Source organism: Aegilops tauschii, chromosome 7, assembly GCF_002575655.3.
Source record: "Aegilops tauschii subsp. strangulata cultivar AL8/78 chromosome 7, Aet v6.0, whole genome shotgun sequence".
NCBI classification, from domain to species: Eukaryota; Viridiplantae; Streptophyta; class Magnoliopsida; order Poales; family Poaceae; genus Aegilops; species Aegilops tauschii.
This window is the reverse complement of record NC_053041.3, coordinates 68787016-68859104: the sequence shown is the minus strand read 5'-3', so window position 1 is coordinate 68859104 and position 72089 is coordinate 68787016. Positions and strand designations below refer to the sequence as shown.

The 72089-nt window shown below is 45.2% G+C and overlaps 3 protein-coding genes and 2 pseudogenes across 3 annotated transcripts; 3 read left to right on the top strand and 2 right to left on the bottom strand.

Annotated features, from left to right (window-relative positions):
- Window positions 1–19697: 19697 nt before the first annotated feature.
- On the bottom strand, window positions 19698–21877 carry LOC109755025 (GDSL esterase/lipase At5g45910-like). Its single transcript, XM_020313909.4, has 5 exons — window positions 21525–21877; window positions 20869–21084; window positions 20598–20749; window positions 20220–20499; window positions 19698–20128 (listed from the first exon to the last, which is right to left on the bottom strand). The coding sequence occupies exons 1-5, from the start codon at window positions 21835–21837 to the stop codon at window positions 19911–19913; spliced, it is 1179 nt and encodes a 392-aa protein (XP_020169498.1). The 5' UTR covers window positions 21838–21877; the 3' UTR covers window positions 19698–19910.
- Window positions 21878–24077: 2200 nt separating this feature from the next.
- Window positions 24078–25409, top strand: LOC109755030 (GDSL esterase/lipase At5g45910-like). The gene has a single exon (XM_020313912.4). The coding sequence runs from the start codon at window positions 24136–24138 to the stop codon at window positions 25276–25278; it is 1143 nt and encodes a 380-aa protein (XP_020169501.1). The 5' UTR covers window positions 24078–24135; the 3' UTR covers window positions 25279–25409.
- Window positions 25410–32489: 7080 nt separating this feature from the next.
- Window positions 32490–47867, top strand: LOC109755029 (eukaryotic initiation factor 4A-like; annotated as a pseudogene).
- Window positions 47868–57880: 10013 nt separating this feature from the next.
- On the top strand, window positions 57881–58293 carry LOC109755028 ((+)-borneol dehydrogenase 2-like). Its single transcript, XM_020313911.3, has one exon. It carries the CDS (start codon window positions 57881–57883, stop codon window positions 58208–58210), a length of 330 nt encoding a protein of 109 aa, XP_020169500.2. The 3' UTR covers window positions 58211–58293.
- A 3325-nt stretch (window positions 58294–61618) lies between these two features.
- Window positions 61619–62515, bottom strand: LOC109755026 (hevamine-A-like; annotated as a pseudogene).
- Window positions 62516–72089: the final 9574 nt, after the last annotated feature.

Sequence of the window (72089 nt, the reverse complement as noted above, 5' to 3'; positions counted from 1 at the left end):
TGTAGTTGAACGTCTTCGCGATCCAACCGATCAAGTACCGAACGCACGGCACCTCCGCGATCTGCACACGTTCAGCTCGGTGACGTCCCTCGAACTCTAGATCCAGCTGAGGCCGAGGGAGAGTTCCGTCAGCATGACGGCGTGGTGACAGTGATGATGAAGTTACCGGCGCAGGGCTTCGCCTAAGCATTACGACGATATGAGGTAGAAAACTGTGGAGGGGGCGCCGCACACGGCTAGGAACAATTGATGTGTATTCTAGGTGTGCCCTCCACGCGTATATAAAGGAGGGAGAGGGAGGGAGGTAGCCTAGGGCGCGCCCAAGTAGGAGGAATCCTACTTGGGCCCCTGGTCCAATTCAGCCCCCACCTTACCATATTTGGACAAGGGGGAAAGGAAAGGGGGGTGAGGAAGTAGGAGTCCTACTTCATACTTTACTTTTCCTCCTCTCCTTTCCTTTCTCCCCACGTGGCTGACCCTATAGGGGGCGCACCAGACCCTTGTGGGCTGGTGTGTTCCCTTACTTGGCCCATAAAGCCCATATCTTTGCCGGGGGTTGCCCGGAACCCCTTCAGGTGACCCGGTATCACCCGGAACACTTTCGGTCTCCGAATATAGCCTTCCAATATATGAATCTTCACCTCTCGACCATTTCGAGACTCCTCGTCATGTCCGTGCTCTCATTCGGGACTCCGAACAAACTTTGGTCATCAAATCACATAACACATAATACAAATCGTCATCGAACGTTAAGCGTGCGGACCCTATGGGTTCGAGAACTATGTAGACATGACCGAGACACATCTCCGGTCAATAACCAATAGCGGAACCTGGATGCTCATATTGGCTCCTACATATTCTACGAAGATCTATATCGGTCAAACCGCATAACAACATGCGTTGTTCCCTTTGTCATCGGTATGTTACTTGCCCGAGATTCGATCGTCGGTATCCTCATACCTAGTTCAATCTCGTTACCGGCAAGTCTCTTTACTCGTTCCGTAATGCATCATCCCGCAACTAACTCATTAGTCACATTGCTTGCAAGGCTTATAGTGATGTGTATTACCGAGAGGGCCCAGAGATACCTCTCCGATACACGGAGTGACAAATCCTAATCTCGATCTATGCCAACCCAACAAACACCTTCGGAGACACCTATAGAGCATCTTTATAATCACCCAGTTACGTTGTGACATTTGATAGCACACAAGGTGTTCCTCCGTTATTCGGGAGTTGCATAATCTCATAGTCAGAGGAACATGTATAAGTCATGAAGAAAGCAATAGCAATAAAACTTAACGATCATAATGCTAAGCTAACGGATGTGTCTTGTCCATCACATCATTCTCCTAATGATGGGACCCCGTTCATCAAATGACAACACATGTCTATGGTTAGGAAACATAGCCATCTTTGATAAACGAGCTAGTCAAGTAGAGGCATACTAGGGACACTTATGTTTTGTCTATGTATTCACACATGTACTAAATTTCCGGTTAATACAATTCTAGCATGAATAATAAACATTTATCATGAAATAAGGAAATAAATAATAAGTTTATTATCGCCTCTAGGGCATATTTCCTTCAGTCTCCCACTTGCACTAGAGTCAATAATCTAGTTCACATCGCCATGTGATTTAACACCAATAGTTCACATCACCAAGTTATTAACACCCATAGTTCACATCGCCATGTGACCCACACTCAAAGGGTTTACTAGAGTCAATCTAGTTCACATCGCTATGTGATTAACAACCAAGAGCACTAAGGTGTGATCATGTTTTGCTTGTGAGATAAATTTTAGTCTACGGGTCTGCAACCTTCAGATCCATATGTATTTTACAAAATTTATGTCTACAATGCTCTGCACGGTGTTACTCTAGCTAATTGCTCCCACTTTCAATATGTATCTAGATCGAGACTCAGAGTCATCCAGATCCGTGTCAAAGCTTGCATCGACGTAACTTCTTACGACGAACTCTTTATTACCTCCATAACCGAGAAATATTTCCTTAGTTCCCTAAGGATAATTTTGACCGCTGTCCAGTGACCTACTCCTAGATCACTATTGTACTCCCTTGCCAAACTCAGGGTAGGGTATACAATAGGTCTGGAACACAGCATGGCATACTTTATAGAACCTATGGCTGAGGCATAGGGAATGACTTTCATTCTCTCTCTATCTTCTGTAGTGGTCGGGCTTTGAGTCTTACTCAACTTCACACCTTGCAATACAGGCAAGAACTCCTTCTTTGATTGTTCCATTTTGTACTACTTCAAAATCATGTCAAGGTATGTACTCATTGAAAAAACTTATCAAGCGTTTTGATCTATCTCTATAGATCTTGATGCTCAATATGTAAGCAGCTTTACCGAGGTCTTTCTTTAAAAAACTCCTTTCAAACACTCCTTTATGCTTTCCAGAAAATTATACATCATTTCCGATCAACAATATGTCTTTCACATATACTTATCAGAAAACTGTAGTGCTCCCACTCACTTTCTTGTAAATACAGGCTTCACCGCAACTCTGTATAAATCTATATGCTTTGATCAACTCATCAAAACGTATATTCCAACTCCGAGATGCTTGCACCAGTCCATAGATGGACGCTGGAGCTTTGCACACTTTGTTAGCACCTTTAGGATCGACAAAACCTTCTGGTTGCATCACATACAACTCTTCTTTAAGAAATCCATTAAGGAATGCAGGTTTGACATCCATTTGCCAAATTTCATAAAATACAACAATTGCTAACATGATTTGGACAAACTTTTAAGCATCGATACAAGTGAGAAAATCTCATGGTAGTCAACACCTTGAACTTGTCGAAAACATTTTGCGACAATTCGAGCTTTGTAGATAGTAACACTACTATCAGCATCCGTCTTCCTCTTGAAGATCCATTTATTCTCTATTGCTTGCCGATCATCGGGCAAGTCAACCAAAGTCCATACTTTGTTCTCATACATGGATCCCATCTCAGATTTCATGGCCTCAAGCCATTTGGCGGAATCTGGGCTCATCATCGCTTCCTCACAGTTTGTAGGTTCGTCATGGTCAAGTAACATGACCTCCAGAATAGGATCACCGTACCACTCTGGTGCGGATCTTACTCTGGTTGACCTACGAGGTTCGATAGTAAATTGATCTGAAGTTTCATGATCACTATCATTAACTTCCTCACAAATTGGTGTAGCAATCACTGGAACTGATTTCTGTGATGAACTACCTTCCAATTCGGGAGCAGTAACATTTACCTCATCAAGTTCTACTTTCCTCCCACTCACTTCTTTCGAGAGAAACTCCTTCTCTAGAAAGGATCCATTCTTAGAAACGAATATCTTGCCTTCGGATCTGTGATAGAAGGTGTACCCAATAGTTTCCTTTGGGTATCCTATGAAGACATATTTCTCCGATTTGGGTTCGAGCTTATCAGGTTGAAACTTTTTCACATAAGCATCACAACCCCAAACTTTAAGAAACGACGGCTTAGGTTTCTTGCCAAACCATAGTTCATACATTGTTGTCTCAAACGGATTTAGACGGTGCCCTATTTAACGTGAATGTAGCTGTCTCTAATGCATAACCCCAAAAACGATAGTGGTAAATCGGTAAGAGACATCATAGATTGCACTATATCCAATAAAGTACGATTATGATGTCCGGACACACCATTACGTTGTGGTGTTCTGATACGTCTCCAACGTATCTATAATTTATGAAGTATTCATGCTATTATATTATCCATCTTGGATGTTTTATGGGTTTTACTATGCACTTTTATATTACTTTTGGGACTAACCTATTGACCCAGAGCCCAGTGCCAGTTTCTGTTTTTCCCTTGTTTCAGTGTTTCACAGAAAAGGAATATCAAACGGAGTCGAAACGGAAAGAAACCTTCGGAAAAGTTATTTTTGGAAATAAAGCAATACGGGAGACTTGGAGTGCATGTCAGGGGATCAACGAGGAGAGCACGAGGCAGGGGGGCGCGCCCTCCACCCTCGTGGGCCCCTCGTGGCTCCCCTGATGTATTTCTTCCGCCTATATATATCCATATACCCTAAAACCTTCGGGGGACAGAATAGATCGGGAGTTCCGCCGCCGCAAGCCTCTGTAGCCACCAAAAACCAATCGGGACCCTGTTCCGGCACCCTGCCGGAGGGGGGATCCTTCACCGGTGGCCATCTTCATCATCCCGGCGCTCTCCATGACGAGGAGGGAGTAGTTCACCCTCGGGGCTGAGGGTATGTACCAGTAGCTATGTGTTTGATCTCTCTCTCTCTCTCGTGTTCTTGAGGTGGTACGATCTTGATGTATCGCGAGCTTTGCTATTATAGTTGGATCTTATGATGTTTCTCCCCCTCTACTCTCTTGTAATGGATTGAGTTTTCCCTTTGAAGTTATCTTATCGGATTGAGTCTTTAATGATTTGAGAACACTTGATGTATGTCTTGCGTGGGATAACCGTGGTGACAATGGGTTATTCTATTGATTCACTTGATGTATGTTTTGGTGATCAACTTGCGGGTTCCGCCCATGAACCTATGCATAGGGGTTGGCACACGTTTTCGTCTTGACTCTCCGGTAGAAACTTTGGGGCACTCTTTGAGGTTCTATGTGTTGGTTGAATAGATGAATCTGAGATTGTGTGATGCATATCGTATAATCATACCCACGGATACTTGAGGTGACATTGGAGTATCTAGGTGACATTAGGGTTTTGGTTGATGTGTGTCTTAAGGTGTTATTTTACTACGAACTCTAGGGCTGTTTGTGACACTTATAGGAATAGCCCAATGGATTGATCGGAAAGAATAACTTTGAGGTGGTTTCGTACCCTACCATAATCTCTTCGTTTGTTCTCCGCTATTAGTGACTTTGGAGTGACTCTCTGTTGCATGTTGAGGGATAGTTATATGATCCAATTATGTTATTATTGTTGAGAGAACTTGCACTAGTGAAAGTATGAACCCTAGGCCTTGTTTCCTAGCATTGCAATACCGTTTACACTCACTTTTATCATTAGTTACCTTGCTGCTTTTATATTTTCAGATTACAAAAACCTATATCTACCATCCATATTGCACTTGTATCACCATCTCTTCGCCGAACTAGTGCACCTATACAATTACCATTGTATTGGGTGTGTTGGGGACACAAGAGACTCTTTGTTATTTGGTTGCAGGGTTGCTTGAGAGAGACCATCTTCATCCTACGCCTCCCACGGATTGATAAACCTTAGGTCATCCACTTGAGGGAAATTTGCTACTGTCCTACAAACCTCTGCACTTGGAGGCCCAACAACGTCTACAAGAAGAAGGTTGCGTAGTAGACATCAAGCAGTTTCTGGTGCCGTTGCCGGGGAGGCTAGGTAAGCGGCACTCACAACCCGTCAACTAAGCTCTTTTCTGGCGCCGTTGCCGGGGAGGTGAGTGCTTGAAGGTATATCTTTAGATCTTGCAATCGAATCTTTTAGTTTCTTGTTTTATCACTAGTTTATATTATAAAAGAAAACTACAAAAAAAATGGAACTGAGTTTGCCTCATACGCTTCATCTTTTTAATATCTTTCGTGAGTATGATGGAAAGAAAAATTGTGCCAAAGTGTTAGAAGAAGAATGCATTAAAATGTTTGGCACTGAATCTTTGAATGATGAGCATGATTGCAATGTAGTTAGTATGAACTCCTTGAATATCCATAGTACTAATGATGATTGCACTAGTCATGATGAAAATATCTCTTATAAGCATGTCAATTTTTGTGGAGTGTATTGGGTTTGCAAGTACACACCAAATAGGGAAGATAGATATTGCAAGAGGCATAAGCATTTAGAAACTAAATTGTTGCAAGAAAGGCTAGATGTTTGTGCTAAAAATTTAAATTTTCTTAGCCGTACTTGTGAACTTTGCAATGAACATGATCATTTCAGTACCCAATGCAAATTGTTTCATGATCGTATCGTGTCCAAAAATTGCGATGACTTGATTTCCCTTGCACATCATAATGAACTTAGTTTGCTCTTGGGTTATGAAGAAATGAAACGTATAACTAAGGTCATTCCAGAATTTGCCCTTAATAGAGTTCTTCATTTTGATCTAGAAGAAATTTATATGTATTGTGCGGTGAATTGCATTGAAAATCCTTATATTGCGAACTACATAAAGAAAAGAAAACAAATAGAAGATGACGAAAATACTAATGAAAGGGAAGAGACTTCCCAATATCCTCCTATTATTTCTTATGATGAATCAGGTAATGAGGAGGAGCCTTCTATTCAACCAATCTCATTAATAAGGAGCTCCAAAAAGAGGATTGAACCCACACATGATGTGGTGAAGAAGAAGAAAAGAAAAAGGAAGAGAGGTAAAAAGATATCTCTCCCAAATAATGTTGCTCCTATTATTGTTGTGCCTCATGAAAATGAATCAAAAATAATTGTGGAAGATGATGCACTTGATGATGATCTCGTTATGCCTATTGCTTGTTTTGATGATTATGATTGGGAAGATAATGATACTTCTTATGATCTTGAAAAACTTTTTGGCACTTGCTTGGAAGAATATGATAATTGCTATACTCTTGGTGCTATCCATACTATTAATGATGAGAGTGATTATGCTTATGATATGAAACTGCCCAAGCTTGGGGATGCTATGTTTGAAGAAAATGATGTTTTTGAGAATATATTTGCTGCAATTAATGTTTGTCCCAATCTTGGGGATGCTACGTTTAATGAAGATGATATTTTTAGTCTCCCAAGTTTTGATATGCAAATTTATAATGATGATAGCATGCCTTCTACCTATGATGATTATATTGATGAAAGTGGGTTTGGAAGAGTGTCAACTTTAGGAAATAATGATCCCACTATTTTGGAGGATGTTGAATCTTATAATATTTATGAAAGTGGATTTGGAGAGGTCATGACTTTATTTAGTGATGTATCCACTATTTCGGAAGAGGTTTCAATTGATTATGATGAGAACAAAGTTGCTACTTATGATGATTATTGTGATGAAACTTATGCTATAAAAGGTAGTGATGATTATATTTATCAAACTTGTCATGATTATGATTACCCTTTTTATGAAAATTACTCCTTTAATGTGAAAACAATTTATAGTATTCGAGTCTCTTATGATACTCCCACTATTCCGAATGAGAAGAATTTTGCTTATGTGGAGAGTAGTAAAATTTCTATGCAAGTAGATCATGAAAAGAATGCTTTAGGTGCTGGTTATATTGTTGAATTCATTCATGATGCTACTGAAAATTATTATGAGGGAGGAACATATGCTTGTAGGAATTGCAATAATATCAAGTTTCCTCTCTATATGCTTAAAATTTTAAAGTTATGCTTGTTTTGCCTTCCTATGCTAGTTGATTATTGTTCCCATAAGTTGTTTGCTCACAAAATCCCTATGCATAGGAAGTGGGTTAGAATAAAATGTGCTTGCCATGTGTTTCATGATTCTCTCTTTATGTTTCAATTCTTATCTCTTATGTGAGCATCATTGAAATCATCATGCCTAGCTAGCAGCGTTAAACGATAGCGCTTGTTGGCAGGCAACCCAATTTCATTTTAGTTTCTTGCTTTTTGGTTCTGTTTAGGAATAAATAATCTATCTAACCTCTGGTTATATGTGGTTTTATGTTTTAATTAGTGTTTGTGCCAAGTAAGACCTATAGGATCTTCTTGGATGATAGTTATTTTATCTTTCTGAAAAATCCAGAAACTTTCTGTTCACGAAAACAATTGTTTAAAATCACCAGAATGTGATAAAATACTGATTCCAATTGCAGTAGATCAATAAAAAAATTATCTAGGTCTTCCTATTTTGGTAGATTTTGCTGAGTTCCAGAAGTTTGCGTTAGTTACAGATTACTACAGACTGTTCTGTTTTTGACAGATTCTGTTTTTCGTGTGTTGTTTGCTTATTTTGATGAATCTATGGCTAGTAAAATAGTTTATAAACCATAGAGAAGTTGGAATACAGTAGGTTTAACACCAATATAAATAAAGAATGAGTTCAATACAGTACCTTGAAGTGGTGTTTTGTTTTCTTTCGCTAACGGAGCTCACGAGTTTTCTGTTGAGTTTTGTGTTGTGAAGTTTTCAAGTTTTGGGTAAAGATTCGATGGACTATGGAATAAGGAGTGGCAAGAGCCTAAGCTTGGGGATGCCCAAGGCACCCCAAGGTAAAATTCAAGGATAACCAAGCGTCTAAGCTTGGGGATGCCCCGGAAGGCATCCCCTCTTTCGTCTTCGTTCATCGGTAACTTTACTTGGAGCTATATTTTTGTTCACCACATGATATGTGTTTTGCTTGGAGCATCATTTTATTTTCTTTAGCTTTGCTTTCTGTTTGAATAAAATACCAAGATCTGAAATTCTTAAATGAGAGAGAGTCTTCACATAGCTACATAATTATTTAACTACTTATTGATCTTCACTTATATCTTTTTGGAGTAGTTTGTCATTTACTCGTGTATTTCACTTATATCCTATGAGTAAATGGTTGAATGATTTGAATGTCGTAAATCTGAAATTATATTTGTTTCATATGCTTATCCCATGGGGAGTAATGCCTTTACATATAAGAAGTAGAGGTGGTAAATTTATTGAAGGTTAGCAAACGTTGTATTGGTCACTTGAACAATTCATGAAAGAATATTGAAGGAAGAGAGGTTTCACATATAATACTATCTTGGACATCTTCTATGATTGTGAGCCCCATTAATTATAGGTTAGCAAATTAGTTGAAGTTGGACAAGGAAGACAACATAATGAGTTATGCTTGGGTATATTTGTATAGAAGTTATATTGTTATGGATCCTCTAACATGTGGTGCTTGCTATTTAGAATCTTTGCTAGCCAAAATATCTGTACTAAGCGGGAATACTGCTTGTGCATCCAAATTCCTTGAACCAAGTTTCTTCCATGAGTGTCCACCATATCTACCTATATGCGGTATTTACCTGCCGTTCCAAGTAAATTTGCATGTGCCAAACTCTAAACCTTCAAATAATAATCTGTTTTGTATGCCCGAATCGCTCATGTAGCGACTAGGAGCTAGCAGTATCTTCCATGCTAGGTGGGTTATTCTCACGATGAGTGGACTCCGCTCATCATTCACGAGAAAATGGCTGGTAACTGGGATGCCCAGTCCCATGATCAAAAAATCGAAATCAAATAAAAAATAATTGCAAACAAAACTCCCCCAGGATTGATGTTAGTTGGAGGCATCCGTTGTTTCGGGCAAGCCATGGATTGATGATTGTTGATGGAGGGGGAGTAAAAATCTTTACCTTTCTGTTTGGGAACCGCCTATAATGCATGTAGTATGGAAGATATTGGGAACTCTTGGTCGTTATGTTCACAATGAAAGCATACCTCTCAAAATTATTTTCATCTCTGTTTTTGCTTCGAGCTCTGGCACCTCTGCATATCCCTGCTTCCCTCTGCGAAGGGCCTATCTTTTACTTTTATGCAAGAGTCAGTAGTATTCCTTCTCATTCCAACCTACTCTTTAGTTGGCAAGCATCATGTGATGGAAAGATCTAAGCATATATGGCCATTCAAATATATTTGAGCATGAATTATTATTGTTGACATTACCCTTGAGGTAAAAGGTTGGGAGGCGAAACATTAAGCCCCTATCTTTCTCTGTGTTCGATGAATACAATTTGTTCTAAAAATATGCTTTGAGTGGTAGCAATCATGGAAGACTAAATGATAGTTGAGTATGTGAAGTTTGCTGAATCAAAGCTCTGACATAGACTCTTCCTGAAAATAAGATGAATTGCAATTGTTTGATGACTGAGAACATAGTTTGTTTGTTTTCAAGAAAGTTTATGATCTATACTTTAACATGTGAATAGTTTGTTACTTGATCATGAAAAAGTTCTAGGAGTTGAGCTACTGTTATGACATATAATGATGCTAGAAAAGGTGATTGAAATTATCATTAATCAAACTTATGCACCTGCTAGCATTCACACTTCATAAATTATTTCTTTTATCATTTATCTACTAGAGGACGAGCAGGAATTAAGCTTGGGGATGCTTGATACGTCTCCAACGTATCTATAATTTATGAAGTATTCATGCTATTATATTATCCATCTTGGATGTTTTATGGGTTTTACTATGCACTTTTATATTACTTTTGGGACTAACCTATTGACCCAGAGCCCAGTGCCAGTTTCTGATTTTTTCCTTGTTTCAGTGCTTCGCAGAAAAGGAATATCAAACGGAGTCGAAACGGAATGAAACCTTCGGAAAAGTTATTTTTGGAAAGAAAGCAATACAGGAGACTTGGAGTGCACGTCAAGGGATCAACGAGGAGAGCACGAGGCAGGGGGCGCGCCCACCCCCCTGGGCGCGCCCTCCACCCTCGTGGGCCCCTCGTGGCTCCCCTGATGTATTTCTTCCGCCTATATATATCCATATACCCTAAAACCTTCGGGGGACAGAATAGATCGGGAGTTCCGCCGCCGCAAGCCTCTGTAGCCACCAAAAACCAATCGGGACCCTGTTCCGGCACCCTGCCGGCGGGGGGATCCTTCACCGGTGGCCATCTTCATCATCCCGGCGCTCTCCATGACGAGGAGGGAGTAGTTCACCCTCGGGGCTGAGGGTATGTACCAGTAGCTATGTGTTTGATCTCTCTCTCTCTCTCTCGTGTTCTTGAGGTGGTACGATCTTGATGTATCGCGAGCTTTGCTATTATAGTTGGATCTTATGATGTTTCTCCCCCTCTACTCTCTTGTAATGGATTGAGTTTTCCCTTTGAAGTTATCTTATCGGATTGAGTCTTTAATGATTTGAGAACACTTGATGTATGTCTTGCGTGGGATAACCGTGGTGACAATGGGTTATTCTATTGATTCACTTGATGTATGTTTTGGTGATCAACTTGCGGGTTCCGCCCATGAACCTATGCATAGGGGTTGGCACACGTTTTCATCTTGACTCTCCGGTAGAAACTTTGGGGCACTCTTTGAGGTTCTATGTGTTGGTTGAATAGATGAATCTGAGATTGTGTGATGCATATCGTATAATCATACCCACGGATACTTGAGGTGACATTGGAGTATCTAGGTGACATTAGGGTTTTGGTTGATGTGTGTCTTAAGGTGTTATTTTACTACGAACTCTAGGGCTGTTTGTGACACTTATAGGAATAGCCCAATGGATTTTTTCGATAAAGGGCGATTTTATTATCTCAAATGTAGCATCAAGCGGATACAAAACATTATGAGTAACACCCGGCCTCTGCATAACTAGGATGCACACAGCCAAACACCAAAGTCTGACACTAGAAAAAGTAAGAAAACCGACAAAACGACAATAGTAGAGTCCTATGGACCGACCCTTTGCCTATGTCGAACTCGGCGGTGGATCGATCCGGAGGTTATGCTGCCACCCATGTTGGGAAAAAACCTCCATAGCCGCCTGCTCCAACCGCGCACACACCGCCTTGAACAGCGGTTGGTGCTCCGCCTGTTGTAGCGTAGACCACGTATGAAGCGAGTGCGTACAACGGAAAATAACCTGGTGTGGGGTCCAAATTCCTCGAGGCCTGTCGACGCATTGCCTTTACAAGTGAATGTTCGTCGGTCGGAGAGGAACCATCCGCGGAGACGGCAATGGATTGATCGGAAAGAATAACTTTGAGGTGGTTTCGTACCCTACCATAATCTCTTCGTTTGTTCTCCGCTATTAGTGACTTTGGAGTGACTCTCTGTTGCATGTTGAGAGATAGTTATATGATCCAATTATGTTATTATTGTTGAGAGAACTTGCACTAGTGAAAGTATGAACCCTAGGCCTTGTTTCCTAGCATTGCAATACCGTTTACACTCACTTTTATCATTAGTTACCTTGCTGCTTTTATATTTTCAGATTACAAAAACCTATATCTACCATCCATATTGCACTTGTATCACCATCTCTTCGCCGAACTAGTGCACCTATACAATTTACCATTGTATTGGGTGTGTTGGGGACAAAAGAGACTCTTTGTTATTTGGTTGCAGGGTTGCTTGAGAGAGACCATCTTCATCCTACGCCTCCCACGGATTGATAAACCTTAGGTCATCCACTTGAGGGAAATTTGCTACTGTCCTACAAACCTCTGCACTTGGAGGCCCAACAACGTCTACAGGAAGAAGGTTGCGTAGTAGACATCATGTTCCGGGTGGCATGAGTTGTGAAATTACTCCGCATTGTTTCAAATGAAGACCAAACTCGTAACTCAAATATTCGCCTCCGCGATCAGATCGTAGAAACTTTATTTCCTTGTTATGATGATTTTCCACTTCACTCTGAAATTCTTTGAACTTTTCAAATGTTTCAGACTTATGTTTCATTAAGTAGATATACCCGTATCTGCTCAAATCATCTATGAAGGTCAGAAAATAACGATACCCGCCGCGAGCCTCAATACTCATCGGACCGCATACACCAGTATGTATTATTTCCAATAAGTCAGTTGCTCGCTCCATTGTTCCGGAGAATGGAGTTTCAGTCATCTTGCCCATGAGGCATGGTTCGCAAGCATCAAGTAATTCCAAAAGTCCATCAGCATGGAGTTTCTTCATGCGCTTTACACCAATATGACATAAACAGCAGTGCCACATATAAGTTGCACTATCATTATCAACTTTGCATCTTTTGACTTCAATATTATGAATATGTGTATCACTACGACCGAGATTCAATAAACCATTTATATTAAGTGTATGACCATAGAAGGTTTTATTCATGTAAACAGAATAACAATTATTCTTTGACTTAAATGAATAACCGTATTGCAGTAAACATGATCCAATCATATTCATGCTCAACGCAAACACCAAATAACATTTATTTTAGGTTCAACACTAATCCCGAAGGTAAAAGGAGTGTGCGATGGTGGTCTTATCAACCTTGAAATCATTTCCAATACACATCGTCACCTCGTCCTTAACTAGTCTCTGTTTATCTTGCAACTCCTGTTTTCGTGTTACTACTCTTAGTAACTGAACTAGTATCAAATACCGAGGGGTTGCTATAAACACTAGTAAAGTACACATAAATAACATGTATATCAAATATAGCTTTGTTCACTTTGCCATCCTTCTTATCCACCATAGTATCTAGGGCAGTTCCACTTCCAGTGACCATTTCCATTGCAGTAGAAGCACTCAGTCTCAGGCTTAGGTCCAGACTTGGGCTTCTTCACTTGAGCAGCAACTTGTTTGCCGTTCTTCTTGAAGTTCCCCTTCTATCCATTTGCCCTTTTCTTGAAACTAGTGGTCTTGTTAATCATCAACACTTGATGCTCTTTCTTGATTTCTACCTTCGTCAATTTCAGCATCGCGAAGAGCTTGGGAATTACTTTCGTCATCCCTTGCATATTATAGTTCATCACGAAGTTCTAGTAACTTGGAGATAGTGACTAGAGAACTTTGTCAATTACTATCTTATCTGGAAGATTAACTCCCACTTGATTCAAGCAATTGTAGTACCCAGACAATCTGAGCACATGCTCACTGGTTGAGCTATTCTCCTCCATCTTGTAGGCAAAGTACTGTCAAAGGTCTCATACCTCTTGATACGGGCATGAGTATGAAATACCAATTTCAACTCTTGGAACATCTTATATGCTCCGTGGCATTCAAAACCTTTTTGAAGTCCCGGTTCTAAGCCGTAAACCATGGTGCACTAAACTATCAAGTAGTCATCATACCGAGCTTTTGTCAAAACGTTCATAACGTCTACATCTACTCCTGCAATAGGTTTGTCACCTAGCGATGCATCAAGGTCATAATTCTTCTGTGCAGAAATGAGGAAAATCCTCATATCACGGACCAAGTCCGCATCATTTCTACTATCATCTTTCAACTTATATTTATCTAGGAACATATCAAAAAATAAATGGGGAGCTACATCACGAGCTATTGATCTACAACATAATTTGTAAATACTATCAGGACTAAGTTCATGATAAATTAAACTTCAATTAATCATATTACTTAAGAACTCCCACTTAGATAGACATCCCTCTAGTCATCTAAATGATCACGTGATCCAAATCAACTAAACCATGTCCGATCATCACATGAGATGGAGTAGTCTTCAATGGTGAACATCTCTATGTTGATCATATCTACTATATGATTCACGCTCGACCTTGCAGTCTCCATTGTTCCGAGGCCATATCTTCATATGCTAGGCTCGTCAAGTTTAACCCGAGTATTCTGCATGTGCAAAACTGGCTTGCACCCGTTGTATGTGAACGCAGAGCTTATCACACCCGATCATCACGTGGTGTCTCAGCACGAAGAACTATAGCAAAGGTGCATACTCAGGGAGAACACTTATACCTTGAAATTTAGTAAGGGATCATCTTATAATGCTACCGTCGTACTAAGCAAAATAAGATGCATAAAGGATAAACATCACATGCAATCAATATAAGTGATATGATATGGCCATCATCATCTTGTGCCTTTGATCTCCATCTCCAAAGTACCGTCATGATCACCATCGTCACCGGCTTGACACCTTGATCTCCATCGAAGCATCGTTGTCGTCTTGCCAACTATTGCTTCTACGACTATCGCTACCGCTTAGTGATAAAGTAAAGCAATTACATGGCGATTGCATTTCATACAATAAAGCGACAACCATAAGGCTCCTACCAGTTGCCGATAACTTTTACAAAACATGATCATCTCATATAACAATTTATATATCATCACGTCTTGACCATATCACATCACAACATGCCCTGCAAAAACAAGTTAGACATCCTCTACTTTGTTGTTGCAAGTTTTACGTGGCTGCTACGGGCTTAGCAAGACCCGTTCTTACCTACGCATCGAAACCACAACGATTTTTCGTCAAGTGTGCTGTTTTAACCTTCAACAAGGACCGGGCGTAGTCACACTCGATTCAACTAAAGCTGGAGAAACAGACACCCACTAGCCACCTGTGTGCGAAGCACGTCGGTAGAACCAGTCTCATGAACGCGGTCATGTAATGTCGATCTGGGCCGCTTCATCCAATAATACCGCCGAATCAAAGTATGACATGCTGGTAAGCAGTATGACTATTATCGTCCACAACTCTTTGTGTTCTACTGGTGCATATAACATCTACGCATAGACCTCGCTCGGATGCCATTGTTGTGGAACGTAGTAATTTCAAAAAACTTCCTACGATCACGCAAGATCTATCTAGGAGAAGCATAGCAACGAGCGGGGAGAGTGTGTCCACGTACCCTCGTAGACCGAAAGCGGAAGCGTTAAGTAACGCGGTTGATGTAGTCGAACGTCTTCGCGGTCCAACCGATCAAGTACCGAACGCGCGGCACCTCCACGATCTGCACACGTTCAGCTCGATGACGTCCCTCGAACTCTAGATCTAGCTGAGGCCGAGGGAGAGTTCCGTCAGCACGACGGCGTGGTGACGGTGATGATGAAGTTACCGGCGCAGGGCTTCGCCTAAGCACTACGACGATATGACCGAGGTAGAAAACTGTGGAGGGGGGCACCGCACATGGCTAGGAACAATTGATGTGTATTCTAGGGGTGCCCTCCCCACGTATATATAGGAGGGAGAGGGAGGGAGGCAGCCTAGGGCGCGCCCAAGTAGGAGGAATCCTACTTGGGCCCCTAGTCCAATTCGCCCCCCCCCCCCCCCCTACCATATTTGGACAAGGCGGCAAGGAAGGAGGGGGGAGGGGAAGGAAGTAGGAGTCCTACTTCATACTTTCCTTTTCCTCCTCTCTTTTCCCTTTCTCCCCACGTGGCTGACCCTATAGGGGGCGCATCAGCCCCTTGTGGGCTGGTGTGTTCCCTTACTTGGCCCATAAAGCCCATATCTTTGCCGGGGGTTGCTCGGAACCCCTTCCGGTGACTCGGTATCACCCGGAACACATCCGGTGTCCGAATATAGCCTTCCAATATATGAATCTTTACCACTCGACCATTTCGAGACTCCTCGTCATGTCCGTGATCTCATACGGGACTTCGAACAAACTTCGGTCATCAAATCACATAACTCATAATACAAATCGTCATCGAACGTTAAGCGTGCGGACCCTACGGGTTCGAGAACTATGTAGACATGACCGAGACACATCTCCGGTCAATAACCAATAGCGGAACCTGGATGCTCATATTGGCTCCTACATATTCTACGAAGATCTTTATCGGTCAAACCGCATAACAACATACGTTGTTCCCTTTGTCATCGGTATGTTACTTGCCCGAGATTCGATCGTCGGTATCCTCATACCTAGTTCAATCTCGTTACCGGCAAGTCTCTTTACTCGTTCCGTAATGCATCATCCCGCAACTAACTCATTAGTCACATTGCTTGCAAGGCTTATAGTGATGTGCATTACCGAGAGGGCCCAGAGATACCTCTCCGATACACGGAGTGACAAATCCTAATCTCGATCTATGCCAACCCAACAAATACCTTCGGAGACACCTGTAGAGCATCTTTATAATCACCCAGTTACGTTGTGACGTTTGATAGCACACAAGGTGTTCCTCCGGTATTCGGGAGTTGCATAATCTCATAGTCAGAGAAACATGTATAAGTCATGAAGAAAGCAATAGCAATAAAACTTAACGATCATAATGCTAAGCTAACGGATGGGTCTTGTCCATCACATCATTCTCCTAATGATGTGACCCCGTTCATCAAATGACAACACATGTCTATGGTTAGGAAACATAACCATCTTTGATAAACGAGCTAGTCAAGTAGAGGCATACTAGGGACACTTATGTTTTGTCTATATATTCACACATGTACTAAGTTTCCGGTTAATACAATTTTAGCGTGAATAATAAACATTTATCATAAAATAAGAAAATAAATAATAACTTTATTATTGCCTCTAGGGTATATTTCCTTCAGTTTGGACCGCAATACTTGCGAACACACAATGCGGAATACACTGCTCGGATCCTAGCACAGAACGCGGCAAGAGGATTTCCTAGGATGCTTGGAAGCATCGATTGCATGCAATGGAAATGGATGAACTGCCCACTTGCTTGGCAGGGGATGTACAAAGGCGCCAAAGGCGGTTGCAGTGTGGTACTTGAGGCGGTGGCAATACAGGACCTCTGGATTTGGCACTCCTTCTTTGGTATGCCAGGAACTCACAATGACATCAACGTGCTGTAGTGCTCCCCTGTCTTTGCCAAGCTTGTTGAAGGTCATTCTCCTCCAGTGAACTTCGAGGTCAATGGACGGTACTACAACAAGGGGTACTATCTAGCTGATGGCATCTATCCGAGATGGTCTACATTTGTGAAGACTATCTCAAACGTTGTGCCAGGAGGCAAGAAGTCCCACTTTGCCAAGGTCCAGGAGGCTTGCAGGAAGGATGTCGAGCGGGCATTTGCTGTGCTCCAATGTCGATTTGCTGTTGTCCGGTACCCTGCTCAGACCTGGTCGAAAGATCAAATGTGGGAGATCATGACTTGTTGTGTCATCTTGCACAACATGATCATCGAGAGCGAGCAGGAAGAGCCAGTGTTTGACACTGAACCATACTACAGCCAGGGTCCTCTAGCCGAAGTTGATCACCAGCTACGGCAACCTGGACTGCCTACCTCAGTATGCGTCAGGAGATCCGAGACCCACAAGTGCATCATCAACTGTAGCAGGATCTGGTGGAGCACCTATGGAGGATCAAGGGCGACGCCTAGCTCGGCGTGTGATGAGTTTTTATTTGTTGAACTATATAATTTGTATTGAACTATTTGTTGTTGCACTATTTTGTTGAATTATTTGATTTTCTGTGATGAACTGTGTGGTAAAAAAATTATTTATGTTGAGAATTCAACGCCGAACCACGCCGGACCACGCCGAATATGGGCCGTTTCTCGCCGATATCGGGCCATTTTTCTGTTTATCTAGGCCGAAAAGCGGCCGCGAATGGGCCGATATCGGCGCCTGGGGCGACCTGGGGGCGACGGCTAGATGCCGAACCGCCCCTAGCGCCGATGCTACCGTCGGCTCGCCCCCAGGTGGCGAATTTTTTGCCTCCTGGGAGGGCCAACGGCTGTGGATGCTTTTAGGTACATTGGCGTCGTCTTCTTCCTACACTCGTTGGCGGCGAACTGTGAGCAAAATTCGGTGTCGCCTCTAGATCGCTGAAACGCTCTCGGAGCCAGGGTAACGTGATGTAGCGGCCGATAAGTCGTCGATCGGAGCTAGAAGAAACCGGTGACAACAACCTCGGGATCATATCACCATTCCGGGGAAGAAGGTGACGATGGAGGCTGTAAAATCACCCCAGAGCATACCAGACAGAATCACGAATGCCTTACCTCACTAGCCTCTCGACGAAGTTGAACCTGTTGTGCACGGTCGAACAAAGAGGAAGCCAGAAGATCATAACACGAGCCACCATCGTCCACTCCTCTGAACAACGCCTTTTGAGACCACCTAAACAAAACGAACACAAAAGAAAGGCCCAAAATTTGACCCCGACCAAAGCTCCACATGCCCTCCGGCAACACCAAACAACACTATTGGAATGAGGGTAAGACTAGGATACTTTATTCTCGCCGCTGATGGCACCATCGCCCACTTCGACCATCCAGATACCAGCCAGGCCGAGCTGAGACTACATAGCAATCCCAGACCAGCGCCGAGAATGCACCCGGAGGCCAGGGCCGACCGGCAACTGTGAAAGCTCTTACAAGAAAATGGTAGTGAGTGCTAAATTTTACTCGATAAAACATGAGCTTAATTGCCTTCCAAACGCTAGTCTCTCGCTCTATGCAAATAGTACAACTGTCACCGTTTGCTAAATTAAGAAGGGAATGAATAAACGGCATTCTAATTATCAGTAGACTAAGAATTAATTAAATTTCAGTCGTCACTAAGGCTCATCAATGTTGATGTTGAGATCCACGAAGGTTTTAATATATTTCTAAGCACTAATAATAGAAGTTTTTACGAGATGAACCTTTTTTGAGGAAAGGCCTATGGCTGTATATTAAGCATCGCTTGTCCTTATAAATACATCTTTAAAAAAAAAGGTTACATCCAAATACTTAGGGGTGTCGAAGTGTTTTTCCTCCTGTATCCACCAACGGTGCACCATAGGCAAAGCTCGTCACCGCCTCTGTGCCATCGTCTCGGCAAAGCAAACTTGTTTAAACCCGTCAGCAAGTTGTCGATGTAGACCAGAAGACACCGACAGTCGCAATCTACGTTGCTAATGACCGCCATGGATACGAAACACCGACAATTGCGATCTGTGTAACTAATCACCGCCCTGGAGAAGAAGATGGCGAAAAGGGCCTGTAAAAACTCCAAAGACCACGAGTGTCATTCGAATCCAAACAGATCCATCGGAGACCAAAACCGACCGGATCCTAAAAGGCCCGCCAAAGACACGCCTCCACACGTCCTCCGTCGGTGCTAAGCACACCAATGAACGGGGATAGGGCAGGGAGGACATTATTCCTACCCGGAGACAATGGCACCGACTCGCCGCCCCTAACGAGACAAAGACTACCTCTGCTCCAGCAAACTCTCCGCGATCAGAACCTCCTTGATGTCGCCGGTGTTGTGCGGGCTTTGCCCGACGATGCACTCTGGCGGCGGCGGGAGGGGCGGTAGATGGGTTAGTGGCTAGGGTTTGTAGACGCTTCGTGAGACCTTCTTGTAATGCTTATGAACAATTTTTTTAGCACGGGGGACCGTGAACAAATTTATATGAACTGAGTGAGTATTATCCTCATTCGACCGAGACCAAGACACGAACGAGATTCCACTGCGCTAACAGCGCGCGTATCTCTTTATTCTCAGCTTGATCACAAGTTTTTTGTGTCTGACTCCATTTCCATGCGACGACACATAAGCTTCGGCGGCTTCAGCCTAGGATCGGAGGGGTGCAATAGGGTCCCCTGAGCAATGCGCCGGCGATCACCTTGTTCACCTCCTCCGTCGGGTGGATGCCGTCCCAGCTCATCCGCGTCGACGGGTCGCAGCACGTGGTGGTCGCCCCCTCCATGCCGCACCTCGCGGTGACGTCGAAGTTGTACTTCCCCCCTCCTGCCCCACAGCACGCCTCAAATGGCTTGCTAAACCCTAGGGACCAATCGACATAACAACACACAACCAACCCATTAAGATTAATCCATTTCTCCATGTTTTTCACAACAAAACGAAGGGCACTTACCGAACTTCTCGGGCTCTTGGATCATCTGGTACACGAGGCCGTAGTAATCGGCGTACATGATCCTCGTCGAGTTGTAGTGCTTGCGCCGGAGGGCGTCCACCTGCTTCCGGAGCAGCGAGTTGTGGTACTCGGTCAGGCGGTTGTAGGGCTTGAGGCAGCCGGTGCCGTCGAAGTCGGTCTCGCTGGCGGCGTCGCCGAAGAGGGACAGGAAGATCGGGAGGCAGCCCGTCGGGAAGATGCCCGGGACGACCACGTGGACAGCGCCAAGAGCAATCAGTTTCTGTAACAAAAATGCATGGCTGCGTACGTATCACTGGAACATTTAGTCTAGAACTCAAGACTGCAATATGCAAAATTTGCGGTTAATACCGCATGTACCTCGACACCATTAGCGATGGCAGTGACGATCTTTGGGGTGTAGTTCATCGCCTGCAATGGCGTCAAGCCAAGTTCAAGTAGCTGGACGTTGTAATCGTTTCCGCCGTATCCACCGAACATGAACAACGATTTTCGCAGGTACACTTTGCAACCTACAAGCAGCGAGTTAATTTAGACTTCTTCATTGGGGTAAATTAGGTTTAGACAGACATACTTATAAGTCGAACATTTCAAAGACATAAGACCTAGGAAAATTAGAGTATGCGCTCACTTTGTTCTGTCCCGCATATGGAGGGCATCAACTCCTTGAACCATTGGATCTGCGTGTCCAGTGAGCCATGGTTCCACACTGGATCTTCGATACCGAGAGATTTGTAGAAGGAGAAGTTCATGGCCGTGCCGCCGGTGATGGCCATGCTTACGCCGCGCCGAAAGTCTTTGCCTTTTGCTTTCGATGGTGGGACAAATGGAAGCCCAAGTGCTTGTGCTGGCATTCAGGGACAATAAAAATAAATTAAAAAAAATTGTCTGAGCAAACGCATAAAATTCTCAACACAGTGGTCACACTTTTCTGTCAAGAATTGTTTGTTATACTAATTGTCTGTTACAAAGTGGCAAGAATCATGACTTCAATTCCTTCATTTCATATGTTAGCCAGAACAACTTATTTTCTTGGGTTGTTATGAAATATAATAATGTAGAAAATATATTTTTGGTATGCATTTTCAAATATAGCACATCTCTTAGGCCTTGGTTGGTTAAATTACAAGATGCATGCACCTAATGGAAAAATAATTTCTAAGTTTTTTCACACACTTCCAATCCAACCAAACCTTGTCAACCTGTCCAAACTGTCTACTTCGATGTAAAGTCGGTTATCAAAATATGTATGCATGCTCTGTGCTTCTTTTGAAAATCATTATTTACCGATGAAGTCAACAACCACGCGGCCGTCGCACCACCGGCAAGCCGGCCTTCCGAAGTAGGTCTCGCCGTACGGCGGGTGGGTGCAGGTGAGCACGTCAAGCTCCGTCTTGTTGCTGCTGGCGGCGCATATGTTGCCGGTCTCATCCATCGAATCACCGAAGGTGAACATGGCATTGTATTTCTTCAGCGCGGCCACCATCGACGACGTAGCACCGCTGCTACCACCACCACCACTGGCCATTGCCGTGATCAGTTGGATGACTAAGGAAGCCACGAGTAGCGATGAGCATAAATGGAAACACGGGAGCTTCATGGCTAGCTCAATCTATTAAATCGCATGAAAAGATCTCGCTTGGACTGATGGTGATCTAATGGCGGCGAGGTTGGCCAATATATAGACGCCCTGCTCGTTGGTAACTGCTGAGTTAATGCCTGAACACTTGAACACCACCTGAGTCATGAGGGTCGTTGGGTTTTTCAACATATTTGCTCGTCTGCTATTGCTCTCAACAATAGTATTGATGGAAGTCTTGGCATTTGGATGACCCGCAGGTAGAGCTGAGCAATCATATGAAGCGGAAGATATACACTAACGATGCACAAATAGTACACTATACTATTTGTTTTCTAAGAAACAATCACAATGACTTACTTGTTGTCTAAGATCTAGGTCACCCAGCTTGAAGTTTGCCTTCGGGAGTAGGTACCCAGGGAAAAAAACTGGTCGAAATTTGCGTTGGTGCCACGGGAAAAAGTTTCGCCCACATTTCAGATGAAATTCACGAAGCTAACAATTTTTAGTAGGAGATGATAAAAGATAATCTCGATCAAAACATCTGGTCAAATTTGAAAATTTCTCTATTTTATTGTTCTAAATACCTAAAATGAAGTTTTTTTGGAACACGCAGGAGATCAGCGTGCCTATATATTAAGACAGAAAGCAAGCTACAATCACAAGATTTTCTTTCGTGTTTGCAGCGCCAGCACAAACAAATCCACCTACCACTTACTTTACAACTCGCTTTAGACTATTGTTGCCCACCGTGCTCTACTCATGGCAGTGGTCTTGTGCCTTGGCGATTACAAACACCGATAGGAGGGAGGTGTTCTTGAACACCCTCTGGTTGCGCTCGAGCCAAATACTACGAAGTGTGTAGAGGATGACATAGTTTACCCCCTTTTAAAGCTTAGGAGGCAGAACACGCTGGGCCTCTAGGACATATTTCCAACAGAGGAGGAGGGGAAACGGTGAGGAAGAGGGATGAGGAAGCGAAGGAGGAATTGAGCGGGCGCACCATATCAATTTGAATTTTGAACAAGGATTGGAGCTGAAGGCGTGGGGAAGGGGGAGGGGATGATTGGAGGAGAGAGGCGGCAGGAGAGACGGGATTGGGGGAGGCCATGAGCAGGCGACGATACAGATGAAGCAGGCTGATTGGATAGAAATGATCGGCACTAGCAGGCACTTGGCAGAAAAATTGCAACTATCCTTTTCAGCTGAAGAAAATAGAGAAAAGTTGGGCAGGGCAGTGGTTCGACTCTTGTCGCCGCATTTTTTATTCCCCTTTCCACAAAGAGGCAAACAGACCATCAACACGAGTTGCCTCTTTTACAGGAGATAGGCATAATTGGCTGAAATATTGTGGGAAAGACAAAGCCCATCGAGCGGGTCGTCGTTATAGACCCAGTTGAACATCATAAGCATGAAAATGTCTATTTGCCGTTGTCTGTTACAAATTGTCGCGGATTGGCACAGATGCGAGTGACATAGCGAAGGTGGGACAACCCAATTACGAGATAACGCACGTGCTACAATATCAGGTTTTGCGAACCTTCTAGAAGGTTCCTGACCAATTTTGGGAACCTTCTAGAAGGTTTCTGAACCGTTCATTGATTTTTATTTTCATTCTTAGTTTTTTCGTTTTATGTTTCTTTTTTCTTTTTGTTGTCTTTCTTTTTCGTTTTTCCTTTTATTTTTTGTTTTTGTTTGGAATGTTGTGAGAAATACAAAGGCCCATCGAGCGGGGTCATCGAGATAGACCCTTTTTTTTTGGGAGGAACTTGGTTTCCGTCGACCATAATTAGGGCCCAGCAAGAAAAAGCCTCCTGGCTTGTCACCGGGGTACGCAATGGGCCTCGTCTCAATGCACGCACATCCAGCCGGCCCCCTTTTTTTCGGCCACAAAATCTTCGCGTCGGTGGCCCACGTACGAGTCAGCGTCCACACGCGGCGAACGCCTCGGCGCGTCACCGCCGCGTGGGCGCGCCATTGAATCGTGCTGACGAGACGACGACGAACTTACGGTTGATCAGTACTTGACCGGAGGACGGGGCTAGGTTGCATGAACGCACGTACGAGTGCGTCCAAGCCGGGCAATTAACCACGATCGAGAAGCGCGCCAGCTAGCTCACCGGAGGTGGTTGTTCGATAGATCGTCGGCGGTGAGCATCCAGCTGGAGCGAGAGGGCACGCGCGTGCAAAGTGTCGCAGCGCGCGCGTACGTGGACGGGCTCTCATCCACGTTATATACACACCTTCGTGCACAGAGAGTTGCCACAGATGGTGAGCTAGAGCCTAGAGCGCGTGCAAGATCGATCGACGGGGACGGCCATGGCTCGGCGAATCACTGGTGTCATTGCCGCCGCCAGCGTCCTCCTCCTCCTCGGCGCCAGCTGCGTCTTCCTGCTGGCATCCGCGGACGGAGACGGCGGGGCAATGCGGTACAACGCCATGTTCAACTTCGGCGACTCGCTGTCGGACACGGGCAACCTCTGCGTGAACAAGTCGGCGACGGAGGAGCTCCTGCTCACCTTCGCCAACCCGCCCTACGGCATGACCTACTTCGGCCACCCCACCTGCCGCTGCTCCGACGGCCGGCTCGTCGTCGACTTCCTCGCGCAGTCGCTGGGCCTCCCTTTTCTTCCCCCGTCCAAGCTCCCCGGCGCCGACTTCCGGAAGGGCGCCAACATGGCCATCGTGGGCGCCACGGCGCTGGACTTCGACTTCCTCAAGTCCATCGGCCTCGGCTACCCGATCTGGAACAACGGCGCCATCAACGTACAGCTCCAGTGGTTCCGCGACCTCCTCCCGCGCGTCTGCGGCGGGCCGCAGAGCTGCAGGCCCTACCTCGCCAGGTCCCTCTTCCTCCTCGGCTCCATCGGCGGCAACGACTACAACGCCATGCTCTTCTTCGGCTTCAACGTCAGCCGGGCCAGAAGCTACGCCCCCAACGTCGTCGACAACATCGCCGCCGCCCTCGAGAGGCTGATCGAGCTGGGTGCGGTGGACATCGTGGTGCCGGGTACGCTGCCCATAGGGTGCGTCGCGCTCTACCTCACCATACTACCGAGCCGCGACAAGTCGGACTACGACGAGCATGGCTGCCTCAAGCCGCTCAACGACCTCGCCACGTACCACAACTCGCTGCTCCAGGACAGGCTCAACCGCGCACGCGCCAGGCACGGGCCGGCGGCGAGGATCATGTACGCGGACTACTACGCCTACGCCATGGACATGCTCCGCGACCCGGCGCGCTTCGGCTTCACCACGCCCGTCGCGGCGTGCTGCGGCGCGGGCGGCGGCCCGTACAACTTCCGGTTGGACGCGCGGTGCGGGATGAAGGGCGCGAGCGCGTGCGGCGACCCGTGGAGGCACGAGTCCTGGGACGGCGTGCACCCGACGGAGGCGGTGAACAGGCTCGTGGCCGACGGGTGGCTCAGGGGACCGTACTGCCACCCTCCCATCCTGCAGTAATTAATAGATCACCGACGGCAGGATCTACCCATGCATTGAGCAGAAACACATATCAGTCCTGCGAGAGTGACGATGGCAGTGAGACAGACGTGTGTGTGCAGCAGCAGAATGAAGATGAGGCTTCCGATCAACCCATTCATTCGTTCGCCAGCACTCGTTATGGTTGTGCATGATCGAGAGCTGACTCACGTACGCGCCGAATCACGCGTGCGTGCACAAACAAAACCCTTCCTTGTCTATATCTTATTAAACACGAACGCAACGCACGCAAGCTAGGCGACCAATCCATTTTGCACAACAACGTGACGTAGTACCTTTTTCTTTTTCATTTTTTGAAACTTGTCTCTCTTTCGGAAACACACAAGCTGTACAACGTGACGTACCTCACGAGTGCATCCAAACCTGACCTGGCTGCCATGTGGTGCGCGAATGTTGCCCGGCGACAAAGAGGCTGCTTGGATCAGCGATCAACATACTCGTCGCCTATTCTCTAGTTGTTGCTGCTCATGCAGCAGTTCGAATGAAGTTTCTCTTATACGTCTAGCTAGCTTACACTCATATGCACAGAATCAGGTCACTGCCCAAACGAGAGAGAGAGAGAGAGAGAGAGGGAGAGAGAGAGAGAGAGAGAGAATCCCTACCCAAACGAATCCAATCCCCCACCCCACCTCCCGATTCATTCCGCATCCGCGCCCGCGCCGCCACCCAACTCTCCCGATGCGAGCATGCTTTGGGAGTTGCTACGCCCAAAAATGTATACGACCCAAATGATCCATGTTAGTATTCATTACTCTCATCCATCTCAAAGGATCCATGCATTCTTTTTCTTTCAGCTAGGCCAGAATAAAGAGAGAACAATATGATTTGGTCAGCATGCATGCACCAGGCCATTTCCGTTTCATTCTCATTTTCATTGTTTTGCTGGCAAAGCTAGCTTCTTTTTTGGAACAAGAGATGTGTTCTGAGGAGTCAAACCCTGCTGTATTATCCATATCTTTTAAACCGTAACTTCGATTTTAACATATTATATATGAAGTTTAATTAGAAAAATGTGTACTAGAATCTAAGTATGATATTATTTCTAGCTGTTAAATGTTTCTAAAATATTATTTTTGTGCAAACTTAATCTATAGTGCACGGTCTGTTTTTCTTTCGTACCGGCATCTCTCTGAATTGCAAATAAACACCCATTAATGAAAACATATTGAGAAGAAAGAAAACATCAATAACCACGCATGCACACCTCTGAGAAACCTCGCAGGGGAAAATAATATATCCCTAATCTTATTTCGAGCGAGTGACGCATTAGGACTGACTACATTCAAACGCGTTTTCGTTGTGTGAGCACTGAGGTCTTCGTCGGCAACACAAATGTGATGTCATGTGAAAATAAAGGACGTGAACCTATTAGGGTCTTGAGTCATGGTTGCTGGGGTGTTATTTTCTCTCCCGTTGCAACGCACGGGCTCTTTTACTAGTACCTATTATAGATAGTAACGGACCAACATTTTTAGGGAACCCTTCACACTAATTCCCACCCTAACAAACACACACACACACACTCATGAGGGTGGGCCCCCTCCTCCCTCCCTAATATCCAATAAAAATGCTGCCTAACATCGATCCATGGAATCCATAAAACTTGTCGGTGACTCTAGCCTTACTCGGTGCGATTTTGGAGGAGGCTTGAAAAGAGAGACAATTACACTGCGCGTCCTCATGCATGTCCAGTGCACACACGCTCAACTTACACTGCTACTCTATTTAGCTACCACTATAAGTTCGCTCAATTTGAACGTACGTTGCTAACTCTTTAATTTCATGTGAATGTAGTCGACGGACCTTCGGCGTAGATTCATGTCGTCTCTTTGGGGCGGTGAGGTTAGGGTTTCTATTCACGTGGTGAGATTTTGTCTTAGGTGCTTGAAATCTATCCAAGAGTTCAACGGCGGCGACTGCGGCTCCAGGGCACTGGTCTTTAGGGGCACGTGCACGAAGACTTCCCAACTGTCATTGCCAAGGTCAAGCAGGCTTTGGTAGGGGAGTGGATAGCGACGCGTCGACTACTCGTTCTGACGGAGATAAATGGTCGTTCGGTGGTCTAAGAATCTCAATGTAATTTTTATGATGTTTGAAGTGCTGTGTACTTCCAATAAATTTTGATAATATATCTGGATAATTTTCGCAACAAAAGAGTGCTAACTGCTACAAAAGCACATGTGTGTTGGCTAAAGGCAAAGTACGTTGCATCTCAATATTCAATTGGCCAGTTCTTTTGGTGCCTTTTTGGGGCTTCTAGAATAAGCTGTCTCTTACCCATCTTATTCTAGAAGTCAGCTTGTTCTAGTAGCCCAACCAAAAATATTCAACATTATGGGTCCCAAACTCGCCGCCTCTCCCTGAGTAGCACCACATTATGCCACCTCCTCGATGCTTGTCGGCCAAACCGATGGTTCATGAGAAAAAGGACGGTCGCTACTACCGGATCCAACCGCGCAAAGAACGGTCGTGAGCGTTAAGTTTGTGGATACACATGTCTTCACTAGTTTCATAAATGTAGAAATTTGTGTGAGTGCAAAAATATATTCTTCAGACTCGATTAATTCGTCATATGAGAAGAAGAAAAAAAGCAGATAGAGAAGCACCCAATTGTATTATCCGACTCAACCTAACCAAACAAGTAATCACGAGCGCACTATATACACAAGTTCATCACTCATTCTAGCACGTAGATATGTAATTAACCCTTGGCAAGTGAGTCCCAGATGGTGGGAAAAGAAAATCTACTAAGATGCGATCTACGTGCCGTCGGATGTGGTCGGACGGCTGGGATCGACTCAAGGGGAGGGATCGATCCGCGGGAAGGCGGGATTGACCAATTGAAACACATGATTTAGTTTATTATTTTGTTTGAGTGACAAAGCTATCACTTTCGTGGCATCCGTCCGATTAAAACGTATGGATGTGATCGACTTGACATGGAATCAATCCGCGTGACATGCCAATTGGCCAATCACAAAGAATGAATGAATCAACCCAAATCAATGCGTGGCCTTAATTTTCATCAACGCAGCAGCAGACTCCAACACACCCCTCCCACTCCCACTCCCAGCCCGTCATCCACCAAGTTCCATACCTCAGACTCTGAGCGCCGCCGCCACCCACCGCCCCGACTCTCCAGACCTCGCCGCCGCCGCCGGCCATGGCCTCGGCTCTCCCCCTCCCCCCTCCCATCATCAGAAGAGATCAAAGAGGGAGGGAGATCGAGCGAGCAGCCCAGGCAGCGGCCATGGCCATGGCGCACCAGATCCGCCACGGACGTCGAGGGCTTCTACGAACTGGAGGCTGGAGCTCCATTCCCACAACCGCCTCCTCTGCTCCCGGCGTCCATCAACTCGGGCCCCTTTTCCACTACAACGCACCAGCAAAGGAGGTCCTTCCTCCGTGCGCTTCTTCACTCCTTGGACGCCGCCATGGAGCTCCGACCCCACAGCCATGGAAGGTCTGGTGCTCCTCAATCCTCCCCGCATCTCTCTCTCTCTCCCCCTCTATCCATTTCGATTTGGCCGCTCCCTGACATGGTTCCCTCCTCACGCGCGCAGGTGCACCACAGAACGTACAGGGACGCCGCTCCCCCGCTGCCCCGACCCTGGTGCCGGCGCCATGAACCTCGTCTAGGTAGTTCTTCCTCCCGAATTGATGTCCAATTTGATTGCTCCGCTGCATTATGCCTGAAAATACTGAAACTTTCACCACATTGTTATCAACAGAAAAGGTCCTTGCTAGGATGCATCTGCTGATGTGGAGCCATATTGGCGAAACTGCTTGCAGGGATTCCATCAGTTATTGTAGGATGTCGTCACTTAACCAACGTTGACATGCGACAATGGTTTTCCTAGAATTTGACACACCAATATGTTGTGGTTTAGCTATCCCGCAAAACGAAAAAGAAAGTGTCATTTAGCTGCTGTAGGCACGGCATGGCGATCTTTTCCTGCTCAATAGTGACTGTTCTCCTTACCTGCCGACTTCTCCAAGTCCAGTTTATAATGCTTATTTTATTAGCAAAAATATTAATTGGGTTCAGGGTTTTACCGCTAGCACATTTGTATGTATTTACCCAATAGTAGGTGGAATAAGCTTAAGCTTGATGTTCAATAAGCTGAGCTCAAAGCAATCTGCCTGCTGACTTTGGTAAATTTTCTAACATGTTTAGTTTGTGGTGTAATGTTGATTTATTTGGCAAAGAGAAACACGGTCCTGGCTTTTGCTGGTACTACATCTTGTGATGTTGTACAATTTGAATTTGGTGGCAGAAATTATATGTTGTTTTGCCTCCTTGTGATATGAGTAGCTTAAGCCCTATATTGATCCTTGCTTCTTCTTGCAGTAGATGAAATTGTTGGCACATGTGTATTTTCAGGGAATTACATTTTGCTGTTAGTGACATATGTGCTGATTCGGCTAACTAGATGTTACATATAATTTTTATGTTATCGAGGTGTCCATTGCTTTTGAGAAGGATGACACACTGATTTACTATGCCCATTATGTACCACCATTTATGAAGTGATGTAGTTGGCTGTAGCATCATCTAGCCCGTCTCATGCTAAAAAACATTAGATAATACGTGGTGTAAGTTTTAAAGGGCTGTTAGGAGATGATAGGTGTGTGAGTCATATATGTACCTAATGAGAAAGATACATGTTGCATGCTGTACAATCTGGTGGCAGAAACTATGAAATGTTTTGCTATGGAAAATTATGTCTATGGTTGATATGAGCAGCTTAAGCACTGTATTGAACCTTGACCGCTCTTGCAATGGATGAAATTGATCAGGTTACTAATTCAGGACGGAGGGAGTATTTTGTTAGCATTAATTGCATATGCCATTCGTGTGCTTAAGGACTGTTGGAGAATCTTTTGCTACCTATAACCATATTTCATCTTAGGGGAGCCTTGGCGCAGTGGTAAAGCTGCTGCCTTGTGACCATGAGGTCACGGGTTCAAGTCCTGGAAACAGCCTCTTACAGAAATGTAGGGAAAGGCTGCATACAATAGACCCAAAGCGGTCGGACCCTTCCCCGGACCCTGCACAAGAGGGGGCTACATGCACCTGGCTGCCCTTTTTTGAACCATATTTCATCTATGACCTCTTTTGTGTTTAGGTTGATACTATTCCCTGCAATTTCTAGTCTTTGTTGCAAGCTTGAGCCTTTTTTTATTTTTTCAAACCTGTGCGTATGTATGGTCCCTGGACCTTCAAAGCGTATGCATGCATATGCGCGCATGTTTCTGATGTGCTTAAATCTCATGATTTTTTTATTAATCACATTTAGCGCGTTGTTGTTCGATGCCTTGTACATGTTGTGATGCTGTACAATCTGGTGGTAGAAACTATAAATTGTTTTGCTATGAAAATATCATGTCTGGTTGATATGAACAAGAAGGGGAGCCTTGGCGCAGTGGTAAAGCTGCTGCCTTGTGACCATGAGGTCACGGGTTCAAGTCCTGGAAACAGCCTCTTGCAGAAATGTAGGGAAGGGCTGCGTACAATAGACCCAAAGTGGTCGGACCCTTTCCCGGACCCTGCGCAAGCGGGAGCTACATGCACCGGGCTGCCCCCTGGTTGATATGAACAACTTAAGCCCTGTATTGAACCTTGCTTGCTCTTGCAGTAGATGAAATTGACCAGATAGCTATTTTGTTAACATTAATTACATGATGTTCTTGTTCTCAAGGAGCTGCTTGAGAATCTTTTGCCACCCATAACCATATTTCATCTATGACCTCTTTTGTGTTTAGATTGAGACTACTCCCTGCAACTTCAAGTCACTTGATCACTATCTCACATCGTATCGTGTGCCTCTGATTGAAGAAACATGGCCAGATCTGTGCTCATGCCTTGAACTCATCAGTGAAGCATCCTTGTCGAAAACACTTTCCATGGAGGTAGGAGGAAAACCAGGATCATACTTTATGGACGTGGGCTTTGGGGACAATGATGATGCTGATTTTTCTATGGATGATGAGTACCAGAAGGGCATCAGAGTCGAAGTTGCAAAGAATATTGGTTTGGAAGAACATTTAAACAAACTCAAGCATGCAATATTTCTAAATAACATCACCGCAAACATACGGATATGGAAAGCACTTACCTTCGATACACATGAGTGAAAATTAATTTCCCAGTAACCATGTGCTCTTAGCCTCCATAATTCTGGTAATATGACATGGATATTCACATTTTAGATTTATTACTTGCTATTTTCGTCACCATTATAAATTGGTTTGGGGCCTAACTTTTTGGGCTCCTCTTTGTTGGCTCTGTTGCAGGGCGAGGATGTTTGCTGTATGTGTGCTAAACATGAAAGGGAGCTGTTTGGCTTCTTACATAGAGCAACTACAGTCGGTGAAGCTTAATCGATCACAAGATCCTATAACTTGCTATAGAATCTGTATAACTTGCTATAGAATCTGTCATCTTGGCTGACGATGCGGGCATGTGAACCGCATGAAGCTTATATGGGGTCCACCAGGCACTGGGAAGACCAAGACGGTCGGTGCTTTACTGTGGGTTTTGGCGTGTTTGAAATGCATAACTCACTTGTGCTTCCCCAAATGCTGCTATTATTGGAGTTTGCACTTGTTTCCTTCAAAACTCGAAGGATTTGAATGAGCACATTGGCAGCATTTGTTAAGAGATATCTTGCTATTTGGAGCAGGTCTAACATGGACATCACTGAGGATCTTCAGGAAATTTTCATGGACTTATGTGTCGATGAGCTAGTGGAATGCTTTTCAACATTGTCCGGATGGAACTACAGAATAGCTTCAGTGATATCCTTTTTTGAAGACTCTGCTTCAAGGTATGATATGCTTCTTGAGGATGATGGCAAAATTGATCAAGTGTGCTTTCTGGACTTCATGAAGAAACAATTTGATGCGGCAGCAATAGCCAATGGGTAAATTGCTTTCTGTGAAATTCTTCACCTGTTATGGTCTCCTGCATGCAAGATTGTGTTTTTCCAAGTGTTGCATTTTTCTATGAATGCTCTCCTTCACGCAAATGTCTATGTTAGATGAAAAATTCTAGATGCAATGGGTACTTCATTGAGATTACCTCACAATTCTTAACATAATGTCAACTTTATTTTCTCAGTTGATTGACTGGGCTGAAGGGGATACTGTACTTGACAAAGGATTCACCGATGCCTCTGTGGGGAGATAGTCATGTAACTAAAGACCATTTCAAGAATGAATCTAAAACAAATGAAGTGTATAAGGTATGTTGTCAACTTGTGAATGATCTGTTCGCGCACCAAATCATGCATCCGTTCTAATGAGCAATGGCTTCTCCTTCACAATAACTGATCTGACACATGCCTTATTTATCTTCTGAAGGATGATGAAAGGGGTCTACGACGGTTCTATTCTGGGGACATAGGATGTTTCCGTCCAGATGGCTTCCTTGAAATCATTGACCGCAAGAAAGATATCGTGAAGCTTCAACATGGTGAATACATATCCTCCTACAGATCTGTGAATTCTTGATCTGGGATGTCTCGTGATGCCTATATTTGTGCTTCTCGTGATTGTCTTATAATAAGTAGTGTCTTCGTTTTATCCCTGAGTTGGTAATGTTGGCTATGATTTTATCTAGCAGTGTCACTGTTTTTAGTACCTCAAATACTAAAAAGAAAAGAAATTCACAACTGAAATGACTTTATTTTCCCCCTTGGTTCTCAAACAGCAATGGATTCTCTGTTTACTTTGAATTGCTAAGTAAATAAGCTGTAATTTGCTTGGGCCGTCTCCTACAAGTGTGTTTGTATTGCTACAAGTAACAAGAGGCTTGGTTGCTCCAGATTTGTGTCAACTGCTTTGTTTTTGCCCATATGTATCATCATTGCAACCGAGCCTTCCCATGCCTGTTTTCTCTATTATAAATTGAGCTTTATCTGTCTTATATTAATTGATGGAAATTGCCATCGAGCCGTGGTAACAATTCGGCATGAAACTGTCTATACAAGTCCCACTTACACACCCATAATTTGTAAAAATGAAAAATTTCTGTAACACTTGCTAACCACTGGATAAATGACTTCCTGTGAAATTCTTGATCTGTTATGATCTCCTGCATGCAAATACTGCATTTTTCCAAGTGTTGCACTTTTCTAGAAGTGCTCTCCTTCATGCAAATGTTCTCTGTAAGATGAAAATCTCAGATGCATTGGTACTTAATTGGGATGACCTCACAATTCTTAACATAGTCAACTATACTTTTCAGGTGATTGACTGGGCTGAAGGTTAACAAAGGATTTACCAATCCCTTAGGGGGGAGATAGTCATCGGAGGTCCCAATGTAACTAAATACCATTTCAGGAATGAAGCTAAAACAAGCAAAGTCTATAAGGTACGTTGTCAACTTGTTACTGATCTGTTCACACACCAAATCATGCATTGTTACTAATGAGTAATGGCTTCACTTTCACAATAACTGATCTGACACATGCCTTATATATCTTGTGAAGGATGATGAAAGAGGTCTACAACAGTTTTATCCTGGTGACATAGGGCGTTTCCATCCAGATGGCTGCCTTGAAATCATTGACCACAAGAAAGATATCGTGAAGCTTCAACATGGTGAATACATATCTTCCTACAGATCTGTGATGTCTCGTGATCCCTATATTTGTGCTTCTCGTGATCTTTTTATAATTAGTCTCACCGTTTTAGTGGATGTAGCCATGAGGTGCTAATTTTGTGTATGATTTTATCTACTATTGTCACTGTTTTTAGTACCTCAAATACCAAAAGAAAAAAAATTGTACCTGAAAATCACTTTATTTCCCCTCCTTCGTTCCTCAAACAGCAATGGCTCCACTGTTTACTTTGAATTTCAGTTTTTGAACGCAGATTTCTAAACTTATCTGCGACCCTGCCAGGATAGAGTTCGCCATCGCGTCCCTGCTGTCTCAATCCCACTGGCCTCTTTATTTCTGCCCTTACTCGTTGGCATTGCTATATGATCTGGTTGTTGCTCTAATCCTCGACTGCTTCTTGATCATTTACTGTTACTTGATCTTCTACTTTTCACTTGACTAATTCTTTAGACTAACCCATCTTTTGGAAATCTGGACTAATTCCATATTTTCTAAGTGCTAGCTCCAAAAGCAAAGCATCTCCATTTGGAAGATGCAACATTCTGCCATAATCCTATTTGTTTATTAACCAAACTTTAGCAGATTAACTTGGTACAGTGATTGATGTCATACTAGCATGCATGTGTGCTTACATAGTTTTGTGATTCATGTCAACTTATTGCGGCATGTGATTTACGTGTTGTTTTCAGTGAGCGGCTCTACCTGGTTTTAATGTTCGAATCCATGCACGCCCCAACATGCTCCTCGGATCTGCAAGCACCTCTACCTAGATTGGTTGGGTGCTTACCGACAGGGTCGGTGGTGGAAAGCGTTGTAACCTCTATGTTGGGCTATTATGGCTTGGCAGGATACCTCTTCCTTGTCCACTACCTTGGCTTCCTCTGCAGCATGATGACTATCAGTCAGTTCACATTGCCTCTAATGACCTTTTGCTCTGTTTGTCCTGTGCAATTGCTCATCATTGTGGAATACGGATTTATCACTCGAACTAGAACATGATAGACTAGATTGATTGGTTAGTTTACGGTTTCAGTTAATTGAAACGATTATATAATTTCCATTAATATGGACAAGTTTATGGTCACCCTTGATACCAGCGCTACTGCATTTAAACTTTGGGAAACATCTGTTCTTGCTAGCATTTTGGATTTCATGTTTTGTTCTACACAAGCTGCATTTCTTCTGTATAAATCTTTTTCTTTGTGTTGGGAGGAGTCCCATTTGAGTCTTCCTGTTTTATGCGGAGCAAACTTTCTATATCTGTATATTTCTAAGCAAACGTCACAAAGTTAGCCTCCTGATGTTGAGGTCCCCCTAGGGTTTCCTCCACCAGATGGCGGTCTCATTTTCCATCTCCCTTGATCAAAGCATTGCTGCAGTTCAAATTTGGAATTGCCATGAGACGCACATCTTTTATTATGTACCTTTCATTTCAAACACATTCTTATGCTTTGTTGTTAATGGGTTGCATGTTTCGGTTTGCACATTATGCTTATTTTATGTGTAAAAACTACTTTCTATGTGATGGGAGGACATCCGAGTCCTCTTGATTGACTTGGAGCAAACTTTCCATGTCTGTATATTCCTAAACAAACATCACAAAGTGAGCCTCCTGATGTTGAGGTTCCCCTCGGGTTTCCTTCACCAGATGGCAGTCTCATATTCCATCGCCCTTGATAGTAGCATTGCTGCAGTTACACTTTGGGAATTGCCATGAGACACACATCTTTTATTGTGTGCATCTCATTTCAAACACATTCGTGTGCCTTGTTATTAATGGATTGCATATTTTGGTTTGCAGATTGTGTTTTTTTTATGAAAACTACTTTCTGTGTGATGTAAGGACATCCGAGTCCTCTTGCTTTACGTGAAGCAAAATTCTGTACCTCTCACAGTCTTCAACAATATTAGTTTCATCATCTTACAATTACCAACACTCATTTGTAGGTTTTGAGAAGCCATCAGCCATTCAGCAAAGAGGAATTGTTCCTTCTGCAAGGGTTTTGATGTGATTCAGCAAGCTCAGTCTGGAACAAGAAAGATTACCACCTTCTGTTCTGGAATCTTGCAGCAGCTTGACTATGGATTGGTTGACTGCCAGGCATTGGTCCTTGCTCCGACACGGGAACTTGCACAGCAGATTGAGAAGGTCATGCGTGCTCTTGGTGACTACTTAGGTGTCAATGTGCATGCATGTGTTGGTGGTACTTTGTTCGTGAGGACCAAAGGATTCTTGCCAGTGGTGTGCAAGCTGTTGTCGGCACACCTGTTCGCGTGTTTGATATGTTGCACAGGCAATCCCTCCGCCCATATAATATCAAGATGTTTGTGTTGGATGAAGCTGATGAGATGCTTTCACATGGTTTCAACGATCAGGTTTACTTAGTTCTTACACATGTACTTAGAATTCTGCAGTGTCATTATTATGCTTCAGTTTAGAATTTTTTACAGAACTGAAGGCAAACTAGTTGGTTAAAACTTAAAAAGCTTCTGTGTGCACATGTTCATTTACATTTTAGTTAGTACTCCCTCTGTAAACAAATATAAGAGTATTTCTGTGGTATAGCTGCAAGTTGCTTCTTCATTATGAATACTATCCTCTATGATTTATATATCTAAAGGTAGAATGTTTGTTGTTTATATGATAATCTCTTAATTACTACTTCCTCTGATACATATTATTTGTCTTAGATTTGTCTAGACATGGATGCATCTAGAAACATTTTAGTGTTAGATACATCCGTATCTAGACAAATCTGAGGCAAGTAATATGGATTGGAGGGAGTATTAATACACCAATTTATATTTCCTCCAAATTTGTACACCAATTACTAACTGTTCCATATCATGTTTGCGTAGCTTGAACTCACAGGTGTTTTATCTGTTGCAGATGTATGATATCTTCCAGCTTCTTCCATCAAAGATTCAGGCTGGGGGTATTCTCTGCTACCATGCCTCCTGAGGCCCTTGAGATTACCTGCAAGTTCATGAACAAGCCTGTGAGGATTTTTGTCAAGAGAGATGAGCTTACCCTTGAGGGTATCAAGCAATTCTATGTCAATGTGGAGAAGGAAGAGTGGAAGCTGGATACACTGTGTGACCTGTAAGAGACCTTGGCTATTACCCAGAGCGTCATCTTTGTGAACACCTGCCGCAAGGTGGATTGGCTCACTGACAAGATTAGGGGAAGGGATCACACAACCTCTGCCACACACGGAGACATGGACCAGAACACAGGGACATCATCATGAGGGAGTTCAGATCTGGATCTTATTGTGTGCTCATCACCACCGAACTGCTGGCCCGTGGTATCAATGTCCAGCAAGTCTCCCTTGTCATCAACTACGACCTGCCGACTCAGCCTGAGAACTACCTCCATCACATTGGTCGTAGTGGTCGGTTCGGGAGTTGCCATCAACTTTTTCACCCGTGAAGATGAGAGGATGTTGTTCGACATTCAGAAGTTCTATAACGTGGTTATTGAGGAACTCTCGACCAATGTCGCTGACCTTCTCTAGGTTATATCTTAGGAATGCAGTAAGGTGATTGATAAAGTTTGTTTTCGTTGAATATTCCCCCAACTCTCAGTTTTGAAGTGGTACGGTCTGTTTCTGTTTGAATCGTGGTTAAGGACGGTTGTTTTTTCTATTATGCAATGTTCGGAAATTTTTGTAGTGCGTAGGTTGTGCCATCTCCTGGGCTAGCTGGGATAGAGTGACACTGATGTAGTATTTTACCTTTTGTTGCGAAGCTATGTTATTGCCTATCTATTCTTGCATTCTCGAGCTCATATCTATTTTATTTGTGTATGTGAAATTTTGTTTGAAAAGTTCCTCTTGGTGCTCTTAGCATAATCATCGGTCAAGGATTTTGGGTTACAATATCTTGTGTTTCCTCTTATCAGATTCTTAGGAGTCCACGCGTGATGGGATACATTCGACACTGTTGCTTGTCTCCCTGTAGGACTTGAAAGGTTTATGGTTAAATGAATTTTTATTTGATCAACAAGTGCCTGAATCCAACCTTGTATATCTTTTTTTTTCGAATGATTTCCCTGTTAAGTGCTTGAACATTTTGAAGTTCATGTAGTTTATTTAGTATAGTAAAAGAGACATGCAATCTTAAAATTTAAAAATAATCCCGTCCCTAGATAATTGAATAATTTTTTGATAATGCAGCGTGTGCTTTGTGTTGCTTTCAGTAAACCGCTCTACCGGGGATTTAATGTTGGAATCCCTGCTTACCCCATCATGCACCGCCGATCTGTAAGCGCCTCTACCTAGATTGCTTGGGTGGTGGAAAGCACCGTAACTTGTATGTCGGGCTACTATGGTTTGGCAGGGTACCTTCTCCTTGGCAACTACCTCGGCTTACCCCGCAGCACGATGACGATGTTTTGACCGCAACGGTGGTGTTGGTTGCCGCATCTTCCTCTGTTTTGGTGCGTTCCTACTCTTCTCCCTCTCCCTTTGCCTGAAATGGTCCGGTCATCGAGTGATGGCTGATTCTGATGACAGTCATCAGGCCAATGGTTTAGGATTCGGTTAGGTGGTCATGATGTCTGTGGTATGTGGTCCCTTGTGCTGGTTAGATCCTCGTGGTATTATATATGCTATTTGTCTTGGGTGTACAACTTGACATGAAAGGAACATATCTTTTTACTGCACTTGCTCTAGGGTTGGGTAATGGTCCATGTATAATCTGCGAGGATTGCTAGCCCAGGTCTCTTAATTGTTAACGTCTATCATATAGAATAAAAAAATGATGGTTGGTCTTTGTAGGATTGTATTAAGAACAGAGTAGGTACTATACCTCATTTTGGTTGTTCCGCTGTTATCTAACCTTGTCATATATACTGTGTATAAGGATGAAATCATCTAGGATAAAATCCTAAGTATATTCTTGTATGCAAGTGGTGCTATTGGATATAACCTTTTATCACCATGAATAAGATGATGTGTCAATAGGGAGTTGCTTAATTTGCTATTTTTTTATGTATCCGTACAATCCAGCACCTGAGATGTATATTCTTAGGGTACACATGATGCCTCTGCTCTATTTAAAATAAAGTGTTAATAATATGAGGCATAAATCCATGTATGTTTAGCGCACAGTGCTGGTGCCAGTATTCTGACTTATATCTTTCGTTTTTTTTTCTGTAATCATGTTTTGTTTCATCCGCTTCCTTTTTTTTTTCTCCGGAAAATGCAGCTGATTCTTTGAGGTCATCTAACCTTTTACTCCCTCCGTTCGGAATTACTTGTCACAGAAATGGATGTATCTAGATGTATTTTAGTTGTAGATGCATCCTTTTTTTATCCACTTTTGAGACAAGTAATTTAGAACGGAGGGAGTACAACCTTAGCTTCCACAACTGCTGCAGTGGTGGCTGCTCTTCCTCGGTTTAAGTGAGTCCTTGGTCTCCTCTCTCTCTCTCTCTCTCTCTCTCTCTCTCTCTCTGAGATAGTCTGGCTATTGGGCTATGTGCAACTATGGCGATGACTATTCCAGTGTTTGGATCTGTGGTGGTGGATGTTCAAATTTCTATGAATATGCAGCAGTTTTTGGTTCCAGTAAACTCGTGTTTCCTTTCTAAAACATCTCCAATATACATATATCGCAGCCAATATGATGAATACTTCTGTCTCTCGCGATGATGTATGTGGCTATTATCTATATAGTTGTGCTGGGTAGTGTTGTCTTCAGATGAGTATTACGATGATTTTCTGATTGCGAAGGGAAGATAAAAAAGGATTTACAGTCATTGAGGAAGTCAATGATTTGTATAAGGTTAGTGAGCACATATAGCTCAAGAACCCAAATTTGTATTGGTTCCAAGGTTTTCGAGTCGATGAGTCGTTCTGGGGTAGCGACTCGTGACGAGTCGAGCCTGGCCGGTCGACTAATCTTGACTAGTCGAGGAGTTTGAGTCAACCCTGGCAGTGCGACTCGTCGACTAGTCGCGCGACTCAAAAACAGGGATTGGTTCTGATCTGCTTATTTGCAAATATATAACAAATTGATTCTCATTTCATTGTCTGGAATTTCGGAACATGCATTTTGTTTGTAATTGAGTTGGTAGTTCTGAGCTATTTGGTCTTGTTGGGCCATGATTTGCCAGCTGTAGTACACAAATTGGAAATTTCTGCTTTGTCCATGTTTCCAGAAGTAATTGGTCTTGTTATCTCTCGATTGAAAATGTTGTGCAGTTGATACACACCATGTCTGATAGCTCAAGGTGGAGATAACCTGGGAAATCATAGGCTGAGAGTGAGGGAAGTTGAAACACGCCACATATGCCAAGCTTATCCAGCAGACCTACAAATGTGCAACTGCAGCAGTGGTGGCCGCCTTGTCCTTTCTTTAGGTGAGTCCTTGGTCTCTCTCTTGATCTGAGATGGTGCCGACCATCGAGCCGTTGGCGACTGTGGTGCCAACCATTGAGCCGATGATATAGTTATTGGATTTGTGTTGGTGGTTATGCGGCCATCACAATCTTGCGATAATCATCTTTTTGTCAATGAAGTTGTTCTCTTGTAATTCCATTGGTGCTAGTTAGGCCCTTTTTCTACTCTATGCTAATGTTGCTACAGGGGTTGGTAATAATCCATGTTTGTTTGATAGGATCCCTTACTTGCTAATAGCTATCAAATAGAACAATATCCTTGCATATTGTGTAGGGCTGATTTTGTGTTGTTTGTGTTATGAGATGTAATAGATAGGATGAATTCATGAGTCAACTGCTTAGAATCAAGAAAACTTCGATGGGTTTTTAATGCTGAGTCCCTGCTGTTTGTGTTATGAGATGTATTGTATAGTAAACTTTGATGGGTCGATGATGTCCGTGGGTTTTACACGAGGGTTATTATTAGGACAGGAGCATCTTATATATCTTTATGCTGCTTTAAGTTGTGTCCGTACACTTCATTTTTCTGTTCCTATGCTTGCCTTGCATCTCCACTTGACCCTATGTTGGAACTTTTTACAGTGATAAGCAACCATGCCAACTCGGCCCAGCACCAGGCCAACCTGAAGGTGGGCCCCATCTTACATAGCGAAGATTGTGCCCATGAGCTTGGGCGCTTTTGCGACCATCAAGACGGAAAAACCTCAAGGAGGATAACCCCAATCAAAGGTGCTTATCAAGTGTTCCCTGTAGTTTTATTTTCCGTTGAAATCACTTGTCTTAGATTACATCCAAGTGAGACTGCCCATTATTTTGCCTTTAGAATTCTATGACACCAGAAGCATTACTTGCTATGTAATCTGTACGAACGTTGACTAAAACATTAAGTTTGGAATATCTTTCTCTGATGTTCAGCACTAGCAACCGGTTCCAAGCAATCGGTTCCATCCTTGTATGAGAGAGTGGCTCAGTATAAAGTTGGTTCCCGTTGTCGCCAGTGCGCGTGAGTACTGAATTTGAACAGATGGATGGTGTCGTGTGTCACTATAAGAACCTTAGTTGCAGGTTCAGAGTTCATGGTGTCGTTTGTGTAGTGTTTCTTGAACTCACAGTCTCAATTTTGTTATTGATGCTTATCTGATCTCCCTATGAACCTTCTATGTTCACTTGGGTGAAAAATTCGGAGCCTATGTAAACATAGAGGGTTGCAAGTTCATGATGTTGGGAAGGGTTGTTGAACTCGTGGTACAAGTTCATGATGTTGTAAAAATTCAGAGTCTATCTTAATAAGAACTTTTTTAGTTGGGGGGCGCAAGTTCATGATGGTGTTGTGTTGGGTTCTTGATCTCACATTACATGTACTAGTTTTGTAATATACACTCCTTTGATGATTTCTATTGCTTTATAAGTCTATGAACCTACTTCATTTTTTAGATGGGCATTCACATTAAGGGGCTGGTCAGTGTTGCTATACTACATTTTGACATTTGCTAATTGCAGCAAGGAGATTAAAATTCAGTGGAGGTCTCCGGGGGCGCCGCCATCAACATCCCTCCTAGCGGCCAGAGGAGGTGTAGGAGCAAGGCCAACACCCCTCTTAGCCCGTGCCTCCTCCCTAGCGCTTGGAATGGCGAGCGAGAGCAAGAGCAGGAGGGAGGGAGGGAAGGAAGGAGGCGCATCCACCAGATCCGCCGGCGAGCATGTGCTTGTCAAGGGTGTGGCCGTGACCAAGGAAGGGCTATCGCGGATGACGGCAGCTGTGCTCGAGGTGGACGCTCAAAATCTCCACGCTTGTGCACCCGGAGAGGAGGAGGAGGAGGCGGGGTCGCCTACTTGCTGCACGTACAGTACAGGTTGAGAAGATCCAAACCACGTTCTTCTCTTTGATTGATTGATTCAAACCACGCCATCCATCAGTACATGTAGGATTCATTTGTCCTGTGCCATCCATCATTCATGCCAGCATGAATTTTTCTCCTGCTTCAAAAAATAGTTTGATGCCTGATCGCAACCTATCATTGGTGGACCCCATTCATTTAGTTTGGTGGTGATAGTTTGCAGCAAGGAAGCACTACCGCCCATGTATCTAATATTTCTTTAGTCTGCGGTAGCAGTACATCCACGATAAATCTTGCTTGATCCTTAGCTAAAATTACACAACCTTTGTTCTGTCATTTGGTAAAAATAATATTTGTTAGGAGTGAACAGTTAAACACCATATGGTTATGCCAGTAGAAGATATATTTGGTAGCACGTACAGCACAGGTGAGCAGATCCAAACCACCTTCGTCTCTTTGATTCAAACCTGGCACATACAATACATGTATGATTTATTTCTTGTGTGGCATCCATCAATCCATGCCAGCATGATTTCTTCTCTTGCTTTAAAAAATTTATGCCTGATTGCAGTTTGTGCAGTCCATACTGTTGATCTATCATTGGTGGATGATTAGTTTGCAGGAAGGAAGCACTAGTATAACTAGCCAGATTGACTCACTGGCTGGCTAATTGAACGAATCTTCTTAGCCAGACTGACCCATGTATGTAATATTTGCTTCGCCTACAATGGCAGTACATCCACGATAAATCTTGATTTATCCAAGATTTATCCTTGGCTAAAAGTACAACTTTTGTTCTGTCATTTGGTAAAAGAAAAATCTTGAATTTCTTTTGGGAGACGTAGTTGATTCTTTGAGGCCAATATAACATTCTGCAACCTTGGCAGTGGTGGCTGCCTCTTTGTCAGTTCAGGTTTTTGTTTTTGTTTTGAAATAGCTTCCCTAACATGTTTGTGGCTGTGCTTTGTGTGTTGTTTTCAGTGAAGTGATTCTACCTAGATTCGTTGCTGGAGTCCTTGTGTGCCTCAAGACCTACTATTGAGCTGTGCCCGCCACACCTCAACACACCGATGGGAGGGGGTGATGACCGAACAGGCACCGCTGTGCCCCTTTGGTGCCGACACCGATGGGAGGGCAGTGGCTGCGTCACAACCTTCATGTTTGGCTACAATGTATCTGGTGATCAGTCTCCCTGGTCTCCTCCCCCTGTACCCTAGGATGAGCCTTGGTCAATTGTGGTGCTGGCCGCCAAGACAATGATGTAGATTCCAGTTCTGTTGTCATGTTGACTGTGGTGGTGGTCTTCTGGCCACCACAATCATGTGATTGTGATGAGCTACTGTATATGCTATCTGCTGGGGCTTGATAATTTAGGATCTTGGCGTGCTACTGTATAGATTGTAGAACTTTGATAGTAAAGGAACAAATCCTTTACTTCACTTGCTGTAAAGTTTGGTAATGATCATGTCTCATTTGCGAGTATCGCTCCTCGAGGGTTCTTGTTAATGGTGATCAAATAGAATAAATGATGATATGATATGCTATGAAGGTCTTTGTTTCTAGGATTGTATAAGAGCAGAGTAGGTACTATATTTGATCTTGGTTTTCCACTGTTAATGACATGTCAAGAGAAGTGTTCTATGTTGCCTATTCCATCAATTCCTTGATTAGTACCCAAACCAGTTGATCTTATAATTTCAAGAGCCTTCATATTGTTATTTTTGAATAGTATTCTTCATATTGTTACTGGCTCTAAGATTCTTGTCTGACTTTCCTGCTTTATCTATCTTCTTGCAGATAGACTGGGATGAATCTGTACCAGGGTCACTAAGAAACAGGCATGTCAACGCTTGTCAAGTCGATCTTGTTGGGTACCCTCCCATCCTGAAGAAGCTCAAGATCTGTGTGACCACCAAAGATATCGGCATGGCTGACCAGTTGCTGGGACCAGACTGTCAGAACATGACGATGCTCACCAATGGTGGTTCTGAAGAAGTGAACCAGGTGCCTAAACCTGTGGTTGATGGAGCTGCTACTAAAGATGCTTCTGCCACAAGCCTACTTGACTGCCAACTCACACTTGGTAAAGATTATTGCCTTGGCCAAAATGGTTCTAAGGAGGCCGAATTGGTATGCACACACTATACTAGAAGGTACTATGTCATTGATTTTCCTGCTTTGTTTTGTGACTGATGATCAGGCAGAGATGGTTTTACATGACCGTTCAACCTAACTGTGAAAAGGTCATTTAATTTTAGCCTTGAAGATCTAATTTAACCTACCTGTGAAATGGTCATTGCTTGATGCATCTTCCTGCAGATAGACTGGGATGAATCTGCTCCGGTGTTGATAAGAAACTGACATGTCAATGTTTGGCGAGTTGATCTTGTTGGGTACCTTCCTATGTTCTGAAGAAGCTTAAGATTTCTGTTACCATTGCACCTCTGTTCTTTGGAGATGTTGGCATGGCTGACCTACTGCTGGCACCAGATTGTTTCTGCTTCTGCCGGCGCATGAGCAGCTTCCCGTGTGCCTTCGGTGCCAGCTTCTTCTTCGGCTCCAGCATAGGTAAGCTACTCAGTTGCTCTCATCTTCTTTCTCGTCTGATCTGTGCACGACCATTGAGCCATAGTAAATCTTTTGCTGACCATTGTATGATGTAAATTTCAGGAGTTCTGGTTTGTGGTGATGATGTGTGATGACAACATTTGTGATTCGGGTCTCATAACTAGTGTTCCACCATTTAAGTGGATTTAGCTCTGAATCGCTAATTTAGCTATTAGCGTCATGATTATTTTATTCCTAGTGTTCTTGTATGTGTGGAACATACGTAAAATCATGCCATGGTTCTGTTCTGGAGTGCTAATTGCACTCTTGTGTTTGTTCATACATTATCAGCGATGAACATACTCGTCGCCTATTCTCTAGTTGTTGCTGCTCATGCAGCAGTTCGAATTGAGTTTCACTTATACGTCTAGCTAGCTTACATTCATATGCACAGAACCATGTCACTGCAATGATTTACTACACACACATAATTCTCAATTGGTTTATGATTGATGTTAACACATTATCATCAAACCTTGTGAGGGAGGATTTAGTTTCTCTTTTGAGTATTTACATTGGATTTATTTTCTCCTAGAGTTGCCACACTTGAGTTATTCATGAAATCAAGGTGTGGTGTAGCGTTTGTGCCGCTGAACAAGGCCCAGAGGAAGGTTTGTCTCCTCTGCTTACTCTGTTTTCCTTTGCGCTTTTCTATGCCCTAAGCTGGTGGTGGTTGTGTGCGTGCAGCGGTGGAATGGGGTGATGAAGATGGGGGCGGCAGTGTGAGGCGAGTAGGACGAGATGACCGCAGGCAGGAGGCGGTGGGAGATGCTGGTGAGCTCACCTTTCTCAACTCTGACGCCATCTACAGTACCACTCGTAGTACAAAATGATGCTGGCGAGCTCACCTTTCTCAACTCTTAACACCATCTACAGTACCACTGGTGGTACAAACTTCTTCTGATGCTACTACTGTCATCTTGGAATTGTAAGCTATTAGCTTTAAGTTTTGTTGTTTGAATTCAGCATCATGAAATTACGTAATCTGTGTGATTTATGGATAAATTTCTAAATTGTAAATTGCTATCTGTGTGCATGGGAGTTTTTCAAGCATTAGGGCATGTTTGGTCGGAGGCCTACCAGGCGGCGATCTCAGCCCCATCCCCAGGCCTCCCAAATCGGATGCCTGGGAGTGATGCTTGGGCTGGACTGCTTTTTCCTGGGAGCCAGCCAAACAGGCCATTATGCATGCATGTTTCTCTCCCAAGTCTTGGAGTTAAATTTGTTATTTGTCTTGATCATGCTATTTGAGGTGACGCCTACACACAATTTAGACAAGCTTTTAATAGATCAAACGGTTCCTGATGGAACCTGTATCTCTAGTCGTAGTATTGATAAAGAAGGGAACTATTATGCTTCATCTTGGCCTAGCTTATCTTGGTTCATGATGGAATCATCGTTCCATTCAGTTTTGTTTATTTTGGTCTGCTTGTAATTTGGAAAATTTGTATTTGTTTCCAGTCCTTGAGAACGAACTCATATTTGAGCGCACACCCATCAAGCGTCCTACTGACCGCCCCCCCTGCATTATGTCATGTTTCTACTAAAGCAATGGAGGATCCTTGCAGAAATTGTGGCCTCCCTCCTAAGAGGGACGAAGACTGAGGAGCTACAGTCGCAGCAACTTGTGTTGAGTTGCTATCTGGATTGCCACCTCAGCGCTATGTGTGATTGTGCTTGTAAACCCATGTTAAGCACGGATCCTGTCGAGGAGGGCGGTGGTCGCACATCCATGGCACGGTCTTGAGATCGGTGAGGACTCCTTTACAGTTTCTAGCTTTACCGATTGCCTTGATAAAAATAAATAAGCATAGGCTGATTGGTAATTTTGCAACTACTATGAATAAATGGTTGTTCCATAGTTCTTTTCTCTGCTGGTGATGCCATGTACAGCAAATTAGCATCCTTATTATTGATAAAAGTATACAATCTCTGTACCAAAATGTAAGACATTTTTTGGTTTTGCATAGGGCATAGAAAATGTCTTACGTTTTGTTACCGAGGGAGTACATGCGCAATGGATATGTATGTTTTAGCTTTCCCAGTCTAAATGAAGTACTAGCATGTTCTGTGTGGCTCATGAAAACTGACAACAGAGGTGAATTGTTGCAATGTCGTGTACAGAAAGTGAACATCCTTATTAACAAAGTTTTATATGTCCCAAATGGATACCTATGTTATAGCTTCCTAAGCTAAGATACACTAGTATATTATCTTCTGTGTGGGTTGTGAAACTGATGAAAGCTGTTGTAGATTGCTGGATGGTCCCAGCAATCATTCCTAGTAAGTTATGACAAGTTTGTAGAGTCTGAAACGTGTAAATAAGCACTCAGTAGCAGTTTGTTATAAAATGACGAAGAAAATCCTTGTACAAATAGTTTTAGAGTACATCCATCATGCCCAGCTTGTTGATTTGCAATAAAGTGTTGTCAAGCTTCTCTACACATGAATAAGAGCAAAGTGCAGAAGACTCACAATCATTGTGTCTATATTCTCGCTAATCTGGTGGAAATCTGCTGCTTGGTGCTCCAGGACATTGACGATGCGATCTCCGAGCTGAAGCTCTCGGTGAACACACGTGGCTGGCTAGCTGGTTCATCTGATCTCACTGGCTGACTTCTCCTCCTCATAGAAGGACCGATTCTTCATTTGGAGCTTCTTACCTCCTCCCTGGAGGCATTGGCAGCTCTGCTCAGAGCAACAAGAGCTTTTGGAGGTAGTGGTACGACCGGTCAATTGATAAGTGGAAGGAATGGCGTGAAGGAGCGATGAGTTATTAGAAAAGTGTGGTGTGAGGTTTAACTATGAGCTACAAGAGTAGTAGACAGTATTAGTGTATTACATATGGTTAACAGTAGAGTTCCACGTTATTTCGTGTAAATTTGCATCCTGACCATGCGCAGGAAATTATAAGTGTGATTCATCACTTGTCAAATTTGCCTTTTGTTTCGTTGGTTGCTGGGGTGATGCATGTGTCTTTGGAGAGTTGTTTTCCATTTATATATCTTGTTACGGACATGTGTCAGCAAATGAATGTGAGGATAAGGTTGATGAGAATTGATGTCTTTGGAAGATGCACTCAGACCAAATATAATATTTCTATCTAAGTTGACGATCTAAAGGAATTGTTGATCATGCATAATTAGTTTGTCCTTGTTTGAGGATCAACCCATGCCTATGGATGGATGGGTATGTTACCAGATCCATTTGCTTGTTTTTTTTTTGAGGTTATTTTTAGGGATCCATTTGCTTGTATTTCTTGCGAAACATAAAGTGAAAAGAGACTTATTTTGAAATCAAGAAGGCTTGTGCATTGGAAACATTAAAATGAACAGACCGCATGTCTGTTTTTTTGACAATCCTTGAAGAGAGCTCGACTGAGTTGGAAAGCTGACTCAAAAGCAGAGAAACTCAGATCTCGGTACAGCATTCCATTCTTGAGATTGTCAAAGCCGTCAGTAATAACTCCCTCTCTTGGAAACCAACGGATCGTCATCGTCATTGGATTAATTGCCCTTGGGATGCCCACGAGTCATCGAGCAATGGACTGATTTGTGCCACCTCATTGATCTGTGGCACCGCGGCCTCCTCCTTTTCTCCATCATGCCTTGTAAGGCCATCTATATTTCTATATATACTAGAAAGATTCATTCATCCGCGTGCGGGGTGTGCGGGTGACTTATGACTTGGGACTTGGGCGGCGGCGACGATGCGACAGGGGAGAGAGAGGAGGAGGATGAGATCTCATCTTTGTGCTCGCTTATTGCAATTGATGCGGGGGGAGAGGAGATGCCGTATCGTTCCCAGGTAATTACACTCTTCCCCATCCCATTTTTGTGTGTCATGATATCAGCCATGGTGGAGGAGAGAGAAGATGTTATGTTGGGCGACGGCGAGGTCGAGATCGTTAGATCATGATTGCCGTCGCTCCTTGTTACTGCAATTGACAGGGGAAAGATGAGATCTTTGTGCTGTAGTGGAGGGTTCCATCACTTATTATCTCTGATGAACAAAAATGGAATATAAAAATATTTTATACTACATTATATAAATAAACATATAAAATATATTTTAAAAAGTGAGACTAACACATTTTTATTTGCAATAAAATGCTGGGCACCACTAATTACATATAAATATATACAAATCATATTAATAAACATGAGTGGCACAACCTCAACTTTTTTTTCACCTACCGAGCGTCACCCTCAACTCGCTCCCACTCTCCATTTTCACCGGCATCCCTCACTCCCTCACTCCCTCCACCTCTCTCTCAATCCCGTCTCACTCTCCTACACGGCGGCCAGCAAGGCGGCATGAGGCGTAGAGGCGATGCGGTGGCGTAGTTTGCGGAGGAAAACAACCGTTGGTGGCGATTGGAAGCGAGACCAGAGGCGGCGGCGACGGATCCCGACCGATCTCCCCGAACTCTCCCTGACTCTCACTATTCCCACCGGCCAGACCTTCCTCTGGCGCCGCACTTGCCTCTCCCCGCCCCGATTCACCGCTGTCGTGGGCCCTCACCTCGTCTCCCTCTCCCACCTCCCAGACGACGGCCTCGCCTTCCTCCTCCATAACGACGACCCCGCCTCCTCCTCCAGAGCCGCCGCACGGGCCGCGTTGTGCACTACCTAAACTTTGTCGTCCCCTTCCTCGACCTCTAGGGCAAGTTCACCGCCGCTGGTGCGCGCTTCACGGAGGTCACAGCGCAGCTCGGCGGCAGCGGCGCACGGGTGCTCAGGCTGGACCTGGTCGAGTGCTTGTTCCAGTTCCTCTGCTCCTCCAACAACATCTCGTGGCACGAGAAGATCACTACCAGAATAACTGGCGATGCCGACGGCCGAACCTATGCCGACGGCCCCCGTCGGCATAGATTGGCCTACCCCGACGGCCCAGCCCAAGCCGTCGGCGTATATCCATCTATGCCGACGGCCCCCGTCGGCAAAGCTCAGCCGTCGGCGTCGCGAGAAATACGCCTACGGCGGCCGTCGGCATAGAATGTGGGCCCGGCTACCCGGGCGGAAACGGCCTTTTGACGGCGTCAGTCTACGCCGATGGGCTAACGGCGGCCGTCGGCATAGCCCCCATGTCATTGATCCGCGTCGCTCGCCACGTCATCGATCCGCGTCGCCCGCCGGTCCGTGGGGTGGCAAATCTATGCTGACGGCCTGGCCGTCGGCATAGGCCTGGCCCATGGATGTTGCGACGTCATCGATCCCCGCCCTTTGCCATGTCATCGATCCGTGGCCGTGTGAGCAGGTATGCCGACGGCCTTGCCGTCGGCATACCTCAATTATTTTTTTTTATATTATTTACTTTTTCTTGTTTTTTTTCACAACATAAATGTGCCTTATCTAACAAAAAAACATACCCTGATGGTATATCGATTGCCCCCCTCACGGACGTTGCTGCCGCCGTGCCCCACAGCGACGCCGGTGAGGGGGGCACACCCCGGAGCTGCGTGCCGGGTGCCTGCGCCAGCCACCACACTTCCACAACCGTAGGAGGGCCCAAAGCAACACCTAGCGGCATTGCTACCCCCCAGGTACACCGTCCCGTCTAACCGGGCCCTCATACATGCGGGGCGGTGTGGTGCCATGTCTGAAGAGGCGGGACGGGGCCCCTGGGGGGATAGCAATACCACCGGAGCGTCGCACCGGGCCCTCATACATGTGGGGTGGTGTGGTGCCATGTCCAAAGAGGCGGCGCGCATCTCCGGGGTGTGCCCCCCCCTCACGGACGGCGGCGCCGCCGGCACCTGGAGGGGGGAAACGGACGCGTCGGGTCTACACGGAGGGGATCTTGCTGTGGGTCTGGCCCGGATGTTGCTCCAAAGTGTTCCTATGGGCTGACCTAACACAACCGGGTGGAGAGTTCCACTGGTCAAAGCCCGTCCGTGTAAAGTCAAAGGGCTAGATCTCGTGGTCTAACGCTACATGGTTAGGCGGGACGGGGCCCCTGGGGGATAGCAATGCCACCGGAGCGTCGCACCGGGCCCTCATATATACATGCAGGGTGGTGTGGTGCCATGTCCGAAGAGGCAACACGCGTCTTCGGGGTGTGCCCCCCCTCACGGACGGCGGAGCCGCCGGCACCTGGAGGGGGGAAACGGACGCGTAGGGTCTACACGGAGGGGATCTTGCTGTGGGTCTGGCCCGGATGTTGCTCCAAAGTGTTCCTATGGGCTGACCTAACACAACCGGGTGGAGAGTTCCACTGGTCAAAGCCCGTCCGTGTAAAGTCAAAGGGCTAGATCTCGTGGTCTAACGCTACATGGTTAGGCGGGACGGGGCCCCTGGGGGGTAGCAATGCCACCGGAGCGTCGCACCGGGCCCTCATATATACATGCAGGGTGGTGTCGTGGCATGTCCGAAGAGGCGGCACGCGTCTCCGGGGTGTGGCCCCCCTCACGGACGGCGCCGCCGCTGGCACCTGGAGGGGTGAAACAGACGCGTAGGGTCTCCACGGAGGGGATCTTGCTGTGGGTATGGCCCGGATGTTGCTCCAAAGTGTTCCTATGGGCTGACCTAACACAACCGGGGGGAGAGTTCCACTGGTCAAAGCCCGTCCATGTAAAGTCAAAGGGCTAGATCTCGTGGTCTAACACTACAGGGTTAGGCGGGACGGGGGGCCCTGGGGGGTAGCAATGCTACCGGAGCGTCGCACTGGGCCCTCATACATGCGGGGTGGTGTGGTGGCATGTCCGAAGAGGCGGCACGCGTCTCCGGGGTGTGGCCCCCCTCACGGACGGCGCCGCCGCCGGCACCTGGAGGGGTGAAACAGACGCGTCGGGTCTACACGGAGGGGATCTTGCTGTGGGTTTGGCCCGGATGTTGCTCCAAAGTGTTCCTATGGGCTGACCTAACACAACCCGGGGGAGAGTTCCAAGCCCGTCCGTGTAAAGTCAAAGGGCTAGATCTCGTGGTCTAACGCTACAGGGTTAGGCGGGACGGGGCCCTGGGGGGGGTAGCAATGCCACTGGAGGGTCGCACCGGGCCCTCATACATGCGGGGTGGTGTGGTGGCATGTACGAAGAGGCGGCACGCGTCTCCGGGTGTGGCCCCCCTCACGGACGGCATTGCTACCCCCCCCCCCCCCCCCCCCCGCCCACAGGTACCCCGTCCTGTCTATCCCTGACACAGACGACCGCCGGGTCTAGCCCTTTGACTTTCGCCGGACGTGGCATGTCCATCTATGCCGATGGGTAAGCTCCAGTGGCATTGCTACCCCCCACGGTCCCCGTACCGCCTAACCCCCAGGGTCCCGGTGTCACAGGCGTCGCACCAGGTACCGGGTCCCATACAGACGGTAAATTAAGAATCTAAAAATGTAATCATTGAATTGATTAAAAACTCCGGTATTCATCATTGAAAATGTACTATCACTGGGAAACCTTTAGTGCTCGGGCACCGGGCCGGCTGCCCGGGCACTGAAAATTTCACAGTAATTGTCCATTTTCTTCATATAAGTCTAATGAATACCGGAGCTTATAACGTATGGATTAGTGAACTATTTAAACAGGTCAAATTGCTTTTCCCTCCGCGAGGTGGGACTATTTTTTCAAAAAAAAGTAGTTGCCATCTATGCCTACGGCATAGCCGTCGGCATAGGACTCCTATCTATGCCGACGGCCTGGCCGTCGGCATAGAGCCACCCTTATCCACTCGATGGCCCTCTCGCTGTCAGGTGGGACCACTCCTATGCCGACGGCCTGGCCGTCGGCATAGGGCCACCTTATCCACTCCTCCCGCTCCACTGAATTGTGGACCCAGCCTATGCCGACGGCCAGGCCGTCGGCATAGGGGTGACCTTATCCACTCGCTATTCATCCTCCTCCACCCATTCCCTCTCTGTCTCACCCCGACCCCAACCTCTCTCTCGACCCCGATAGCCGCCGCCACCCAACGCCGCCGCCCCGCCCCGACCTCGTCCCCGTCCCGGCCGACGCCCCGCCCCGACCTCGTCCACGCCCCGGCCGACGCCCCTCCCCGCCCCGACCTCGTCCCCGCCCCAGCCGACACGCCGCCCCGACCTCGTCCACGCCCCGGCCGACGCCCCTCCCCGCCCCGACCTCGTCCCCGCCCCGAACTCGTCGCCGCCCAACACCGCCGCCCCGGCTCGACCTCGTCCCCGCCCTGGCCGCCGCCCCGCCCCGACCTCGTCCCCGCCCAACGCCGCCACCCCGACCCGAGTCGACCTCATCCCCACCCAACACCGCCACCGCTTGGTGGTGAGGCGAGGGCCTCCTGCCTGGAGTCGCCGCGCTCCCTCCCCGGAGCAGCCGCCGCCTCGACCTCCTCTCCGTTAGGTCCGGCCCCCTTCCCTCCCAAGAACATTTTTTCTGTTTTTTTTCATGATTTTGCAGAGGATAAGAGGGCTAAATGTGATAGTTAGACACATAGATGGTAGTTAGATAGATAACTTGTTCATACGGATTTTTTTGAGATGATGATTGTTGGATGAGAAGTGATAATGATGATTTTTTATGCTTCGATGATTTTGAGATGATGATGATGATAGATGACAGATGGTAGATGATGATGTTGATGTTTTTTATGCTTCGATAATTTTTGGATGATGATGATGTTTTTTTTTATGATTCGATGATTGTTAGACGATGATGATGATATTGTGATGTTCTATTAGTTGTGATGTTCTAATTTTTTGTCACGATGGAATTTGCAGGCTTTGTGGTGTCGCATTTCATCGGAGTGACCGTTGTCCGACGCGTTGGTCCCCCTGAGCATCCCTCTGCTGTTCGACTACTTCCTCTACAGCCGAGGGTGAGCTACAAGTCCATCTCCTCCCTTTTTTCATATCACTAGATTTCATTCTCAAGTCACCTGGCGTAACCTAGGCGTCTCCCGTCCGAAAGGGTTGCATCGATAAATATGCATTCAATTGCATATTTATCATCGCAGCTCTTTCGGATTGTCCAGCGTTTTCCACGGACAGCCCGAGGAAGCGGCGGATCTGGACGAAAGGGTGGTGGTGGGCATGGGGCCGAAGGAGCACGGTCGGGAGGCGGTTCTCGCTGCTGTGATCACTCCTACTATCTCCTACACACAGCTCCGTCGGATCGACCCGACCCTGAGCCAGCGCACGAGCACGCCCATGAGCAGTGCACCGTCACTGTCCCTCTTTCAGGAGCAGCAAACTGTAAGTATTTTCCCTTTTATCTTCATTGCTCACTTTATTTTCCGCATTTAGTAGTTTTATGAGTTTCATCATGTCATACTGTAGGCCTACATGGAGTACACACGCCAGGAGACCATGGCGTGGCACGACCGCCTTCATGCATACCATCAGCAGAGGGATCGCCGGATGCAGCACGCTTTTCAGGAAATGGCGGCCGGCAAGTGTCCTCAATGGCCATCAGCAGAGGGTCCTCCAGCACAACCAATGTTGCTGACCTTTGAGGAGTTTGTGGCACAGAACGCTGACCCCTCGCCGGTTAGTTCATCCCAATCTATTCACTCAAAGCATATCATGCCTTTCAACACAGTCATATATCCCGTTAATATGTCTTTTCAACATCCAGGGAACCGGTGGATCAACCGTTGGCGGTGGTCTTCGCAGCACTCCCGAGTCACGGAGCCCGACCACTCCGATCCATGGAGGCGGAGGCGGAGGTGGAGGCGGTCTTGGCGGTACCGCTGCCGCTAGCAGTGACGACCTGGGCTTCAACGGTCTTGGCGGTGACGACCTCCGCGGTGCTCGACGTCCTGGCGCTTAAGCCTTTTGGTTACTTGTGTGCTTATGCTTATGTATCTTTAGATGACTTGTGTGTGGTGATGATGATAAACTTGTGGTCTTTGATGGTCCTTTAGATGACTTGTGTGCTTCTTTATATGCTTATGCTTATCTTTATGTTGATTATGATGATGCTTATGCATATATTGTTGTGATGGTGACGGATGATACTTAGATGTGTTCTATATGTCTATTTCCATCATATATATCTGCTGATATGTGCTGTATATCTGAATTGAATTGATTTGAAAACAAACAGAAAAAAGAAAAAAAAATCAAATACAAACTATGCCGACGGCTAGGTCGTCGGCATAGGGCTGGCCTGAGCGCCCAGTTGCTGACGCGTGGCATCTATGCCGACGGCTTAGCCGTCGGCATAGATATAAACTAAGCCGACGGCCTGGCCGTCGGCATAGATGCCACGTGTCAGCAACTGGGCGCTCCTTGGGTAAGCCTATGCCGACGGCCTCGCCGTCAGCATAGATTTAAACTAAGCCGACGGCTAGGCCATCGGCATAGGCTTGCCCCAGGAGCGCCCAGTTGCTGACACGTGGCATCTATGCCAGTTGCTGACACGTGGCCTAGCCGTCGGCATAGATGAGCCACGTGGCGAGAAGCGGGTGGTCGTCACTTGACGGCGGTCGCCGTTAGACGGGAACGTTGCCAACGGCCAGGGCCGTCGGCATAGATGTACGGACACCGTCGAGATAGATCCTATGCCGACGGCCTCCCGGGCTGCGCCGACGGATATGTTGCCGACGGGGGCTGTCGGCATAGGCATGTCCCGACGGCATATCAGGGCTATGCCGTCGGCATAGGGTGCGATTCCGGTAGTGGATGGTCTGGACGCTGGCCGGATACGGGGAAAGGCTCGGAGAGGGCGGCGGCTTCATCTTCCCCACAGTCGAGCGGCTCGCGCAGGTGTCCGAGCGGAGCTTCGGGAGGCTGGGTTTGGCTATAGGTCTATCAGTTCCTGCCTCGTGTGCAGTACTGTTGGTGTGTCTATCTTCTTATAGTTATACAATTTATGCTAAGCTCTAAGCATGGGCAGTCCGTTGTGTTGGATTCAGCACAGCTAGATTTGCAACATTATTCCCTTCTCTTTCAAATTGCTTTTTGTCAACGAAAAGGTGTGGTAGCACCCGAGAGTCCCGGCACCCTTTTATCTATTCCGTTGAGCCTTTATGAGATTCGTGCAGGGGCATGTCGAGTAGGGCAGCATTTGTAGGCGCTATATACTAATCCAGTCTATTTTGACAGTGGTAACAGTGGTTGCCCTCTCTCGAGCAGGTCTGCCAGGAATATTGAAAAGACCACACGTTGGTGGGGCATGCGGTGCCATATGGAATCTGCATGAGATGAGGCATTCACGTGACTGTGTTAATTCATTTCTCTTCTCGTTTGCTTTGCCTCCATGTGTGTGCAGTCATGTCGGTTCACAGAGAATCTATTTTCCAAAGCACATGGGGACAAAAGGAGACGCACGACGAACTGCTGATGGCCGACTTTTCCCTCTTAATTGACTTGTTGATTAATATTTATCAATCTTGAAGTCGACTGGCCGGTGACAGAGGTTGTGGATTCTTCCTACGATTCTAGACCCAGTTACTGTTCCGCGGTGGTGCTAATCGAAAAGGTGGTGCAGGACCTTGCACATATCCCTAGGAGCTGGGTAGTACACAGACGGCCATGATAAACGGGTGTCTAGACACCCGGGTGCTGAAAAGCTGGTCTCTTTTGTCAAAGCTCAGAAATTTCTTTATGCCTACCAAGTTTCATCTGTGTGTGTTCTAACTCCAATTTTCTTTATGACCAATAGGTTTTTGTAGCAAAGACATCGCGTAGCAATTTATGTGGAGTTTTATTTTGTTTCGGCTACGCAAGCTTTTCTGCCTTCTCTATGTGTTTCTTTTGATACAAAATGACACGATTTTGATGAATGTCCTTTCAGGAAGAAAAAAAGTGGACCAGTGGATTTTTCTTTCGAAATAGGGAGGGACCGGTTGTCTTTGCATTCCATTTTGCCACTACAACTCAGCTAGCGTGCGAACCAACTCCGCGCATTGTCTAAGAACGTGATGTGCAAACTCCAAAGAGTCATACCATGTTCAGCAGTGGATACGGAGGACACGGATAGAAGTAGGCTAAGGTCAGCAGCCGGCTTGTGGCAGGAAGACGTACCAGGTGATGGTGTTGCCACCGCGGCCGCCGCAGCAGTCGAAGCTTGCTCCCTCAAGACGTCCGCGTGGCAGGGAGTACGGCATGGCCCTTGTAGGCGTGGCGTGCTCCCTTCAGGCGCAGCGGAGCACACGACACAGCGTCGTCAGCTGAGGTTCCGAGGGGCGGCGTGGTCACAGGAGCCTCCTATTTTTGGAAGCCAAATCAAGGCACGTTCTTATTTTTGGAAGCCAAATCAAGGTGATTCTTTATTTTTGATAGCCAAATCAACACGTGCTTGTTTTTGAAAGTCTAATCAAGGCGATTCTTTATTTTTGATAGTCAAATCAATGTGATTCCTTTTTTGGCAGCCAAATCAACGCGCCTCCCTTTTCTAGGAGTAAATATTAATTGAAAAAGAGAAGGCCTAGGTTTTTAGTGGGGTTTGGTTTTTCAAAGGGAGGAAACAAAATCAAGTGAGAGAGGGTGGTGGGAGGTGAGGCGAAAAAAACACACGGGTACCGGCGTATCAACTGAGACTTTAGGAATAGAGATATATGTGGGAGGGGGGCGCCACATATAACCACGACAATCTCTTAGCCGTGTGCGGCGTCCCTCTCCACAGTTTTGTCCCTCAGTCATATTTTCGTAGTGCTTAGGCGAAGCCCTGCGGAGATACCATCACCATCACCGTCACCATGCTGTCGGAACTCATCCACTACTTCGCCATCTTGTTGGATCAAGAAGGTGAGGACGTCGCCGAACTGAACGTGTGCTGAACGCGGAGGTGTCGTACGTCCGGTACTCAATCGGTTGGATCGCGAAGAAGTTCGACTACATCAACCGCGTTACTAAACGCTTCCGCTTACGGTCTACGAAGGTACGTAGACACACTCTCCCCTCTCGTTGCTATGCATCTCCTTGATAGATCTTGCGTGTGCGTAGAATTTTTTTTGTTTTCCATGCAACTTTTCCCAACACCTGGGGGCTGTGCCCCCCCCCCCCCAAACATTGAACCAACTTGTGAAGAAAAAATATTGTGAGGGATAGATGAGAACTTTTTTAGCCCCCCCCAGCAGATGTTGTCTAGCTCCGCCACTGACGTCCAGCACGGCGGGCGCGCTGGGCGGGTCCGGCCCCCACGCATATAGCGTCTTAAGACGGCCGTCGTCGGCATGGTGTGGTCCGCGGCGGCCGAGCTGACGGCGCGCGGTGTGAGGGTGAACGCCATCTCCCCGTATGCCATCGCGATGCCCATGGGGGCGCGCTCCGTGAGGGAGATGCTGAGGCTTCCGCCGGGGGGCGCGGACGACGAAGAGTTGATCAGGCGGCTGTTCAATGAGGACATCAACAAGATGGGCGGCGGCGTGGTGCTGTGCGTGGAGGACGTTGCGAGGGCGGCGGTGTTCCTGGTGTCCGACGATGCCAGGTACATCACCGGGCATAATCTCATGGTGGACGGCAGGTTCTCCGTGGGGAAGCCGCTCAACGTCCCGGCACGTTAAGGACGGCGATAAAAATAAAATATAAAATAAATCGGAAGGAAAAAAGTGTACTTTGGTCTCAGTTGGCAGAGCTCCGTGAGTTCATTTTCAAGTACTATTTTCAAGTACTATAATGAAATTGAACCGCTCTGAAAGGTTGGAATTAATTGAATGAAGAGGTACGGTTCTATTCCCTCCGACTTTTTAGATATTTTAATACGGACTACATATAAACATAATTTAGATTGTAGATTCACTCATTTTGCTTCATATGTAGTCCATATTAGAATCTCTAAAGAGCGTTATATTTGGGAACAGAGGAAGTAGTTGAGTGTTTGGTGAGAGGAACCATATGGTATCACAATGTGTCAGAACGAACATAAAACATATGGTATCGCAAAACATGTACTCATTTGATGTTTGGTTGAATTGGAGGGACATGACACTAAATAAAATTGATTCAAAGAAAGTGTTCCGATGAAGATGTTTTGGTTGCTTCATCACTTGTTTGCCTTAAACTTTTGTGATCTCGCCTGGATTGCGTTAGGGAACATGTGGCAAGGAGAGGACTATCCCACCAGGAGACTTGCCCATTCTCCAACGGCAAGAGGAAACAATCAATCAGATTCTCTTGACTTGCGTGTTTGCTAGGACAGCTTGGGTGCAGGTTTGTGCTGCCCTGGGGAAGCTGGAGTGGGCACCTAACCATTTTGACACGCTGGAAACTTTGGCTTCTCGACAAAATTGGTTTCAACGCTAAGGCTAGGAAGGACATCCATACCATCTTCTTGCTGGTAATGTGGGAACTGTGAAAGCATCGTAACGCCACTATGTTTGACAGGGCATGGCCAGCCCTTGAGCTCGTTACAAATAGGATCGTATCTGAAGAACCGCTTGGGCTCAGGTACAATCTTGCTTTGTTTCATCCTCCCAACCAAAATTTATGGACGACCTTAGATTATTGAATGTTCAAGTTCTATTGATTTTTTTTTTCAAATAATTACTTGGAATCTCATGGTTCTGTAACACATAGTTTACAAGTCATTAAACTGATGGAGGCAATCCACCATCAAGCATCTGAATTGTTCGCTTTGATTTGGGTTGTAAATTCCCTAACATGCTCTTACCACTTATTGTCAGGACAATTTGTAGAGCACATGTTTGTCGTGACTGATTATCAAACTCCAAAAAACATAGAAGGTATATGGATGGAAGAAAGAGACTAGAGGATACATTAATTTTCAACATCTCATACTCTGTAGACTTCTCTATCCGGCAACATCTGAGTTAAAAAAACGTATTTGATAAACACTATGAAGTAATATCCTACTCTACAAATATCAATGCTATTTGTTAAACTCCATATATGACAACACCCACCCAAGTTAATTAAAATCACTAAAGAAGACACAGAGACATGTAACCACACATGTGGTGTAGTGTAAGCAATAAAATGAGAAAAATTAGATAGGCAGCCCAACCAGAACATCGCAGTAAAATTTGGATTTTCCTTGTGTTTCACCATAGTATTTTGGACCATTACAGCTATGCTCTTGTACAAAGTAGACTTTGGCCAGAGTTATTTTCCCTCACATTTCATGAACTGGAAACACATTGGGTTCAATTTAGGTTGAACCCCCTCGGTTTCATTGATGTAACATAAAAAAAAATCCAAGTTTAATGTTAAATAAAAATTAACAAATAAAGGAATATTTGTTGTTTTCCTTCTTTTTGGTTGGATTTTCTAAAGAAATTAAATTTCCTCAGGATTAATTTGAATTTTTCAAAGCCTTATTTAAGAACATTATAAAAAGAGGGGGGTCCCGTGACTATCCAAAACACAAAAATTGGTTGGGAAACGTTTACACAATTTGAAACAGTTATATTGCCGTTTCATTTTAAAAAATCCTACATAATGTATTAATTTACCAAAGGAGGGGTTGGGGGGTAATATGTCTTTGGTGATTTTTAGGGATTTAGTAAATGTTGGAATTATTTGGATTTTATGGGTATTCCCCTAAAAATAGTTTTAGGGATTTGTTGTCTTAAATAAAATTGATTTCAAATAAATAAACTTACATAATTAAATTTGGGTGAAAATTATATTTCCTAAGCCCAATAATAGGTATTTTGATTCACTGGAATTTTCTTGGAGTTTTGGGAAGTGACTTGCCAATTATGAAACTCAAAACCATTTGTCATAATTTTTTATGTACAAGAAATAGATTTTAGAAACTCTTTTTACTTTGCCACAAATATAATTGATGCTTGTTAGTGAATAGTGTTGAACCATCGTCGAACCGGGTACACAGGGCACACCTTGTCGACGAATGGGTGCCTAGGGTCTCACAAGACTTGCTCAAATACATATGTATGTGCTAACTGATATCCTTAATAGAAGTTTTAACTGGTATATGTTCATGGTGTCATGCCCTTGACACATATGTAAGATTGGCATTCCCAACTTTAGTAGTTCGTTCCACAAAGTTAACTAGTGGAAACTAGAGCAGAAGAAGGTGAACAAATCTCACCATCAGTAACCGACCGTCATGCATAGTATTATGCATACTTTCAAAATTCTAGATGCACCATACTCTACACTATTCACGGGATTGTTCTAAGCAGCTATGCAAAGGTATTATTTCCGCGCGCGCGCGGGGTGGGGGGGGGGGGGGGCGGGGGGAGGCGGTGTAGTATCGATAATGAAATATTTATCTGTGGATCTAGCCAGGTGGATAAGACACATGAAACAAAGGGGGTGTTTGTTTCCAGGGACTTTTTGGTGTAGGGACTAGAAGAAGTCCCTTCTAGAGACTTTTTAACCAAACAGGAGGGACTACTAGGGACTAAAAGTTGCTTTTTGGGACTAAATGAAGAAGACTCTCAAGAAGAGCCTTTTTTGGGACTTTTTGGGACTTTTCCAACAATGCCCCTCCCTGCACCCATTGGCCCGCCGCCCCATGGTGTTGTTTGGTTATTATTTTTCTATATACTAGGGGTAACATGGTCATTTAATAACCTCTAGGGAGGGACTAGGGACTTTTTAGCTCTGAAAACAAACAGGGAGGGACTTTTTAGGGACTAGGGACTTTTTAGTTGGGACTAGAAAAAGTCCTAGGACTTATGGACCAAACAGTGCCAAAGTTGCATAATGCTCCTTTGTGCAATCAATGGAATTAAATGTAATGAAACTAATAATAATATCAAACTCTGTCATGTTGAACAAATAATCATGGGTTCAGGTTTCCTTGTTTGGAATGAAGATCCAAGAGATGCTCCAAGTATAAATTATTTATATTATATACAATAATCAAGAGACACATAATTACTTACAAATAACAATGGAAATGCATGAATCCTCGGTTCCCCTCACACATCACAATGAAACAGCACACATGTATCTCACAAATCAAAGGTAAGGTAACCCTCTCAAACATCACTCTTCACCGAAGAGTTGTAGCCATCCTGGTCATCATAGTATTTGGACCATAGCATGATCCCTCCATATTTTCCCGTGCTCTTGATCAATGGGAGAACATCTGATTTTAGATCATCAGCTGGGATGAACCCGCTCCCCGCAGCCTGAGGTGATGCCGGGAGGCCAAGGAAGATCTGCTTTGCAGGAACCGTCAACCATTTCTTCCATGCGTCAACTAGATTGGAAGTGCTGCCTGAAGTGTACTGGCAAGGAGCGTTGTTGTAGAACTGCACCCACACATAGTCAAAGAGACCAGTGTTTAGGGCGCCACCCACCCAAGCATCCGGGAAAGGGCACTGCGGCGCGGCAGTCAGGTACACCCTCCTCCCGGAGTTGCTGTACCCCTTCAGGAATCTTGCAAGATCGTCCCAGTGCAGGGGTGTGCCGCCCTCAATATCGAAGTCGATGCCGTCGAGGACTGCATCGCCGAGAGGCCGCGAAGGTGACTTACCTCCTAAGAAGTTATTCCACAGGTACGTTGCGACATTCTTGGCATCCTGGGTTGAGGAAAGCTAGTAGCTGCCTGCCCCGCCACCGATCGAGAGAATGACCTTGACACCGCTACTCTGGCATGACTTGATGTCGGAGCTTAGGTTCGTGCTGCCGCCGTTGGTCGGGTCGCAGTGGCCTGCCAGGTTGAGGACCGGCGGCTGGCCATTGCCAAATGCGGCGAGGAAGGCGAGGTTGACAAATTTGTAGTTCCCGGTAGCGCAGGTCTCCGCCAGCGTGCCCTCGCCACCATTCTGGCCCCAGTAGATGGAAATGCCACCGGCTTCCGACCCAAGGAACTGCGTCGCCGCTACTGCCAGTACCAGCAGTTGCAGCAGGGATGATGATCTGCTAGCCATTTGTGGAGCAATCCCTATTGCTTCTGTGTATGCCTTGTGTTTTTGCTTGTGTGTGTGATGATCTGAGCTTGGGCTCGGATGGGTTGGCTTATATACGAGGGGACTCGTAGTGTGAAATCAATCTGACACTCCCCGTATTGTTTATGCTCGTACGTGGCTTGTCGGGCACATGGATGGATGAACGCATGTGAATGCGTTCGGCTCTCGGCTTCGAATCAACGGCGACGATGTTCGCGATTTTGAACCACGTTTTCTTGTACGTACTACTTGGACGGAATAACGTGCAAGGCACCAGTCCAGAATAAGAAAAGGTGATCGACAGGGCTGTTTGAATAAAATTACTGAACACAAAAGGCCAAATGGAGAGGTGACGGTGATGGATCGTACGAACGACGCCGGAGCACACGCAGGCTCGCGGGCGAAGCAGATCACACTGCTATGGCTCAATGACCTCTGGCGTGAGATAGGGGGAAGAAGGGTTCACACCTGGTGTCCAGGTCAAAACGCACTTTCTTCATTCTTTTTTAGCAACATTTTTGAAAAAATTACATATTTTAAAAAATGTTAACTACTTTCAAAATATCATTTATTTGAAATGTGCATGTATTTTAGAAATATTAAATATTTTCAAAAAGCTAGAATTTTTGAAATCTATGAAAATAAAAAAGAGAAATTTTCAAAAAAGAGGGAACAAAACTAAATGAATTTTTATTATAGAAAATCAAGGTAAATTCGCTTTGTCGCCTGAAAGAACATGCGGTGCCCCATGTTTGGTTTTGGTAATTGATGACAATATCTATGGACTAATGGTTGCCTTGAGTATATTTGAAGGATTTGTCCATAGGCATTTCTTGAAGTTCATGTGTTGGTTTCAAGGAGTTTATGTGGTGACCAAGGTGTTATTAAGGAATTATCCAAAGATTGGTCATGTGAGAGTTGGGCTTATTGCAAGCATGTCTTGGAGAAGAAGATTGTGTGATCATTCATGTATATCTTCAAGACATCATCCAAATGAAGAGAGTTGGTTGATCAAGACTAAGTCAAGAGTGAATCAACTTGATCAACTCACAAAGCGTAGAAGATTTACCGAGAGGGATCAAGTGATCCCATGGTGTGGTAAGCATTGTCAATTACGCTTTGTGTACTAACCCATGATCTTCGTGAGAGTTCTTTGTGGGGTTAGGTTGCGGTGTGCAAGTTCAAGTGAAGCATCATGAAGAGATCAAATGCTTGAAGCTTGCCGTCCATTGTGGTGACAATGGACTTGTGAAGATGTTGCGGTGTGCAAGTTCAAGTGAAGCATAATGAAGAGATCAAATGCTTGAAGCTTGCCGTCCATTGTGGTGACAATGGACTTGTGAAGATGTGCGGAAGAGTGGCTCACCCATAGTGGAGCATGGGGGAGCAATCAACTAGTCTTCATCGAGCCAACGCAACCAAGAAAGGTGGTCCAACTTGAGGGAGTCAAGATCGTCATCATCTAGCTCAAGTGCACCATGTGCAAGGCAAAGGTTTGCTCTTGATAGGTTTTCTATTTTACCGGTCTCATGATGGTAGTTGGGAGACCGGGTTATAGGATCGATTGCCGTACTATCAAGGGGGCTCTCGATGAGTAGCTTGATCGTATCGTTCATAGAGAGCTCAAACCATTGCATCCTTGCATCATCTTTATTGGTTCTTGTTTGGTTCTTCTCTTTGTGAGTTTTGGAGCTTATGGTTATCTTGATGACAAGCTTGAGTTCCTCGAAAACGGAGTTCACTCGCATCTTCTATGATGTTTTCGATGTTGGAGGTTATGCCGGTTCTTCTCGGTTGGAGGTTTCACTCCTCTATTTGTTGGCATACCTCCCCTGCTACTCGTCTTCCTCTATCCAACAAGCTTGAGTTTGCTCAATTCGGAGCTCATATGCAGAAGTTATGGCAGTTTTGATTTCCTAGCGGTAATACCGCGGGCCGGAGCGGTAGTACCGCTTGGGTGCTACAAGCGGTAGTAGCGCTCTAGAGCGGTAGTACCGCTCCAGAGCGGTAGTACCGCTGGTAGCCCTCAGCCGTAGTACCGCTGCGGTCTCGTGCTAGTACCGCCTCGATTCGAGGGGTCTTTTTTCGTGTCGGGTTTTACGGTACTAGCCGCGGTAGTGGGGGCCGTAGTACCGCTCATATGCGGTAGTACCGCCCTGACCACCGCGGTAGTACCGCTCTAGGCCCAGCGGCAATACCGCGAGGGGGAGCTGTAGTACCGCTGGCCAAGCGGTAGTACCGCTCTCTGCGGGGCTGGTGTGGGGGGTAACGGTTGGATTGTTCCCCCCACTATATAAGGAGGTCTTCTTCCCCAATGAACCTTATCTCTTGAGCTCGTGTTCTTCCCCCATTGTTGACCTTCTTCGAGCTTGCTAACTCTCAATCCCTCCATTGATTCTTGCTAGTTTTTGAGGGAAAAGAGAGAGGAGATCTAGATCCACATTTCCACCAATCACTTTCTCCTCTATGTGAGGGGAACCCCTTGGATCTAGATTTTGGAGTTCTTGGTGTTCTCCTTCTTGTTCTTCCTCTCATTTTCCTCCCTAGCATTAGTTGCTTCGGTGGGATTTGAGAGAGAATGACTTGGGCACTCCGTGTGCCCTTGCCATTGCATTTGGTGCATCGGTTTGAGTTCTCCACGGTGATACGTGGAAGTTACAAGTTGAGAAGCTTATTTCTCTTGGGTGCTTGGTACCCTTGAGCTTGTTCCTCTTGGGTGCTTGGGCGCCCTAGACGGTTGGTGGTGTTCGGAGCTCAATCATTGTGGTGTAAAGCTCCGGGCAAGCGTCGGGGTCTCCAATTAGGTTGTGGAGATCGCCCCGAGCAATTTGACGGGTACCGGTGACCGCCCCCAAGGGTTGCGAAAGTGTACGGGTTCGGTGACCGCCCCCAAGGGTTGCCATTTGTACGGGTTCGGTGACCGCCCTCAAGGGTCCCTTAGTGGAATCACGGCATCTTGCATTGTGCGAGGGCGTGAGGAGATTACGGTGGCCCTAGTGGCTTCTTGGGGAGCATTGTGCCTCCACACCGCTTCGAACGGAGATTAGCATCCGCAAGGGTGTGAACTTCAGGATACATCATCGTCTCCGCGTGCCTCGGTTATCTCTTACCCGAGCCCTTTACTTATGCACTTTACTTTGTGATAGCCATATTGTTTCTTGTTATATATCTTGCTATCACCTAGTTGTTTATATTGCTTAGCATAAGTTGTTGGTGCACATAGGTGAGCCTAATTGTTGTAGGTTTTGTGCTTGACAAATTAACCGCTAGGTTTATTCCGCATTTGTTCAAGCCTAAACCGTAATTATTTTAAAGCGCCTATTCATCCCCCCCTCTAGGCGACATCCACGATCTTTCATCGCCGAAATCACTAGTTAAGGAGTACTCAATGCAAACATCACTCCCACCTTCCCTGATTGCGACAAGTGGCGCGCTGCATGTGCACCTGGGAGTTTTTCCTTTTTTTCGTAGATTCGTTTATTCAAAACGTTTTATCTCTTAAATCATGCGTCCAAATCTCGAACCGTTTTCACCGTTGGATTCCTCCCGCGGAAGCAAAACCGTGCCTCTCGTGAAAAAATAGAAAACACATATTTTTTCGTTTCCAAGAGGACGGCCGTGCCACTCGTGAAAGCACAACCGTGCCTCTCGCGAAAGCAAAACCGTGCCTCTCGCGGAAGGAAAAAAACAGAAAAACGCGTTTTTTTTCATTTTCGAGAGGCACGGCCGTGCCTCTCATGAAACCACAACCGTGCCTCTATCGAAAGCAAAACCGTGCCTCTCGCGGAAGGAAAAAAAATAGAAAACGCGTTTTTTTCCGTTTCCGAGAGGCACGGCCGTGACTCTCACGAAAGCAAAATCATGCCTCTCGCGGAAGCAAAACCGTGACTCTCGCGAAATGATAAAAAATATGCGTTTTTTCGTCGTCCAAAAGTTAAGGAAGACCGGTGGAAAACCGAAACGTCAAAATAAAACCCGAGAAAAAACCGTTTAAAAAGCAGAAAACGTGTGGGAAAAAATAAAGGAAAATAAAATCCGGAGGGAGCGTTCAGAGCGCGACACGTGGCGGGTGGCTGAGAGCGCGCCAAGTGGCGCTGATCGTTGTGAGGCTCCCGAAGGAGCACTCGTTAATTAGTTGCTCTCCTTTGTCGCTTATGCGACAAGATGCCGGCATGTCGCACAACCCACACGCTGCGATGGGCCGGCCCATGGAGCATGGAGCCAGGTCTTTTTAGATCCATTTCGTCCATCTTCTAGCAGTTTTCGTATTTCCTTTCGGTTTTTTCTTATTTATTAATATTTTGAAATATTTTTTCCTTTTTTGAGTTTTGTTTTCCCTCCCTCTTTGGTATTTCAATGCGAAGAATTCTCTTAAATTCATACACATGTTTACAAAACACAGAGCATTTTCTAAAACACATGAACATTTTTACATTTTTTTAATTTTCATGCACATTTTCAACTAGTTGCGGGCTACCCCTCCCCCCCCCTAGAGTCACGTATGGGGCCTTGCGGGCCAGGCACGGTCCGCTTGGTGCAGGGTGCGGTTGCTCAGTAGGAGGCTAGAGTGGGTTTTCCCTTTTTTTCCCATTTTTCCCCTTTCTTCTTTCTTCTTTCATGTTTTCTTGGTTTTCTCATCTGCAGGTTGCATCCATAGTACGAGTAATACTTCCAATGGTGTACAAGTTGCATCCTTCAAGGAGAACACGTTGCACCGCGCGCGAGTAAAGGTTGCATCAGAAATACCAGATGCAATGGAGGGAGCACATGTTGCACCATCTCAGGAGTATAGGTTACCCTAGGGAGTACAAGTTGTATTGTGCAGGTCGTACAATTTGCATTGCGCGTGGAGCACAAGTTACATCTGAGAGTACATGTTGTATTGCACAGAGAGGACAAGCTGCATTGTGCAGGGAGTACATGTTATGCTGAGGAGTACAAATTGTACTGCATGGGGAGAGCATGTTGTATTGCGCAGGGAGTACACGTTGCACTATGTGACGACATGTATCCTTTCTTGGGAGGACATATATGTTATTCTGGGGACGACAAGTTTGTAATAACATATTTAAAAGCATAAGTTGTGTCCAGAGAAAAGTTCGTTAAAACCTACCAACATTGGATCAAATTTTCACAAAGTTATCGCCACAAGGAATGCAATCGTGACAACGGTTTACAACTTGGGCGCTCGGTGTAATAGATTTTCATTCAGAAAAATGGATTAAAAAGCACATACGCCAACCCAATGGAAAAAATCCACCAAAACTCTCTGGTTGCGACAAATGACAGGCATACACTGCGCCACTTGTTGCCACTGAAGGAGTTTGGGAGTGCCATTTGCAAGTGGTGCCCCTCAACTAGTGATTTCATTTTAAAATCCGTATTATTTTAATCTTATAATTACATCTTAATTATATATAATAGGATCTTGTACCCAAATTTTTGGAAGAAAGCTGGAAGATCAAAAAGAACATTGCTTTGGTACCCTAGCTTCGAAGTGGGCCAACCTAGCCGCTCCCCTCCCACGCGACCGGTCGCCAATGCGTTCTGATGTGTTCCTTATAAGGGACTCAACAATCACACATGTCCTTGTAGGAAAGAAAAATCATTGAAACTTTTTAATTGGGCAACCCAGTTAGACACCTCATGTGTGATTTGGGGGATCTATGACGCTCGGAGCCTAGTAAAGGAAATGCCCCTTAACATAGGATCCCTCTGTGGAAAACAAAAGCAAACATCAGGATTGATGAGAGCCCTATTCGATGCATAGGAGGGGAGTAGCCGCGACTGGGTCAGGACCATAGTGACCAGGCTTAAGCAACTATAGAGCCCTATGTGAACATTTTGAATTTTCAAAAACAAAGTGTTATAAAAACAATAACTTTTTTAAAGGAAAATAATATAAGTAAACAAAAATAAAAAAATAAAAAATAGGAAAAACCCTGATAAAGACTTATAGATAAAACAACGAGATTGAACCATTTTTGTCATTTTTGTATACTTATGTTGAACTTTTTCAGTTAATTCTTTTCATATTTTTATAACAAAAGTTTTTGAAAATTCCAAATGTTCACAAATTTGTGCACATTTTTATATTGGCGCAAATTTGTACACATATTTTTAACAAACAAGGCTAGCCGCCAGGGCTATGTCTCGCCCGTATCGATTGCTATGTGTCGCTGTAGTTTGCCTGCTCTGCTTCGGTTATATTTTTTTTTTCATATTCGTTTTCTTTTGCGTTTTCTATTTTTTTGTTTTCTCATTTATATATTTCGTTTTCCTTTTTTCTTTTGTTATACTTTGTTTTTCACTTTCGTTTTCTCATTTATTTATTTTTAAAATGTGTACTTTTTCTCAGTACACAATTTATATTTTTAGCACACACGTGAAACATTTTTTTAACGTACTTGGACATTTGTATTCCAAAAACATGATTTATATATTTTAAATACATGTTTTGAACACTTTTTATAATACACATTGTACATTTTTTAATGGCAATACACATTTTCTAAAACTACAGGAACATTTTTGTAATGGAAATAATAAAATGAGCCTACTGAAACTTTATTACATTGTATAAACATTTTTTTAATATTTCACGAACAATTTTGAAATGGAAATAAACATTGTTTTAGTCTACTTGATCATTTGCTTGCATTGCAGAAACATTAAAAATGTCACGAACATTTTTCTTAATCGCTGATTTTTTCTGCAAAATGTCACATAATTTTTTTTAGTAGTATGAAACATTTTTTACATTATGTACACATTTTTTATATTGTATACACGTTTTTTGAACATGTCACAAACACATCTTTAAAACCTATGAACATTTTTTAAAATATAACATGTATTTATTTTGAATTAAGGAAACAACTTCTTACATTGTATTAACATTTTTCTCAAATTCCATGTATATTGTTTAAATACGTAAAATTTGTTAATGTCACTAACATTTTTCGTACACATGATTAATATTTTTTATAGACATTTACATTTTCAAATGCTTGATTAACATTTTTCAAAATTTTATGTAAAGTATTTTGAAGATATATGTTTAAAATAAGAAAAAACGAAAAAAGGGTAAAAACAAAAACAAAAACACTGGGTGTCGTCAGCATGATATGGCCGCATGGTTACTAGGTCAGCCTAGCAACGAAGCCCTGCAGGCGAGCGTGCGTTATGAGTCGCTGCGGGCGGCACATAGCTGAACCCTTGGCTAGCCCGGTAATGGGTATTAACGGCCCGTCCACTGGTTCGGCTCCCTTTATCCGGCCCATGTATGCATGATGCATCCTTGCATTCATTCATGCATTTTTTCCCTTCATGTATCCTCTCATTCCTCTATACATCAGTACATGTATGCCTCTGCATGTACCAAATACCTAGTACTCGACTTGTAAGAGCATCTACAGCGGGACTTTGCAAATTCGGCCCCTCAAACGCCCGCGGACGTGGTCAGGCGCGTCCGCGGACAGTGACCGGTCACACCTCAAATTAGCCATTCTCATCTGAGTCTCACATATTTCAACCCCTATATCCATACAAAGCATGCAAAAAAAAATCCTACGTACTACCCTAGCTAATCTTCACCGTCGGAGATGTTCACGACAACGGTGCCAGGCGTCGGCTGGACGGGCGGGTAGGAGGGCTCCGGCTCCTTCTCTTCCTGCTCGTCATCATCCATGTAGGCGAGCATCTCCGCCTCCTCCGCGGCCTGATGCGCCTCCATCTCCTGCCGACGAGGGCGTCTGGCTTCCGCAGCCGACTCCTAGCGGAGGGAATCGATGGTGGCCTGCTACTCTGCCTGCAGATCCACGTTGCCAGCGTCCCCCACATCCTCCTCCTCCTCCTCCTCCTCAACCTCCTCCCCCTCCTCCTCCTCCTCCAACTCCTTCTCCGGATCCACTGCATCGGGAGGTAGCCCCGTGGCGATCCGGGCTTCGCACCTTGCCCGAATCTACTCAAGGAGCTCGAGCCGGCGCTCCGGCGTTAGAAATGGCTCGCTCCTCACCCGGTGGCGTGGGGGCATGGCTACTAGGCGGGCGGGGAGAATGGAAAGTGGCGACGGTGGCGGACAAGCAAAGGAAAATGTGGATGGTAGGGTTTCGGTGCCGTCGACCGACTTAAATAGGCTAGGCACTACGCGGTCCGCTAGAGCAGCGCCACGATCGGTCCGACGGAGGAGACGAGCTTCGGACCGACGGGTTTCTGGGCGTTTCCGCGTGGGACCCCGCCGCCAGTCCGAGGTGGCGGGCATGCCCGGACGCCACTATATCCACTCCATATTTGGGCTAGATATTTGGGGTGCCGGTCAGCCCGAGCGTTTGAGGGGGCCGTCTAGGTCGAAAATCATGACCGTCAGTGACCAGATGGACCGCCCGGACGTTTGATGCCGGTTTGGGACGCCCGGCTATAGATGCTCTAACCGTGCAGATTGCCCATAAGCAGTAGCTAGCTTGTAGTAGCAGTACTGCACCAGAACTATCGGCCGCGGTGGCAAGTGGGGCGACCTCGCATTGATTTCCACTCAGATAATCCAATGTACTCAATCGGACCGATTTTGCAGTGACCTGGATGCATGTATGGCCATGGCCCATCGATGATCTATCGACCATTGGAAGCTCAAATGGAGGAGCTCCGTCCCAGCTACAGAGGACGCCTACGTAGCCACTCCAGTTAAGACTGATTCGCTGGAGCAATTATTCGCGGTCCACCGGATGCGGCATGTCCTCTTTATGGTTTCATTTCGGTCTGACAAGCCGTCCGATCAAGACCATGACGGCCAAGATCAGTGAAGCACACGTGAAGAACCAGGGTGTTATTAAGGTAGAGGTACAGTACCAGCTAATCGTATCATGGCATCATGGGGTTCTGTAGACTACTCCCTAGTGTCAAAAACACTTTTACATTATGGGACGGAGGGAGTATCATTTAAGGTAGAGGTACAGTATTTGCAAGTGTACTGCATGTCTTTTTTTTCAATTTCCAAGTGTACGATATCGTTTCATCTGGATATCATTAGTGCCAGTGCACGGTATGCTTGGAGATGATCTTGGTTCCATTGTATACGTGCAGCACAGTTCGAGGCTTCCAGCAACAGCTAGACTGCTACTGCCTACTGGTGCAACTTCTGAATCCCTGTCTGCATGCTTGCGGTCCAGAAAGGTAATCAGCCATGATATAACTGGTCATCACTAATAGAGTTAGCTAGGCAAAGTAACCTTTCTTTTTCTTTCTTCAGTTTGATTTGGTTGGGTGCAGTCAGAGAGGCCAGTACCCTGGAATCAATCTTCCTCACACACACACACAAGAGTGTGTGGTTGGTTGGGGAGTTGAGAAGAGGACCGCGCGCGGCATTGCTCGTTAACTGAACTCTCCTATTTGACGAATAGTCGTTCAACTCTGAACACGACGTCGGGGTGTCCAAGTCACTGCTTGATCCTCGACAGTTGACGCTGAAGCCTGCAGGACATGAACGGCATGCATAGCCTTGCACGCCTGGTTCTTGGATAAGAAGGCATCATTCTAGTTTGACAGGGATCGCCGTCGT

Excerpts from the sequence above, each read along its gene's own strand:
- LOC109755025 (XM_020313909.4), bottom strand. The coding sequence starts at position 21,837 with ATGAAGCTCCCGTGTTTCCATTTATGCTCATCGCTACTCGTGGCTTCC. Across the intron at positions 21,085-21,524 it reads CGTGGTTGTTGACTTCATCG|CACAAGCACTTGGGCTTCCA; the intron begins GTAAATAATGAT and ends CCTGAATGCCAG. Across the intron at positions 20,129-20,219 it reads CCAAGAGCCCGAGAAGTTCG|GGTTTAGCAAGCCATTTGAG; the intron begins GTAAGTGCCCTT and ends ATTGGTCCCTAG.
- LOC109755030 (XM_020313912.4), top strand. The coding sequence starts at position 24,136 with ATGGCTCGGCGAATCACTGGTGTCATTGCCGCCGCCAGCGTCCTCCTC.
- LOC109755028 (XM_020313911.3), top strand. The coding sequence starts at position 57,881 with ATGGTGTGGTCCGCGGCGGCCGAGCTGACGGCGCGCGGTGTGAGGGTG.